Source organism: Rhea pennata, chromosome Z, assembly GCF_028389875.1.
Source record: "Rhea pennata isolate bPtePen1 chromosome Z, bPtePen1.pri, whole genome shotgun sequence".
Classification (NCBI taxonomy): domain Eukaryota; kingdom Metazoa; phylum Chordata; class Aves; order Rheiformes; family Rheidae; genus Rhea; species Rhea pennata.
In genome coordinates, this window is record NC_084702.1 from 63,328,735 (window position 1) to 63,400,823 (window position 72,089).

Sequence of the window (72,089 nt, forward strand, 5' to 3'; positions counted from 1 at the left end):
GGAAGTGGGTGTCCCGCTCGACGCGGCACTGCTGAGGCCACACCAGGACACTGTGTCCTCTGGTTTGGGGCTCCCCAGCACAAGACCCGCTCTCCCAAACCGGAGCGGGTCCGGCAGAGGGCACCGGGGTGCCCAGGGCCGCAGCACCTGCCCTGCGAGGAGAGGCCGAGGGACCAGGGCTCCTTCAGCCCGCAGAAGGGCGGGTCTGGGGGCCTCCGAGCAGCCTTCCCGCAGCGCCAGGCGGTCCCTGAGCAGACGCGGCCGCGCGATTCACAGGAGATGCCCAGCAGGAGGGTGGGAGACCACAGACGTAGACTACAACCGGGCAGCTCCTGCCTCGCACGGAGGAAAAGTCACCGCCCTGAGGACGCTACACCCAGAAGCGCGCTGCGCACGGGCCCAGGGCCGCGCTGCGGCCGCGCTCCCGCGCTTCCGGCGCGGCGCGGCGCCAGGGGCGGGCGGGGGGACGGGCGCCCAGAGCCGCCGCCGCCGGGAGGCCGCCGCCGGCGGTGCCCGCTCGGGCCGCGGCATGGCCGGCGGCCTCCGCGCCGCCCTCCTCCTGCTGCTGCTGCTGCTCGCCGCCAGCCCGCCGGCGCCCGCAGGTAGGGCTGCCCGCGGGCCGCGCTGCGCCGGGCCGGGCCGGGCCGGGCCGTGCCGGGCCGCTGCGCCCCGGCGCCGGCGTCGCAGCCCCGCGCGGCTGCGGGCGGCTGCTGCGCTCCCTGCCCTGGAAGCGCGGGGCAGCCCGTCGGGCGCTGCTGCGCGCGGTGTTTTCCCTGGATTGAAAGGCTAGTTGGGAACTAACTCCTGACGTTGAATTTTAGCTTTTAAAAATAATTCTCGGCTCTTCAGAAGCTCACAAAAGCTGCACCGGGAGTTTAATGAATTTCAGCAAACACTGTCGCAGCCGCGCGAGCTGCGCCGCTCTTCTGCGCGCCCCGGAGGCGCGGTGCCCGCGCGGGGCGCTGCGCCCTGCCGCGGGGTCGCACCGTGCAGGAAGCCCCCGTGCAGCGCGGGGGGATCTTCGCAACTGCTCACGGAAATAGCTCGCAGCTGCCACGCAGCAGAGAGCCGACCGCCCCCAGGATTGCTCTAGGAACGCAGTCGTGTTGTAAGCGTCACGATCGAAGGGTCTTGGCGTTGGTTTTGCCAGCAGTGACGGTAGGCCCACGTGGGCTAGCTTGAAAACCAGAGTGGAGAAGGCACCTTTTGCTTTCGTGTTGCAATATCATCTCCTCTGTCACAGGCAGCGCGGGGCAAAGCCGGAGCCGGAGGGTGCATCGCCGGAGCGCAAGGTAGCAGAGCCAGCAGCGCAGCTCGAGCGCCTGAGGCCGCCTGGGTGCTGCTGCCCGGCCCGCTCTGGCCCAGTTACCTGCGCGCTGAGCTCTGCCCTCCCGTGCGGACTGGCATCCCCGCCGGGCCGGTTGTTAAAAGTCAGCTCTGGCATCGTCCTCAGCTGCTGCTACACCTGTAGTCATGCCCAGAGACAGAGGGATCCTGCTCCCAAAATCTTACGGGGAAATGCAAAACCACTGACAGGCTGGAAGGAGAAGGGGGAAAAAAAAGCATTAGCAGCTTTTTATAGGCAGTGAATAGAAATTTAGGTGGAAAATGAACTTTCCCAACTCTTCAGTAAGTTTCTTTGATAGAACCAGAAATGAATGTTGTCTTTATTCATTTGATGTTCAAGTTTTTAACCATAGGACTATCTTTTCTCTGGAACTGTTGTGTGTAAAGCATTTGTAGATTCAACAGGATCTTCCTCAAAGATCCTCCTGTCCTTCTTCAAAGGCTATTCCGGGCTCTCTACATTTTAAGTGAGAGTTAAATGCTTGCAAATTCACTTAATGTTTGATTTACCCATAAAATTACGTAAATCTTACAAAGAATGGATTAACCCAGAAAATTCACTTTTGAATAAAGGTTATGTTAGCCTTAAAGAGTGTTATGGGCAAATCTGGCAACCCTGTTTTCCACCTCCATTCTTCCTGTGCCCCCTACATGCTGTCAATGTCATCTGCTACCAGCATGGAGGACAGGAAAGTTCTAATATGAAAGTGGTATTTTTTTTCATTATGAACTGTCTTATTTTGGGTTCTGTTTCCCCTCTGTTATTCTGCTGCATTGTTTCTGCTCTTTTTCCCTGTAGCAAAGCCTAGATGACAAAACTCCTCTTTTATGTAGTGTCTGCACTTGGTTTTGGAGAGTGGAGTTTTAAAAGTGTGATCTGGGATCTGGGTCTGCGATCTGGGAAGAGGCATTTCCAGTGGTACCCCCAACAGGCAATTGTATTGTAATGGTAATTCTTTCTACCTTTTCTTTAAGATTTAGAAAAACTATGATTTCTATCACTGATATATTATAAACTGTATATAAACCTTTCCAAAAGTTTCAACAAAATGTCAGTCATATAAGAATATGACTAGAAGAATATATTCTTGCATAAAAGAATTTTTTTTCTGTAGGAAAACCTCCTGTAACAAATTCTTTTATCCTGAGGTCCATCTTTATAACATTTTTTTGCACCAGTTCAGGGGTTTTGATATAAATTAGTCACTTTTAAAGGACTAGTAATCATATAATACTTTTAGAGCCCAACATTTGTTTCTCTAGAGCGTTTTATGTATATTCTAAGATTCTCCTGTAGTCACAAGTATGGCTTCAGTCATACTACTGGCAGCTTGAAGTTGAAAGAAGGGAATACCTCAGTACAAAAAAAAGAGTGCTAAAGCTGCAGACTGGGAGCAGGAGCGGTATTTGCAGACCATGTTGTGGAATGCACTTGGGAGAGGCCTGGCGTCCCTCTGTATCAGGGATGCAGGAGGTGGAGCTGTGGGAGCTGGGTGCCCTGCTCTGTTATCTGGAAACACTTAGAGAAGTGGGTACAGCCCTGAATCGGCAGGGGAGTGTTGGTTTGTTTCTGTGGGCTGTCTTTAAGCATGTGTCTGTAGTACAGAATGTGAGCATGTGTGATAATTGCAAATGTATTGTTTAATCCCTCCTTCTGACCTTTTTCTCTGAGAGCTTTCAAAGCTTCTTATGTTAGGTACTTGGAATTAGGTTCTCTTTTTCACTAAAGTTCTCACCCTTTCTAATCAGGCTCCACTTGTGCTATGCAATCAGAATAAATAAGGCGTCTAAAAGTTATTAATGCCACAACAACTTTATTTATATTTAGTATTAATAGGCTCTGAATACTTACTTCTATCACTCAAATCCTATCTCAAGATAGAATCTTACTATTACATTTTATGTTGGAGGTTGCATACTGTTTTTCCTATAGCTTATGAGAACAAAGCTGGGACCTGCGTGTGGTACAGCTGGCAATTCAGCCTGCAGCTCGTTATATATGATATTTATCACCTCTGTTGTTATAATTTTGCAGTTCAGTACAAAAAAAAAAAAAAAGCTTTAAGGCCTTTGCTCATGCTCTGTAGAATGGTTGCTGCTACCATCCACTCTCCTGTTCTCTGGCTCCTTTGCATTTTTTGCCCCCAATTATTTCATCTTAGTTACAGCACAAGCTCTTTGGGACTAAAGCCATCTCTTACTGTTTGCCTTGCATCTGGTGCATGAAGGCACTTAATGGTGCCCCACAGGCATGGGGAATGTCATGAGATCTGCCCTCCAAAAGGAGAGGTCACACCTTTCTCACCAACCATGGGGAGAAATGGGGTGCGCTCTTAGCTATAGCTGCTCCTTAAACAACTACAAGAGTAGAGAGTCAGAAAAAGCGCTCACTTTGTCAACAAACATCTGGGCAAACACTGTCATTCTGGAGGATAGATACTAATGTGAGCTGTCTGGTCTGGTTGTTTCCTTTTCCTTTTATGTTTTCATGAATGAGCTGCAAGTGACAAATCTCTAAGGCCCAAATCTCAGCTGGACAATGGGAAACTTTTTAGTCTAACCAGCAAAGGTAGATGTCATAGCCATAATGCAGGCATCAAAACCAGTGCCTCACTAGTCTCAGCTGGTATCATTCGTATTTGTTGCGCTTTGCCAGAGTGTGCTGTTTGGACTGAACCTCCATTTGAATTCACACTTTTCTCACAGAGGATATGCGACTTTATTTTTTTAAGGGATGTTTCACAATTAGGATATCCTGGGAGAGGTGTGCGTAAAACATCTGACAGAATAACCCATCCTGTTCAACTTCTTCATCAATGACCTGGATGGGGGGATGGAGTGCCTCCTCAGCAAGTTTGCCGATGATACCAAGCTGGGAGGAGTGGCTGACACACCAGAGGGCTGTGCTGCCATACAGAGAGACCAGGACAGGCTGGAGAGCTGGGCGGCGAGGAACCTCCTGAGGTTCAACAAGGGCAAGTGCAGAGTCCTGCACCTAGGCAGAAATAACCCTAGACACCAGTACAAGCTGGGGGCTGACCTTCTGGAGAGCAGCTCTGCAGAGAAAGACCTGGGAGTGCTGGTGGATGACAAATTGACCATGAGCCAGCAATGTGCCCGTGTGTTCAAGAAGGCCAATGGTGTCCTGGGGTGCATTGGGAAGAGTGTTGCCAGCAGGTCAAGGGAGGTGATCCTGCCCCTCTACTCAACCCTGATGAGGCCTCATCTTGAGTACTGTGTCCAGTTCTGGGCTCCCCAGTCCAAGAGAGACACGGAGCTACTGGAGAGAGTCCAGCATAGGGCTACAGAGATGATCAGAGGGCTGGAGCACCTGCCCTATGAGGAACGGCTGCGAGAGCTGGGCCTCTTCAGCCTGGGGAAGAGAAGACTGAGGGGGGATCTTATCAATGTGTACAAGTACCTGAAGGGAGGGTGTCAAGGGGACGGGGACAAACTCTTCTCAGTTGTCCCGTGTGACAGGACAAGAGGCAATGGGCAGAAACTGAAGCACAGGCAGTTCCGCCTGAACGTGAGGGGGAATTTCTTCCCTGTGAGAGTGACAGAGCACTGGCCCAGGTTGCCCAGAGAGGTGGTGGATTCTCCTTCTCTGGAGATCTTCAAGGCCTGCCTGGATGCAACCCTGTCTAACATGCTCTAGGTGACCCTGCTGAGCAGGCAGGTTGGACTAGATGATCTCCAGAGGTCCCTTCCAACCTTACTGATTCTATGATTCTATGATAAGGGCCTCCTTCATGTCTGAACTTCTTAAGGCCTAGTGCAGCACACCACACAGTAGGTGATAAGACAGTAGGTTCAAAACTGGTGAAAAGCATTTTTTTTTCATCTTGTTTTTAATCGTGCTTTACAGCCAATCTGTAAACCTCACTGATACAAAATATTACTGAGGCTGCTGCAAGGACCGTGGGTTTAATCTGAGGAGTTCCCATTGCAAAGAACTGATTCCTCCTGTCTTCACAGTGGACATCTATTATTGGCAAATAAGACAACAGCGTATGCTGGGATGGTTATTCTGAAGTTTGGAGAGGATCCTGAGAAAAAATACTCAAGCTATGTTAGACTAAATCCTTTGCTCTTTTGATTTTATCTTTAATGACGACATAGTGTAATAGATTGCTGACTTTTTTTTTTTTTAAAAAAAACAAAACTCTGTATAAGTTATTTTCAGACTGTGCAGAAAGTTACCAGGCTACATGGGAATAATTTATCTGAGCAATAATTACTCTGTGGCCTAATTCTGCCACATAATGTTGAAAACAGAAAATCAGTGTCTTGGTTATCAACATGTTTTTTGTCTACATCAGAAAAATTCAACATTTTTTAATATACTCTATTACTTACATTTTTACTTGCATTATACAATTATGGCCAGAACTTTGTTATAACATTGTTATCTTCCAAGGGGCCTGACACTGATAGCTGCTGAGCAATTTGAAGACAAAAACATTGGTCAAATGCTCTGCTAGATGGGAACTAAGTCTTAGTTTTTGTGGATGGGAGTGTTTTTCCCGTTTTCTGTCTGAAGATTAAATGTTGTATTTCAAGTTTTTCATATTAAAAGGTGGATACTAGGGCCAGGGAAGTGATCTACTACAATTTTGTCTTGTTTTGTCTTTCACCTGGTATGAATTTAAAGGCCTTTCTGGGTTACAGGTCCAGGCACAGTGGGGAAAGCTTTTTCCATATGGCTTTCTAAAAAGAGATCTAAGGAAGGTTTGAGATGTACAGAGCTTTGGCTGTTTCCTGCCCAGAGTAGAGACCAACAGGACTTGAGCAGACATGAAGTCTGCATTAAATTACTTAGAAGTGAGCATGGAATTGTGATTCCAAGATATGCTCCTTACAGTCTCTGTGTGTTGCCAAGAAGACACTCAATCTAGTCTGAAGTGAGAAATACTGGTGAAAATGGAAACAGATCTACCCTTTCAGTCAAAACTTCAGCTTTGATTTTTCTTGATGGGGGTGCCCAGCTTCTGATAACTGTGCAGTGAGTCTGAGTTTGGTTTCTTATGGATAAATTTCTGGGATTGTTAGTTTTGGAACTAGAGAGCAAACAAGGCTTTTATCGCTTTGTATTTTGGGTAGAGAAAGCAAGAAAAAGATTATTTGAAGTGTATCTGTTGAATTTAGTTATATTTTTAATAATAGAGAACAAATGCTGATCATGAACTGTTAAGTTATATATGAACTTTGCTAGCAAATAAACCTAGTATGTACAATTAGATCTGTAGTCTCAAGAGCAAGAATTGCTGGGTTGCCTTACAGCTAAAATAGTCAGATATTCATTTATGACGTCTAGATTTTAATTAAGTATTCCATTATTCCATCTTTAATTGCTATGTATATAAATCTCCCTATAGGAATGTATAGTAGGATGGGTAAATTTTAATGTAACATGCTTAAGTATTTTCATAGAAAGCCTTAGGAAACAGAGTCTGAAAGTTTTCCTTTTCATAGAGCTAAAGGTGGACTGGGATATTTGAATGAAGGGATAAAATGCCAGTCCAATGTTGTTGTTAGAGGATCGACTGGAGAATCCTTTGCTTTGTGATTCTGAGGACTTTTGCTGTGTCTGGCCTGGCTTCTTGTGATTGCTTTTAACAAAGATGTAATGCACAAAGCTGGTCATCAATATTCAGTAAAATTGCTTGAAACAAAATTCTCAAAACTGAAACTTTACATTTAAACATGATCTGTTCTAATGGAAACGTAGAGCCCCAACTTGGAATTTCTAATCAGCATAGGGGTGAGCTCAAAGGGAGGAGAAAGAGAGAGATGTGAATCACAAACCAGCCAGTAATTCAAGTTGGACAGATCTTTAAATTGGCATCCCAAGTGGTTGTGCCTCTAGGTTTTGTGTGTCTATCTGTTCATGTCCATGCAGGGAAGTTCTTACTTTCTAGTTGTCCTAGCGCTAACTCATGTTCTCAGCTCCTTCCACATGTCTTTTGTGAGATTTAGTGCCATGCTCTAGAATAGATTATCTGCCAGGCAATCCAAAAGAATTGCTTCTTAGCAGATGTGCTGAATTCACGTGTTAAAATAGCAAGGGAGCTTCTCGGCTGATATTGGTGGTTGAACTCCACTTATATTCCTTAATGGTATGATTCACATCAGCTGGTCAGAGCATGATGTCCCCTTTTCAAATGCTGTTACACCAGAGGAATTCTGAGGTCACCCCTAAAGTGATTTCAACCAGAAATCATTCTAAAGCAGTCTACTCTAGAGGAATTGGATTCCTTTACTGTAATAACATGCTGGTTAATTCGGTGGGTGCCCAAACAGAAATTGCGCCAAGGCACATTAGGTGGTCTTGGCTGAAGATCTGATTTAGTGCTGGATCAGTGCCTAGGCTGATGTTGGGTTTCCTGCCCCACCTTCAGTGGTGGATTCTGTCTCTGAAGTATTTTGTGAAAGGCAAAAGCTTGAACGTATGTTTCTTTTCTCTTTTCCAAGAAATTAGTATTCACTATAAGCATCAAACTGTTTCCCAGTGGCACACTGCAAAATATATTTTAACTCTCTGCAACTTAATTTTTTGTTTTTCTAAATAACACCTAGTAATCTGCAGATAAGATTAGATTTTTGCTCAATGGCTTTCCAAAAAATCCAGCATCTTCCCCTCCCCCCCCACCAATTCTTGAGTCTAATAAAAATGTGATGTTTTTAAAAGTTATTTTCAAGATCCACCAGCAATCATTAGTTTTGATGCAGAAATTACCCACAGAAATTTATGGGCTCTGTTAGAGGGATCGTAATGAAAATTCTGATATTAAGGCCTGTGAAAGTTTTGGATTTTATTTGTTAACTTCTGAGGAAATCTCATTCTTTCTGATTCCAAATGACTGCTAGGATGTCAAGTAGCAATACCAACATAACTGCTTCCAGAACCTTATGACAGTGAGAGGAAGGGTCTATCTTCACTAGGTCGAACCTTCTTGTGCCTATAACCTTATATTGCTGCCCTTATGTTGCTACAACGGCTAAAAGAAAAGGAGAAATCCTGTGATTAAGATAGATTATTTCAGAAGGCTAGGTTATGCTTCCTGTAACTTTCAGGAAGACAATTACTGTCTCCATTCCTGATCCTCTAGGATGGAGGTCAGAGCTTCTTTCTCACCTATTAGATCCAAAGCGCAACAGGCTAGGGACAATCAATTATTATCCAGCTGTATGAGATAAACAGTGACATTGCTGGCAGCTGTAATAATATAAATTTATCTTAATATAAAAATAACAAAAATTTAGCCTATTTCTTTGCTCACCAATTAATTATAGTCCTCATTTATATTGATTTTATTCTCTAGTTCTTTTATTTCAATACTTTAAAATGGAGGTCTTATTCTCTTTATTACCTGAACAGTAAAAATATGCCCTTATAAAACAACCCCCCCAAGCAAACAGCATTTGTTCTCTTGCTGTGTGGCTTTTATGGAAGACCTGTAAGGTATATGAGAGCTTTTTGAGGAAAGTTTTTTTTTTTTTTTTTTTTTTTGGTGGAAGTAAAGCAATGGAGAAGAGTTCATTTCTGTTCAGCTTGGAAATAATTCTTCTGTATACAGTGGTGGTTCTTCCTTTGCAGGAAATACATGTACCTCAGTAATCTAAAAATCTTTTCTCTGTTTCTCTGAGTACTTAATGTAACACATTTTTACCTAGCTTTTGGCTGTGGGGTTTGCAGCAATCTTATTCCTGAGAAAGCCACCTAGAATTTCTTAAGTACACTAAAGCAAATTTTTAGATACTATTAGTGATAGTTTAATGAAACAGCTGATTAACAAAGAAGCCCCAGGAGGAAGTGAAGCCCTTGACTTGGTACTTGGATGTTGAGACTCTGAATTGAAGAGTCACCAGAGTATGTTAGATTCAGCAGAGGAACAGTCAGTATAAAGACAAGAAGAGTTGAATTAAAGAATTCACTTGAGAACTCTGTTAAAGTGAGAAAATTGGCTAAAAATGAAGCTAAAAGATCCAAATTAAATTTTTAACTGGTGGCATCCTTAAAGGATGCCATCCTGGGAGCCTTGGCAAAAAGAAGCCAGTAAACAGAAAGATTGTTGTGAGAAATAACAAAACATCCCCCAAAACGGCAAAGTTGTGTCCAAACAAAGCTGAAGACACAAGCTCTAGCAGATTTAATGTGAAAATCGGCCAGAAAAAAAAGGGATCGAGGATCATCTAGCTGAAGGAATCAAAGTTAATACTAAATCCCTCTTAAATATATCAGGAACAAAAATCCTGCAGAGGATCTGTGAAGATAATTGATTAAGTTACCAGTATAAAAGAAGCATTCGGAAAGGGCATTGCTGCTGCAGACAAGCTAAATGAATGGGTGACTGCTGCAAGAGAGACGATTCCCAAAGTGAAATTCCTTTTTTTGGGGGAAGGCTGGGGGGTAGGAGAGGGAATGAGAGCGGACTTGGTAATTTGATTGAAATTGAAATAACTAGGGGAGGTGGAGACAAAATGATTGCTGACAAATTGCAAGGACCGGTAGTAATCAGCAAGAGTCCTGAGAAAATTTGTGGATGAAATAGCTTACTTGCTAAGGGTTTTGTCTGACCTTGCACTTAAAACTTCCAGAGTGCCTGAAGCCTGGAGGGTGACAAATGTTAGGCCAGTGCTTAAAAAAATGATTGTAGAGGAGATGTGGATGACCAGAGGACTGTATGCCTGACATCTGAGCCAGGTGAATTAATAGATACTGTAACAAAGGATAAAAGACACGGGGATAAATAGGATCTCCTTGGGGAGATTTCTGCAAGGGGAGGTTCTGCCTTGCAGATCTCTTGGAGTTTTTCTGATGGGATTGGGAAATGTAGATATGGTCTATTTAGATTTCTAAAAGACTTTGGATAATGTTTCTCATCAAAGGCTTTTGAGCAGCCATTGCGTAAGACTGTAGGTCTTTCTATGGATAAATAGTAGGCTAAAAAATAGGAAGAGGAGAGTAGGGGTAAATGGCTGATTTTTTGCAAAGGAGGGAAATTATCAGCAGAGTTCTGCACTCTCTGCTGTTCAGCATAGTGATAAATGAGACTGTAAAGTGAGTGGATGAATGGTCAGATGAGAAAGTTTGCTGATATTATTGCTCTTCAAGGTAGTAAAGAGAGGAGCAGTGTGTGAAGAATTGCAGGAGGCCTATACAGGACAGAGTGACTGGGCAACAAAAGGCCATACATGACATTAACAGCGGATAGATTTCAAGAGATGTAGAAGACCAATCAAGACTACACATATAAAATGATAAACAGTAAGCTGTCCATTACCACTGGGGAGGAAGGTTGGTCACGATAGAAACTTCCAGAAGAGTATCAGCTCGGTGCTTCACAGCAGTCAAGAAAGCAAATGAAAAAATAGAAATTACTAGGAAAGGAAAAGGGAACAAAACAGCATCACTGTGCCACTGTCTGTGTGCATGATTTGACCATGTGTACTGTTCTGATGCCTTCATCTCGAAAAGGTTGTGGTAGAAATGGAAAAACTTTTCCAAAAATGGAGCAGCAGGGCTTGTCAGAGATTGCAATGCTAGGACTCTTCAGCCTGGAAAAGAGATGGAGAAGAACATATGAAAGAATGTGCTTTTCCACGCAGTAAGCCATGTGCACCCACAATAAGACATGTGGGTCTTCTTATCAGAGGACGTCACAGATGAAGGTGTATGCATTTGTCCAAAGAGAGCCTTGGCAGGTTATTTCAGAGAGAAAACTTTTATTTCAGAGAGAAAACTTACAGCAGTCATAAAATAATCAAGCTCAGGAAAACACATGACATGAAGAATAGTTGGAAACTGGGAAAGTATTAGAAGGAAAGTATTAAATATTCTTGCCTTGTTCTAGGATTCCTTATGGGAACTATTGGAAATAAATCATTGAGCTATTTACTTTTTTCCAAAGTGGTATGGCCATTAGACCCAGTTGCTCAGCCTGGAGAATTTCAGTGTGAAGGAAAGATTTGGTCTTTGTTTCTGATATAAACTACACTAGATATCTGAGATCTCTCTCTCATATATATATATATAAAATCGATTTATAGCAAATAATGGAAATAGTGTATGTATTTTTTGTATTTATTTAACTATAAATGATTTTTTTTGTGTGTGTGTCTAACCCTCCTGCTTGCTTTCCTTTTTTCATTTCAGTATCATTTTATGGTGATAGTTTTGTGGAGTTGAATGTGGCAGAAGCATCCTCTCGAACATCCTTACAGTTCCAATTTCGAACAAGCAAGCCAAATGGATTGCTTTTCCTTGCAGCTGGGAAGAAGGATTATTGTTTGATAGAGCTATGCTCTGGATATTTACAGGTATATTTTATAACAAAAAAAGGCATGTGTAGCCTGTATTGTTTAGTGGGTTTTTTTAAGCTGTTGTCTCTAATAATTGTCAGTGTTTGTTTAGAAGAAAATGGAAAATTCAAGTAATCTAATTGATAGTTTCAGTACTTGGTATGTGTTTCTTATAATGATAGTTATTAAAGTTGGCCTCTAGAGGCCTATTAGATCTCAAGAGAGTTTTAACATCAAGATCACTCCATTTAAAGTGTGAGCTTCATGCTTCATAAGGAGTAAATTTCAGATTTGATGATGTTCACGTCTTGGAAACTGTTTGGAACCAAGTAATAGCTTTCAAGATAAGTTGTTCTTACAACATAATTGTCACTTGGATTCTTAGAAATTGTTGGTCCTAGCAGAACCAGAGAACAGTCCATTCCTGCTTTGCAACTAAACAAGTCAAATTTGTGATAGCAAGTAAACCTATACAAAATTTTAACATGATTTTATTTAAAAAGGTATTTGGTAAGTTATATATGATTAATAGGAAAATTGAGGAAAATTAATAGATTATATATTAATCTGTGATTATCAAAAATACAGCTTTGGATTTTGATAGTTAAAATTCTGTCTCTTACAGTTGAGAATTAACTTTGGAGTCGGGGAACAAGTACTGCATTCTCAGCAAAGTTCTCAGCTGAATGATTTAGCTTGGCACCTGGTTGAACTACATCATGAACATGATAATGTCACACTGGTAATTGATAAATATGACAGAACTAGTGCAAAAATGCCTGGAACTCTGCATGAACTAAATATTGATCATGGATTCTACATAGGTGGCGTTAGTAAACTTGATGTTCCTTACCTTGATGGAGCACTGCCTGGTTTCCGAGGATGTATTAATGATGTGACATTTAATCAGCTACACATTATGATGTCCTTGAGACCTTCTCCTGGCTTTAAAAATGTCCGTGAAGTTTCAGTGGGATGCAGTGATGAGTTCTTTGCAGGCGAAGATGAACCCATCAGTTTCTTCAGTTCTAGATCTTATATTTCTTTCCCATTGTGGAGCATTGATAAAGAGGGAGTCTTGGAGTATACACTACAAACTTCAGCTCCACGTGGCCTACTGCTTTACCATCCCGGACAAGCAGGAGATTTCATTGCAATGGAAATAGAAGATGGATTAATTAAGACCTCTATTGGAAACCATAGAAGTAGAACACAACTTTGCTCACAAAAGTCAGTCAATGATAGTCATTGGCACTACATTGAGCTGAAATTCACTGCAGAATATGTGCAGCTGACGCTGGATGAAGAAACTATGAAAACATCATTGCCTTCCCATGGCAAGCTGCCACTTCTGAAGGGGCCTCTCTTTGTAGGTGGTGTAGATGACAGCACACGATCAGAAGTGGTTAAGTTAGAACTAACCTCAGTGTCTGGGAAGTATGCCAGAGGAGGGTCCTTCAAAGGTTGCTTAAGAGACCTGAAAGCCAATTCAGAAAAGAAATCGTTGAAGAATGTTCTGGTTACAAAGGACATTTCAGCTGGATGTGAAATGGAGAACCCTTTTAATACAAATCCTTCTTTAAGGACAGCTGTAAGGAGTCCTACTGTGAAAGCAGCTCCAACATCTGTCATCTCCTCTGAAAGCTCCCTCTCCCTGGACAAGGAAGATAAAAGTCACCTTTTAGTTCTAAATAACTTGACTGTGCTGGAGGGTGGACAAGCTTCACTTGAATCTAAACATATTAAAGTCAGCTTAGACTTTCAGAAATTAGGGATTCATCAGTCACAAATTCTTTTTGAAATAAAGGAACCACCAAGTCATGGGGACTTGAAATTGGGTGTTGAACCAGTCCGGGAGGCGAATATGTTTACCATGCAGGACCTATGGCAAGGAAAGATTCTTTATATCCATGATGGCTCTGAGAACACTTATGATTATTTTACTTTCTCCATTTCTACCAGCAGTAAAAAGGTTGTGCCTTCTTATTTGCAAGGAAATGAGCAGCATGTGTTTAGCATTACTGTCACTCCAGTAAATGATGCTCCTGAGATCATACTTCCTGAGGGAAACTTACTTCTTCTGCTGGAGAATTCAAAGAAGCGTTTGACTGGTGATCTAATAAAAGTTTTAGATAAGGACACAGATTCTGTGAATCTCAGTCTTTCAGTGCTTGGAAATCTGAATGCGGGTGCAGGATTTTTAGAACATTTGGAGCACCCTGGAAAAGCTATTACTACTTTTTCTAATGAGGACTTAAGAAAAGGCAATGTTTTCTTTGTCCACACAGGTATCAAGAATTCAAGGATTGCTCTGAGGGCAAGCGATGGTGAGAAAGTGAGCAATACTGCTGTATTACGTGTCATGGCAGTTCCTTTGGATTACAAAGTTGTCAACAACTCCGGAATAAAACTACTGCAAGGTGTTACAGCTCTGATCACACCTAGGCATTTGACAGTTGAAACAAATGCCATCTTACAAGAGCTGGAGATACGGTATGAGATCACAGAGACACCCCGGTTTGGGCAGGTCCAAAGGCAGCATTCAAGAGGGAAATGGAAGCAAGTCAGCTCTTTTTCTCAACGCTCTGTTCAGCGCAGCCGTGTGAGATACTGTAGCACTTTTAGAGAAATTCAGCTGGAAAATGTTACTGAAGAATTTAAATTCAAGGTTAGCATAGGAAGCAAAATCAGTGAAGAGTATGTGTTTCCAATCGAAGTGAAATGGTTAAGGTACAGTTTATTGAAACATACTCCTCTAGAAATTGAAAAATCAAAAAAGAAATACTTAAATACAGATAATCTTTATGCTGTGCTTGTGGATCTAGAAATACCTGAAGATGAGCTTCATTTTAAATTGCTGTCCCTACCAAAGAAAGGACAAATACTACTTAATGACCAGCCTTTAAAAAAAGATTTAGCCTTTAGCCAGAAAGACATTACTGATCAAAAAGTGGCATATGAATTAATCGGTAGGCATCATGAAGACACTCAGGATATATTTAGATTCATCATTTCTACAAAATATCTAGAATCAAATTTCTATGAATTCAAAGTCAACATCAAATCAGATTTCGAAAGCATTATTTTGACTAACAGTGGCTTGACTGTTATTGAAGGTGAAGGAGAAGTCATAACAAGCACAAAATTGTTTGTACAAACACTGGATAATAAAACTTTCCAATACAAAGTTATAAAGTTTCCTAAGCATGGGAAATTAAAACTCATTAATTTTTCAGGTTCATTTGAGATTAGCGATAATCTCACCACTTTCACTAACAAAGATATCATTGATAAGCGCCTTATGTATGTGCATGACGACTCTGAGACGGTGTTCGATGAATTTCTTGTAAGAGCTTCCAGTGAAGAATCAGGAGAGTGGATGAACTCTGATCCAAAAGTAGGAGCTTTGTCAGTAGAAATTAGCTTCAATATTTCTGTCCAGCTGAAGAATGATGAGAAACCAGTACGTGTAGTTGATAAGGTATTTGACATAGTGAAAAATGGGCAGCGATTATTAACTTTGGCAGATCTCTGCTATCATGATCCTGATTCTGATTTTGATGATGGACAGTTGTTGTATACTAGACGTGGTATTTCCAATGGAGATGTAGTGCTAACAAATGATACCTTTCACAAACTCTATCAATTCAAACAGGAGGACCTGGAACAAAAGCAAGTCCTGTTTATACACCGTGGTGCCGATTTTGGGCGTTTTGTGCTCTTTGTGACAGATGGCAAGCACTATACATCTTCACTTCTAGAAGTTAGTGCTGCAGATCCCTATGTTAGGCTGGCAAATAATACTGGCTTGTTGGTTCAAAAAGGAAAAGAGGAAACTATTACAACTGCTAACCTAAGTATTGTTACAAACCAAGACATTAGAAGTGATAATGAGATTACATATGAGATATTCTCTTTCCCAAAATATGGAAGAATATATGTAAATGACCTATTGATGGATTCCTTTACTCAACTTGACCTGATAGAGGGATTTGTGACCTATAGGCATGATGACAGCAACAACCTTGCTGACACATTTAACTTCACAGTCCATGCTAAAGATGTCCATCTGGATGCTGAAGTGCATGTTCGCATATATTTGGAAAGTCATCACTGGCCACCAAGGATTGTTAACAATAACAGTCTCTTAGTTGAAGAAGGAAAATCAATTAAAATCAGTAAGGGAAAACTGCAAGTAGGTTAACAATGTTGTCTGTTTCCCTATGATCTTGTAGCCTTTTCTTCCCTGTGCTTTCTCGGTCATTGTGGATTCTTTAATCTCGCAGTTCGACCAGACTGTCTTCTCTGTCTTTTCTAACTCTTCCCCCCTCGCTCCCCCAACTAACTTGTCTGCATGCTAGATGCTTAATTCTGGAGAGAGACTGATAGTAGCAAGCTTCCATTGCTAGCGGTGTTAAAGAGAGAGAGACAGACCAAAGGCTTGAACTGGTTCTTAAGAAAGCTAAGATTTGGAGAAGATTTGTATATTTGTTTTAGTCAGACAGTTGTGTGTATTTGTTGTTAGTTGAGCTGGTGGGAAACACCAAGGAAGAAAGGATTACATTTCATTCAGTTTGGAGCTAGCCACCCCAATTAACGTTATTTGAGGATTGGATCCAAAATTTTAAAAACATCAAACATCATAACCATCAAAAGTCACAAACGTTAGGTTGTATCTCTTTGATTGACGTTTTCCTATGTGTTTTTTGTGTCTAGCTTTACAATAACCACCACAAGGGGGCTTCTGCAGCACGTCGCAGACTATGAAATGCTTGCTTTAGGAGCTGGTCTGGAGATCCTAGGCTACTAGTTAATTCCACAGCGTGTTGCTTTTCAGAACTTACAAAACATGTTTGCAGTTACAAAACACTCCCATGTCATATTATTTAACGCATGTCTACTTAAAGAACTATATTGTATGAGGAATTTGCAGACATTCTGTGTGACTGAAACAAGGAATGCCAGTTAATTAGGCAGACAGTCTTAGGGTTAAAAGTGGAAAAATTCAGAAAAGATTTAAAGACTTTCTCCTGCTCCTGTTTAAATAATTTTGTGGTATGTTAAATAATTTTGTGGTATGTTTTTAAATTTAAGGTTGTTCATGAAAACAGTTCTCCATCTGAGATTGTGTTCACAGTGAGAGAACTTCCAGTACATGGATACATTCGGAAGTTTTCATCAGAAAACTATGTTGGTTCGGACCTAAAACCAGTTTTGATGTTCACACAGCAAGATGTTGATGAGGGGAACATTCAGTATGTGCAGACAGTTTCTGACCAACTAAATGATCATTTTTCTTTGGATGTGACCAATGGTGTCCGAACAGTGAGTGGAATAGGAATCTCTGTAGACATCATTCCTGGAGTGATTCCTTTGGAAGTACAGAACTTTACAATACTGGAAGGAGGTTCGAAAGCCCTGGTGGAAGACTGTCTAAAAATTTCTAGTAGGCACTTTGCAGGACTCAGCTCTGAATTTATTTTAGTTGAGCAACCAAAGCATGGATATATTGAAAACACTCACGTTCCTGGAGTAAAGTTAACCAAATTTACCAGGAAACAGGTAAGGTATTTAGATCCACTTTACTACAGTCATGAGTAGTTCTTTTGTTTGTATTGTTTGCTAGTTTTTGTCTGCAGTGTGAGGTTGTGGTGGGAGGTGGTAAGATGCTTAGCTTTGACTTTGTACCAGAGATCATGCAGCAGTTGCCATCTGGTCATTCAAGAGGACCAGACAGGGTGGTTGGTTGTTACGGCCAGCCATGCTTCCTTGTGCACCACTGGTCACATGAAATAGTGTACTGTAATCACAGTAGACTGATGGGCCACATACATTCAGGAAGAGTTGTTATGCTAGGTACTGTGGAAATCTAAGAAAGATAGGCTGTGGGTATATCTTCAAAAGGTCCAGCTGGATGAAATGTATGAACTGAACAAGGAGTAGAAACAAACTTTGTTTTTAGATTGTATGTTCACTCACCATCCACTAATACTCACCATTTTCAGTTTAGAGTTTCTAAGAAATATTGTGGTAAATATAGTGGGATTGGATTTTTCATTTTCCCTTCACGGTGAGGGGGGGAGTGCCTAGGTTTGCAACAAGAAAACAATTTAAGATAAAAAAATTTTGAGGAGAGAAATGGACAGATGAGCTGTAGAATTTGCTGCTCTGGAAACAGAATAGAGATAGAGGGACAGATCAGAGATGAATGTAAATACATTCTTAAAGGTCATAAAAAGTTGAGGCAAGAAATCTACTAGATATGAATATCTTTTTTTTTTGAATGTCACTTACTATATTTAGGTCATTGTATTTTTCAGGTTGAACAAGAATTAATCTACTATGTTCATGATGACAGTGAGGAACTGACAGATAATTTTACTGTGATAGTAAATAACACAGAACTTTGGAAACAAAGTTTGCCGCAAACTGTATTTGTAACTGTTATTGCAGTAAATGATGAAGCTCCTGTTATAAAAGTTAACAAAATTCTTCAGGTATGGTCATCATCATCTTAAAATCTTGATTTTTAACTTGGTGTTATTTAGTATACCTTCATTAATGAATATTAAGTGCATATCTGCTGAGATACTTAGTATACTAGAAGGTGGTCCTGACATTTAAATAAATTATTGTTAGTAAAAGGGGGCATTCTGGCATGTTCTAGCCTTTATAAAGAATATTTTCTGTTGTTGTAATGGAAAGCAGACTGTAAGTTTATCTAGAGGGCTGAGTGAGTTTGCTGTTAAGATACGTATAAAGTCTTTTGGACTGAGATTGGGCTTGTGGTGTGGTGGACGGCCAAATACAGAAGCTATTATTCTGTGACTTGGTGAGCTAAAAGAGGACATGCTAACTTTAGTCAAATTTCCCTCCCCTCCAAATTCCTAAAGAAATTTTAAAGATTGTTAACTGATTCTGCTTTTTTCTCTTAATAACCACAGCTGGCTTTTAATCTTCCAATATTGAAAAAAGTCAGACTTAGTTTCTTCTCACCTCTCTTCATGTGGTATTACTCCTTCCACTTCAGTGCGATTTCAGATTTCTTTTGTTTTTAGATGATTATTATTTGTGTTCTAGTAGACACAATAATCAGAACCAGTTTAGTCTGGATAATGGACCCCCTATAACGTGGAAAGGCAGTCCCCACCTGAAGAGGCTTTCACTCTGAGATCTGATGGGTAAAACCAACTGCATGACTGTGAAAAGCAGAATGAAATGGTGCAGGTCACCTGATGAACCTGTGGTTGCAGTAAACCAACTGTGAGGCATCAAGACAGAGAAGACATTTAGGAATAGATCCAAAAGAAGATAATCAGGATATTGAGAGGCTGCATGATCATCATCTCCAGTGCTGCATGGTGCAGTTTACAAATTGGTGGCACCTAAAACATGCAGCGAGTTTTGTATGTTTAGTAGCATTTTGCATAGAGAGAATGTATTGCTGTAGAGACGGTCATAGGCTTGTGTTGTGCATATAGGCTTTTCGCATGAGAAAAGACAGATTTTTTAACACTGATAATGACAGTAGTGTGCAACTTTACAGTAATGGCAGGCATCCTGTGATAATCTGCAGATATCCACAAAGCAGGACGCTGTAGCTGTTAGATCTCTACCCCGTGCAGAGACTGCTGATGGAAGGGCAGACTCTCTTTGCAGGCAGTCGGGGTTACGGAGTAAAACCTCTCCTGCTGAAAGTAATTACGGGGGTACTCCACAGACACTAGCACTGCAGGCAGCAATGGTTATCTAGCAGCAGATGAGAGGGATATACGTCCAGTCAGATTTTTTTGTCTCCCTTCTGGTGTGTTACTGCCTTTGAATTACAGTCTGTTCACAGAGCCGAGGCTGTGCAGTGCACACCGATTTCTCCAGAATGGCTGTTAAGTCCAGGCTTCCCGAGAACAAGGAGAACGTGGCTTCACCTAGGATGGCTGGTCCCCTCCACTAGGCACACAGTTTACCTACCCAGAACCAGGGTGTTGCATTTGCTGTGGTATTCCTGGTCATGCATAGCTGTTGCTGAGAAATAGGTTTTATTTTTGTAATGAATGGGTAGTAAAATATACGCATAAGTGGGATTCATGTGCATACAGAAACAAAGCTGGCAGTCAAGTTAAATAGTGTGCGTGTGTGTGTGTATATGTATATATAGTATATGTATAGTCAAGTTATCTACTGAGAGGCATACCTCAAGATGATCCTTCTTCAGAGCAACCTTACACATCCCTAATAGGTTGGAGAAAATGGATTTTTCTTAGTCCTACTAGATACTGAGATGAACTGAGCATTCCCATGTAGGATGAGACTTGCTGATCCCTGTGTTCTAGCCGAGCAGTTTGTCCTCCTCAAGGATAAGGCCAGTAGTGAAAGCTGAGTATTACCCTTTTAGGCAATGTCTTTTGAAAGGTCAGAAGCATACGAAGTATACAAAAGTGTAAAATCAGGGACCAGTATTGTAAAAACTGAGGCATCTACAGGATGTCTTGTTCAAAACACCTTATTTTAAAAAAGGAAATGCTTCAATTTTATGCCTTGGATTTTATTGTGTTTTTTAGAGAAAAAAAAAAAAAAAACGCTCACTTCTGGGGCATCTGTAACATCCCTTCTTCAATCCACAGTGTCCATTGTATTTACAAGGTTATGAGCACTATGGGGAGAGTTTTAAGAGGACAGCCAGCTGAGTATTTGGGGGCTTATTTCTGTTTTTTTTCAAGGAAATGAAAGTAATTGAAGTTTCTTTTATTTCCTTTTTTGACTGAGCTTTTATAACATGCTGAAGAATTTACTTAATGTAATACATGAGGTATAGAAAGTTTTACTGTACCGAGAGTTTCTTTAACATGTGCTAGGAGTCCTTGTGTTCAAGTCAAAGTATTTCCATTAGAAAATGAGTGCTTGAAGGGTAAATGCATTTAGTAAGTGCATTTATACAGCATTTTAGGGTTTATTTCTTATAATTTTGGCATGTTTTATAGTGAGGGTTTCTTTGGGGTGCATGGAGAGAGAAATCTGATTTATAAAGAGTTGGTGCTGAGGCCTTACTTGCTCCATTTATCTATTACATAAATATGTTTATCTGTTAATGCTGATCTGAAATGATTGTATCCTTTTGTTGCCACAAGAGGGCTGTGTTTTCTTATAATTAGATTTTTTTTCCAAAACAAAATTCAAAGACTGATTTTTTTTTCCTTTAAATCATTCACTTATTAAAATGGTTGGATATATAGAGTATGTAGTAGGATATGTAACATAAAAGGAGAGAGACAGGTAAGCTGAATGCTGTAAGCAGACCAGAATGGATTATTTCCCTGCAGGCAGGGTCGCAAACCTTTCTGTGGACCATGCCAAAAGTGTTAGGCAAATGCAAAATCAATGTAATACTGCATCCTAGAGATGGAGCTTACAGTTTTCATGGTGTCCTTCAAGGAGGACTTGGTCCTAGATGTGGAAAATAAACTGCTTGAACAGTATTTGTGGTATTCTGAGTGCCCGCTTCCCTACAGCCCTTTTCAGCTCGTGTATCTCCTTTCATTCTTCGAGGATCGTGTTACAGGTCACAGAGGACCTCAGCATGTACAGTACTTAAAAAAAAAAAAAAAAAAAAAAGTATTAATGTCCTGGTACAATAGAAATAAACACTGATTTTACAGTCAAAAAACTCAATTTTTCTTCTAGTAAGAGAAAATTTTTTAAAAACTTATGGAAGTTTAGCCAGAGTCTTATGTGGTAACATATTTGCATAGTCCTTTCTTATGTTTTTCTGTACTCTATATGTGACCTTGTATTTTCTGTGTAGAATAGTCTGAAGCAAGTGTTAGTGACATGAGTTCGGATGGTCTCAGAACACCAAACCAGTGACACTAATGCTCTCAGCTAGTGACTCTGGTCATTAGAGAAGTCCACCTTTGCTGTTAGTTACCAACCTGTGTTTTCCTAGGTAACATCTTCTATCAAACTTCTCTAGTAATTACATTATAGAGAAATAAATATTTCAAGAAGAAAATGGCTATTTCATGTTTGCAAGATGTGTTACATTTCTGTGATAGAAAACATCTCAACTTTTTTTTTCAGACCTGTTTTCTTAGTTGGAAAACACGTATAATTTCATTACAGTGTCTTGTTTACCATGGCAAAGATTTTGTGATACAATGGAGGCTGAAATTCTGCTTCTATTGAAATGCCATGGCAAAAATCCCAGTGACTTTTAAAAAAGTCAGTATTGCATTGATAATTTTCATTAAACAGTAACATTAATACTTAGGGAAAAATTGTGATTATTGAAGCTTATTTTTGGCAGATGTAAAACATCCTTTGTCAAGGATCATGTACACTCTTTAACCTTTTGGTGTGATATTACTACCAGATACTTACTAAAAGTGTACTAAGGCCCTAGGAAGACAGGAAAGGACAATAGAGTGAGTGTTTTGAAGCTCAAGCCAAGGTTTTAAAGACTCAGGCTTTAAAGATTATACACAATGAAATAAACTGCATGAAATGAATTGACATTGGTGTATTGAATGTTTAGGGACTTTATTTCATTTTCAGGGAAATACGTATTGTTTTTTGTTAGTCTTAGTGCTTAGTCAGTAATTCTAAGTAAATACTGCAAAGATGAGGAGTAAAGCAGGCTGTTGCTTACTGTTTCCAAACCAGAAATTAAGCAGAGAGTTATGAATGATGCTCAGATAGCAGTCCTCTCTGCTCAAAAGAAAGATCTTGCAGTGTGTACTTTAGCTAAAAAAATGCAAGTGTATTTTCTAGAATTAAGTAACAGGTTTTACACCATCTTCCTAATACTAGTTATTTATTTTGACTTGAAGCATGCAAAGTGCCAAACAGCTGTTGGAGGTGTTGGTGCCCTCATCTCCCACTGGAAGGAACACCTCTGGGAATTTTTCAGTGTACAAGAAAGGGCCTTTAGTGCATACGGTAAAAAGAAAATACTTCAGCTACAAGAAGTGTTTCATTTATATTAAAGATTTTGTTGTCCTCAGGCTGTTTTTCTTTTTCCTTTTCCTGTAATGAAAGTTGAGTATGTTGAATGTCCTACCCACTGTGAAGTACGTGACACTAGTGTTCATATGTATGTGTTGGAAAGGAGTTCCTTGACTCAGTTATCAAAATACAGTTTTGCTGTGTTTTTAAGAATTTGGATAGAGCCTGACAAACAGAGCACTTGTACTGCTGCTATCTAAAATCCAAACTGATACTGAATGTGTTTGCTAGTGTTATTTCATTGTCTTGTTTTTGAAAATCATTTGCCAACATTAACCATTGCCATCCAGGATCACAAATTTGGATGGACAGTAAGGAAATGTCTTATAGTGACATACAGTAAGAATCTGTATTCTTTCTTTTTCTTCGTGCTTTTTTTCCCCTGTTTTTATTTTCTGTTATTTTCCTAGGTCTGGGTGGGTTCAGTCACAGAAATAACTGTTGACGACCTCTGTGCAGAAGACAAGGACTCCTCACCATCTGAACTGATATACACCCTTACTCTGCCTAGCAATGGGCACTTGGCTCTGAAGTCTTCTCCAAACAACAGCATCCTTAATTTTACTCAGGCTCATATAATAGATGGGCAGCTGGTATTTGTACACAGTGGTATGTGGTTCCAAAAATACAACCTCTGTTACCAGAATACTGGTCCTGTTCAGTTTGTTTGTGTTTGTAATCTTTTGAGGATGTCCTTGTAATGTCACAAAAGTCTCAGACCACTGTTTGTGTGATACATGTTCTTACAAACTAAACAGGAAAGAGTCCTATAACTATTTAAATATGTGCCCACCAAGAACCTCCTCTATTCTGGGGAAGAAATACTAGTTGTTCCGTTAGTGGCAATGTCCTTCTGAACGTAAGTCCATGGCTTGCAGGAACAAATGTAGACATGAGATATGAAATTGAGTTTTTTGATCATTGTTACCGAGTATCTTCCGGAGCTTTTCCATCCTGCAGAGCTCTTCATGGATTAACAGGCTCCCAGGTAGCTGACAGAGTATAGTCATGTTCCTGAGGAGCTCTGGGCAATGAAATAATGGTTCCTGTGGGTGATGTCAACCTTCCCTTCAGGCTACAAAGGAATTCAGCTGCTTTTCTTCTGCTCCAGCTCTGTTTTAATATTACCTTAGCTGAAAGGAGAAGAAAAGAGGAGCTAAAACAGAAATAAGCCAGCTGTGTTTTGGATAAGAATTTGAGAGGGGTACAGTGCTCTCCCACCAGCCCTGATGAAGGGAAAATTAGTGCTCTTGGGTTTAGCAGTCATTTCAGATCTGTGCTGTGACTTCATGAATGTTGGTGCAGGTTGAAAAGCTCTGACTTCAAAGGCAATATTTTGCAGAGTGTATATGTGTTGCTGAAGTTGCTTTGCAAACAGTGTAATAGCTGTTGGTGAGCTCTAGGTATTCTATTCAAATAGGAGGTCAAGAACATGGCAAAAGTGAGTCAAGCTGTTTAAGCTGTTGTTCCAAGGGAGATTTTGACATGTAAAGCCCCTGTCGTGACGGAACGGTAGAAGGAAGATGGTAGTCTTAATTTGAGGAACTGAATCCACTGTGTTTCAGAAGGGGTAAATGCACACCTGCAGCTTTAGGGAATGAATCTAGATAGATTAAAAGAAGTAAAAGAAATAGCAAATTTCATTTTTCAGTGAGCAGGAGTGTGGGCTGTACAGTAAAACTGAAATGTAAAACTACTCCAGTCATGTGCTTGCTCCTGCAGCTGCTCTGTCTCTGCCATCCACTCACCATCATGGCCAGTGTTTCATAAAGGACTCCTGCTATTTCATTTTTTCTTCTTTCTCAGTCTGGGATTTTCTTTCCTCCTTCATGATTATTGCTGGAAGTGTACTCATCTTCTTGCCCCCAGCCTTGTCCTGGGGCCTTTCCTTACCTGGTTGCTATCATTACTCTTCTTTCCCCTTCAACTGTTGTTCTGGTCCTTACCTTGAGTCTTTTAGTGTATACTAACTTCTTTGGCTACTCCTGAGAAATACCCAATTTCCTGCCCTCCATAGTCTGGTTTCTGCTCTTCCTGCTCACTCTAAACCTTTCCAAAGCAAAAGCGTTTTGGGGGCTGAGATTGCTCTTCTGTCCACTGGCTACTCCTGATAGCACTGATGGTTCCAGCTGTCAAAAGTCTTCTGCATCTCTACATTGTAATGTTCGTCTTCAGGTTGTTTTGTATTGCAAAAGAAAGTAGTACCATATTTTTGCTTTCATGCCTCTGATATTAATCTCTGTAAAACCTTTTTCTTCATCTTTGTTTGATGTTGTGAATTGCAAGTTGTTGCTTTTATTCAGTGCTGAGTTGCAAATCTGCTTCTTTTTTCTTAGGTTTTCCCCTGAAGTTTTGTCCTCAATAATCCCTGCATGTTCTGTCACAAGCTTAAATGCAGAAACAGAACATACCTTTCCTTTTCTCTCAGTGTGGAAATTGCTTCCCTTCTTCCACCCTTGCTTGCACTTCAGGGTACTGCCTGCCCACTTTGGCAGGAGAGAGTCTGCTCTTAAACCCTGCTGAACTGAACTGTCAGCTCTCCTTAAGCCTCAAATGTCTTGCAGTGCAGTTCTCGCAACCCTCTTCCTGGTGTCCTTTTTATTACTTCCAATTAGTTACCCCTTTAAAATTAATTATGCTACAGTAATACATGCTTCACCCAAGTAGCACTTGAGGGTTTAGTTCTGTTCCTGATTCTGTCGATGACAAATTTCTGATTATTTCAGTCAGAAAGCTGCTCTTCATTAGTCAAGAAAGCAAGTAAAGCAAAGTAAGCATTCTCCTCCCAACCTAAGGCAAATCCTAAACTCCTCATTGTCCTTTTAAATGTGCAACCACTTGTGTGTTTTTATCAAGAGAAAATAAAAGCTTTTTTTTTAAAAAAAAAGATTTGATATTCCAGGGCTGCTTCTGTGCTTGCCATAGGTGATTTGTTAACTATGATTCCCTAGGGGAACAGTTAAGTGTAGTTAACTTCCCTAGGGGAGTTTTTAACCAGTCTCAGAACCAACATTGATTCTTCTGGTATATTAATTTATGGTTAGGCAAGGAGTGCTGATCTTCACATAAAAGTACATGGCAACCTTTAGGATATATGTTCGTGTGGCAAAGCAAACAGAAGAGCAAGAGTGACTCCTGGCAGCAGTTAATATTGTAAATTTTCGTTCTCTTTTTCTACCTAAATAGTTTGAGGACCCTCTGTTTAAAGCACTGTGCATCTTAAAAAGTCAGTTCCGAGAAATATATTTTTACGGGAATTCACTTAATTTCCTGGAAATATTTTACTATTGCTTATGCCAGACTACATATAGGTACTAAGATTAAAGAAGAAAATGGGCATTTATTATGAGTGCACATAACCCCTGAAATAGTTTGAGCTGTGACAACATATCCTCTTCAGCAAAGCTGAAGGGAAAGCAGAGGAAAAGGAAACAGAGTGAATCAGCTCCCAGGTTAAATCTAAACCAAATGAAAGGCTGTTCTACCTGTTTTTCTACCAAAATTACATCTCTGCCAAAATTTGACCATTTAAGTGCTCAGGTCCCTCCTAAGGTATAAAGGGAGGAGAAAACTTGGGGCCAGTTTCTCCCCATGTTTAAACTGGTTTCAGCTCCACTGGGTTCAGTGAAAGAAGAAGGGAAGGGGCAGTCTGCTGATTTACATCCATGGAATATTTGCCCTTCAGTTTAAGCAAAAGCCATGTGCATGGGATGGTGTTCTCTGCATTATGATTTTATTTAATTTTTGATTAAGATGCAGAAATACTGATCAAAAAATGACTTCAGGATGACTGGGTTTTTTCACTATGGTCAAAAGCAAAATGTACGCAGTGTATGTTTGTGTGTTTTAGATGAAAAATGGGAAAATAAAAGAAATTTAATGTTTTGTTTTCTACAGGAGCAATGTCTGGAGGCTTCAGCTTTCAGGTTACAGATGGTTTGAACTTTGCACCTCGACAAATTTTTAGCATCACAGCTCAGACTCTAATAGTTAGCCTGGAAGTCAACAAAGGACTCGGCGTCTTTCCAGGTTTGGTTTTAACAGATTATCTTGATTTTGTGCACTTGGAAGTAGTTTCATAAGCTACCATGTATACAGTTATTTGTTATATAGCTGACTAAACTATAGATAACTGTACATGGAAACGCCCATCTGTCTGATTTTTAAAAGATCAGTCATGTCTCAAATGTTCTTACTGTTGTGTGGGCTTTGATTTTTTGATATGTGTTTGTGCTGTCAGTGATGGAAATAGGCAGTGAAATATGTAGTGCAGCGTGCAGTAACACTGTTTGCCTAAGCACTGAAAATTTCCTGTTCAAATTTGTTTAAAAGTTCAATATTGCATTTGTAGAAATAAAGATGCAAAGTGCTGGTTAGAATATTCAGCCTCTCTCAGCTGGTTGTGAGTTTGCCTAGCAGAAGCAGAGTGAAGCCCAAGTCCATGGGGCTCTGAATAGCACACTCAAGCTAACTAGAACGCATGTTCGCTTTCTTATTTGAGCGGAGTTATGGAGAGCAGCTGGGACTCACCGATGAACCAGACTGAACAGCCTTGGTTCATATTTGTGCATTTGGAAATAGCTGGGTCAGCAGCTTCGTATTTTTTTAATGAAATCCTACTCCTGCAGGAACTAATGAGTTAAGAGAGTCTAACCAGAACTGCTTATTGCTTTGCATTGGCAAGAGTAATCCCTCACTGAGTTAGTGATCTAACATTAAGTACGGGATTAAAACAGAAATAAAGATTAGTCTTCTATCAGCAATGTCTTCCATCAGACTTCTCATGTAGATGTTGTTTGTACTACTTTCTTTCCTTTTTTTTTTCTCTGAATATGGTGCATATAGCCAGAGAGAAGTTCAACACTGGGAAAGCTCTTAACTATTAATCTGTGCCTTGATTTATTAATCCTAAACAGAAAAGAAGTACTTCAGTTTCTTAAACTTCCTGTATATAAGCTATATAAATAAAGGCTTGCAATGAAAGCCACTTAAACATAGGCAACAAAAAATGGGATTGTAGCAGCATGATCTTCTAATTCAGTCGATATAAATGGGATTCAGATAAATCCACTTACAAGGCTTATTAATCTGTCTGTGATTTTGGTGTGTAAGGGTGCCTCAGGCACAGAGGTTTATAGGAATTCTATCTTAAGCCAAAGATAGTTGTAAGGAAAATATGCCTGATACTTTCATAGAAGAAAAGTCTCAGAGTTTCTGTCAGTTCTCCAGGTTGGAAAATATAATATTTTTTTTCCAGCACTGCAAGCCATATTCATCTAGGCATACAGCTTTTGCTGAATTCTCACTTACTTTGAGTTAGTAATACTTTTTTAATGACAACTTTGCTACCTTTTTTACCTCTTTTGGTTTTACCAATTTTTAAAGATATTCTCGAGCTGTACAGGTTTCAGTGAGCGAATGCTGATACTTGATCATCTTGGAATGACTGTTCAAACAGTGGTGGTGCCAGCTGCTCACCCACACATAAACAATAGCCAGTGTCCCGTTATATTTTATAGCACTGCAGGAAATGTTAATTTTGAGACAACTTGAAAGATTTTCTCTCCAGGGAAGAATACATTGTGAAGAATTTGCCATGTCTTCATGACTGGGTGTAAACTATTTTCTCAAGCATATTCTTCTGAAATTTTATAAGCACATGTACTGCTGTCCTCTTTCCTGTTGAATATACCAGATTTGTTTTTGCAATTTATGGATTTTCTCTGTCTGTCAGAAGCTTATTTTATTTGGTATGCTCACTAAATTGATAGATATATAAGTTTTTCCTACATGTGCTATGTAACTGAAATATGAAGATTTGCTCTTTTCAAGGAAGCAATTGCTCAAAGAAAGAATGAGCTGAGTTGCTGTTTGAGAAGAAGGGTTGTAGTTGCTCAGAAGCTGAGCTGTCTGAGCCAGGCAGTAGATGAGATAATCCATAGCTGTGTAGCAGTGATAGGAAGAATGCTTATGCCAGAGTCCTTTCCCAATTTTGTAGGCAGTAAGAAAAGAAAACAAAATTATTACGGATACCAGAGTTATTAGATACTGATAATGGTGTTATGCTTTTGTATTTCGCCTGCATAGCTTAGTGCTGCTGTGCTCTGCACCACCCATCCTTGCAGTACGTCTTTCTCCTCTTTCTCTCTTCCCAGAATTTGTGTGGTTTTGCTTGTGTGATGTCTGTGCTCCCATGCTTGGGATCAGGATTTGTTCTCACTTCCCTTCCCTTTACCCAGTGTGTTGGCTAGTGAAATGTTGCCCTTTCTGTTAAGGTGTTGAACCAGAGCAGAGCTGCTGCAGGTGCTGGAAAAGGCTTTCAGGTCCCAGGAGAAATATGGGGAAAGGAGGGGGTTGTCTGAGGGAGGATCCCATTTCACAGGAAAGGATGAGATGCAGTGCTAAACTATATTTCAGCCTTTGCTTCAGCGAAGTCCTGGCTCTTGAGTGAGATCAGGTCTATGAGGAACAAGCCAGGGCTTTATGGCACTGAGGTACATGTCCCCTCCACCCTCTGCCCTGTACTGCGATGGCAGTGTTGTAAATGTGATGCGTGATATCATTATCATGAAAAATTGAAGTGGTACCATCCATCACTACAGCATAACTGTTTTTGAGAGTCACTCTGTCTTAATCTCTTAGGACACTGGACCCTGATTTGCATAAGTATGAGGTTGTTGAGAAATAGCTGTGTTGTGCAGATAACATGTGGTCTGATTAACTGTTGCTCTCTGTTCTACATTCCTGAACACATCTGCTGTGTGCACAACACAAGGTCATGCTTCTTCACCACCTTGGCACACAGAAAAGGGAAAGGAAAAGTAGAGAGAGGAAGAGGAGGGGCATGTCTTGAATTAGTTACTGTGCAAGAGAATCCTAGACCTGAGGGACTGATTTGCTTTTTTAAGGACTATGGATACAGAGAGGCATGGGAAGATGAAAAGGAGAAAAGAGACAGAGCAAGAGGATTTCATTTTGTTACATCAACTCTGTTTCAAAGTAGATGTGATTTGAGCCAGGGCACAACCACGTGTAAACAGGCAGAATCCTAAGGTTACCAAATGCTTGCAAAATTGCTTCCCATTCATCAGTTTGCTTGCTGTATTTTTTTCTGCTGAATATTATAGCAGGAACACATTTTGTGTTACTTCTCTGTAAAGATTATGCTTTAGTGGAGATGGGTTGCTAATTCATATTTCAAAGATACATATGGCTAGTGTCTGAAATTATATATTGATACCTATAAAGCTTGGTACTCAAAAACCCAATATACAAGAGAGGCGGAAATGGGACTGATGGGGAACTCCTAGAATTATTTCTGTTTGAAACTTACAGGAATCTGTTGCTCTTCCAAATGCATCATAGTAAACATCAGGTTTAGTTGCTGAGTGTATACTGTGAGGAGAGATTACATCAAGAAGAAGGCAGATAAAATCCTGATATTTTGCAGCCCTGTCATTGCTGGGTGTAGCTTACACAACAGCTAGCAATAAGTATGTCTTTGTTTTTGTTACAGCCATGTCAAAAACTGTCTTGGTTGGGCTAAAATCCAGAAAGCTCTCTACAGTCTTTAAGCCAGAATGTACTAGATAGTGCAGTGTTATGTATTAAAAGGAATTTATTACCCCTCAGTCTCCATCTGTCTAGGGAATATGTCGTTTCAGTTCAGGCCATTGTTTGTATGTGTGATGTCCTCACTATTTTTAGTTCAGTGTTTTTTTAATGGTAATCGTCTCTTCATATCGATAAAGCATAGTTCAGATACCTGACATTAATTGATTTTGGTTTATGTGTGTTCACTAAAAACTACTGGATTAAGGCAGACCTTGCCAAATCACCCTGCCTTCTGTGAGCAAATGGGACTACCAAAGAAATTAGCAATGGTGTCTGCAACTGGAATCTGAATTCACTGCTAGACATGTAATGCAGGAGCAGGACTTCTCATCGTGCTTTATTCCTTACTTGGGATTTTTTTTTTTCAGAAGCTAATTATTTAGTAATTGTATTTCTTGTAGAGAACTGTGTATTTTTCATGTCTGTAAAACAAAGATAGTTCATATTTATGTTTTTTTTTGAATGAAAACCTATGGAAGAATTGTATTATTTAAAGGTACCTAGGAAGGTAACTAGGAAAAGAATAATACTGCTGATCTTATTAAACACTATTAAAATTTGAAGTACAGTAATTAGATGAGTGGCTGAGTTATGCATATAAAACTGACCCTTCATGAAAAATTACAGTTGCAAATCTGAGTTACTTTTAATTCACATTTTTTAGGTTCCAGGAAACCTATTTCACAACATGATCTGAGAGCTGTGACCAATGATGTGACCAATGCAGGAAACAGAACTATAACTTTTATGATTGTAACTTCCCCAAAACTTGGAAGACTGATCAGAGTAAATTCTGGTAATACCACTCAGGAAGTCCTCAGTTTTACACAGTCTATGGTAAGCATTTACTTTATAATAGTTCTGGGATAGATTGTTACTTCAAAGGCCAACCCAGTTGCTTGCTCTTTGTCTCATCCATTTCTATCTGTTTGGTAACCAGGCCATAATGGGCCATATATGACCCATCAATGCAATTGCCTAGATTTACTGTGTCATTAAATATCTGGCATTAGTACTGAATGCAAGAGGAGCCTTTTTTTTCCCTCTTCTTGGATGCTCACATAGTCTTGGCCATTTCCACTGTTTTGCCTGTAACAGTATTTTTCAAGAAGAGTTGTTCTGTTGCCAGCAGTCAGAGGTTGGAAGCATTTAATTTCTGATGGAAGGAGCTGCCTTTTGCTATATGAAAACTCCAAGCATCAGATTCATTTAAGCTATATGCAGTCCTCATTGACATCCCCAAGCTGATTTTTATTGACTTCATTGGCTGGGATATTAGGTGTTTAAAGAATCTCATCCATGATACAGTCACTCATACTTGGAAGACTAGAAAAGTGACAGCTCATGTAGCTTGATGGAAAATGTCCCCTGAGAAACTGCAACTGAAAATAAATGACTTACATCTGTGTGCAAAGTTTGAATATAAGTGTCCTCTGTTAAATAAGCTACTCTCAGTAGATTATTTAGTAGGGGGAAATAGAAGGAACTCAATCTTCTGACTTTGTTGGAGGAAAGATTAAGAGGTAATTTGGTCCTAATCTACATTTGCAGATTAAGAAAGTAAATGTTTGATCTAGGAAATGAAAAAAATGAGAAAACCTATTGGCTAGAAATTGAAATTTGCCAATAAAATCTAGAAAGGTTCACATTTTTAATAACTACAGTTATCGTTAGACTTTGAAACAACTTCACCGAGGACTGTAGTAGAATCTCCACAAGAGTTGTATAAACCAAGATGAAGACAGGGCATCTCTTTTAATACTGTATTCTAGTCCCATTTTGTTATTGGCCTTGTTGCAATAACTACTAAGCTGGATTCTGTGTTGTACATTACGAGAAAGGTGGACTGTGTAATGACACTGTTCTGTTCCTAAAATGTATGATTTTATGAGTGTTAGATGAAACAGTTAAGAATGTGAGACAGAAAATCTTACAGCTAAAGTTTTGAAGTTTTGCTCTCTTAGCCTAAAGATACGATCTCTACATGCTTTTGGGGCAGTAGCATGCTATAGCATGGCATTTTTTACCTATTGCTTTAGTCCTTACTAATGTAACTAAATTTCCTTTGAACTTTAGAAATTGTGTAAGGATTTGAGCTGTAGTAATGTGTGTATTTTTCTTCCCTGCTTGAGTTATTTGTACTGGTGGTTTTCACTTCAAACAAGTAGAGCTTAGGGAGTAAATTGTGGTGTCTTAATGAGCTTGCTAGTCATTCTGATAGAGGATGGGAATAAGGAAGAAAAAAAAAGATCTAAAATAAACATTAGCTATCTAGTGTGTTACAGCCACATGAAATAAAGTATCAGTGAAGAAATAATATTAGTATTACAGATATAGTATATTCTTCATTACTTGGAAAATAAATCCTTCAGCTTATGTTAGTTACAAAATGCTTATAAATCTGATTTGAATTTAAAAGTATTTTGGGTTAATTTAGTTCTTTTGAGTTTCATTGACTTTGGTCTATATTGTGAAATTTAAATTTTCACATTCAGTGCTTCTGACAAGCAGTATGTAGCTAGATCCTACAAGAAGTTGATACTTTTGCTGTGGTGCTGAACTCTTCTTTATGTTGTATAGTTTATTTCCTCATTGCAAAAAAGGAAAAAAAGGCTGAAATCACTATTGAATTCTAGTGAATTTTTTCAAGGACAGTTGTTTTGCAAACAATATAAGAAAATTAATTTGCTCATTAAACAGACTTAAAAGTATAGCACAGTCATTTTCAACATGAGGTTTGCGGTTTTTCTTTTTCCTCATTCTTCGACCAGTACTTTCTATAATATCTGAAAGTATTTTCATCTTGCAGCAAGCCAACATTTATTCATTCTATTTAAAATCATTGCAGAGGTAAACAACAGAATCCACACTAGTGCTATTTTCTTATTAGCCCAGATATTAATATTGGCTTGCAATTAAAAAACAACAACCCCCCCCCCACCACCACCCTAGGAAGATTTAACAGTTGGTAGTAAACACCAAGGGATTTATAGACTGAATATTGTGCCAGTTCTTCTTATATAAATTTGCTTTCTCCAACTTAAAGTCATAGAGAAATGTTCTGGAAAATTATCCTGAACTAGCATATCCTTTTAATATCACTTTTGAATATTTTTTCACATAATAGCTATTAAGAATTAAATCACGATAGGGAAAGCATGAATGTGGAGATTTATGTATGAGATTTTATAATGTCAGTTCGAATTTCTTAGTCAATAAGACAGGATGTTTTTGAGGCTGTTGAGAAAATTGACCCTGGAAGCCCTGTTTCCTACGTGATGTCAGTGGGGGCTCTTGCAATGGTTTCAGGATTAGCTCTGTCTGTCATTACAGCTCAGATTCTGCAGTGCTAAAGTGCTCTGCTGGCTGGGTTTTGGTTTTCTTTTTCACACCTTTCAAGCATATGTCATAGAAACATCTACTAATGAATTCCTCTAGGGTGCTTGCAACCTCCTTACCAGTTCTAAACGTAGAACTGGCACCATCTCAGATGGTGAGCTCTTTGGCAATTATAAACTAATACAGATAAGCCAGGCCAGTAGTTGCTTGGGAAGCTGCCAAGGATTTAATAGGTAGCTGTTTTCTCTCCAGGTCAGTGGATGAATTATCAAGTGGAGGCTGAATTTACTGATTGAGATTAAAGTAGTGTCCTAATCTTGTGGTTACTGGGAACGTCATTGTACTTTCAGTACATAATGTTATCAATCCTAAAGTTCTGGTGTAGTTCCAGCTGATGAGAATCCTAGTATGAAAATGCTATCCTTTGCTTTCGGACCTGAACAAGTGAATGGCTGTATCGTGTACGTATATTTATTTCTCTGAAGATTAACTGCAGGATTCTCTGTTGAAGCTTAAATCCTGCCTGTGAGACTGACGAGATTTTCTTGTAAGGATCTGCAGGGTCTCCCAAGCAGGAACATGACAAGCTAGCTTCCTTCCTGTTTCTTAGGTATCCCTCTTCCTCCCATGATACAGAAATTTTCGATTAAGCTCTCTCGTTGGCTGCTTGGTTAGAAAGGAGAAAATATTTTCATGGTCATTGCATCTACTTCAGGTTTCAGTAGTCTCTCACCAAGTATCTTTTGCTATCTACTATGAAAAACATGATCCATCAAAATTTTTTTCAAGCCTTCATTCTTTCATATGTTTTTCTAGAACAATTAGTCCAGTCTAGACGGTATCCTTATAAAGGAAAATCCCCTAGTCATATGGCAGTCTTCTCTAAAGGTACAGTCTATCAGAGCTCACATTCATAGCTTCCATTGCTAATTTGAGATAAGTTTCTCAATGTTTTATGCCTCTGTTCTTAGCGTAAGGCCTTTATCAAGCATTCGTCCCAGTAACATTTCCCCTACCTTCAAGTATGCTTGTCAGCCAACACAGATTTAATCTTCAGAGAAAAAGAAATACAAAATAATCTCTTTAGGTAAGTTATATGTTCAGTCATTATGCATGGACTAAGGTACACGGTCCTCTATTGAACAGTGTTATGATTTTTTTTTCTTTCCTTCCACCTCTATATTTAAAATTTTTTTTCCTCTTGCATCTGTGGCTTTCTTGATCTTAAACAGGTAGATGAAGGTGTGATCATGTATGAGCACTTACAAGCTGAGGCAGCCGACTGGAGTGCAGAAGATTTCTTTTCTTTTACTGTCTCCTCTCCACCATCAACCCTGGACCTCCAGGTGTTCCATATTGCCATTTCGTATGGAATTACCAGGCATGATCGGAACAGTCGTCTTCTAGCAAACACAGGTGGAGATGCTGTGCTCTTTGAGTCTTCTAACAATTTTGGACCTTTCTGGTTTCCAATGAGCAAGTGTAAAAAACTGAAGGATAATTTTTCTTCAGTAACAAATGACCAGAATACTTTTAACACAGAGTATATTGTAGATAGTAGCTTGAAAAACTGCATCACTGCATCTTTAAAAATGATATTAACTACATATGTTTGATCCTTGATACTGTTGTAGTAGGTATCCTCCATTTTGCTATAATAGTAGGGATAATGAAAGCACCATCTGGAGCTGTGAGATACTGATATTTACATAATCTTGCTCTATGCATCAATAGAAAATATAGTTTCTTATATTTAAATCTGTATTTAAAAATAGTAGTAATATATTTCTAGCCGTGACACATGGAAATCAAAGATTCTATGAAAGAGAAACATTTGATTTCACAGTTCTTTTCTGAGCATCATCTGTATTTGACATGCATATCTGATTTTTGAAGCATTGCAACTATAAATTGTTCAGTTTTTAAGCTTCTGATTTCCTTTCTGCTAGGTGCTGTTGTCCAGGAAGGAGGTAGAGTCTTAATCAACAAAACTAATTTAGATGCTTCAAATCTGCTGATTAAGTTACCTGAAGTACAACGCTCCATGTATGAAATCTGGTATCAAGTTATATCTTTACCCCAATGTGGCATGATTATTGTTGGAGAAAGAAATGTTACGAAAGAGAAACCTAACTTCTCCCAGTACATACTGAACAAATTTGGAATTGTGTATGTGCATGATGATTCTGAATCACTCACTGACAATTTCACTTTTGCTGTTTGGTTAAACCTAAAGAGCAAATCTGCTACAAAGCCCCATGGCGATGTTTTAGAAGAGATGTTTAATATCACTGTTGTTCCAGTGAATGACCAAGCTCCAGAACTGAAGACTAAAAGGCTACGCTTGAAAGTCCTGCAGGGAGATGTGTCAGTGCTGGGGTCAGAGAATCTGAAAGTTGAAGACCTAGATAACCCCCCAAGCGAGCTCAAATATGCTGTTATTAGTAATCCTAACAATGGTTATTTAGCAACAAAGAGCAATCTCAGTGTCTCCATACAGGATTTCACACAAGCTGATGTTGACAATGGCAGAATTTGGTTTGTACAGGATGGAAGTTCATCCTCTGGGGTGTTTTATTTCAGTGTAACTGATGGTAAACATCGCCCTTTATACAAACTTTTCAGTCTTGAAGTCATACCAATTGCTCTTGTCCTGGTAAATCATACTGATGTTGCACTTCTGCAAGGCCAGACATCTGTCACTATTACTAACGTTCATCTAGCAGCTGTCACAAATGGAAAAAGTACTAATATTATGTATGAAGTAACTCAGCCCCTCAAATTTGGGCACCTGATGATTGGAAATGAGCAGGTTACTAAATTTGAGCAGGCGGATTTGTACTTAGGAAGGCTGTCTTACTACCTGACAAATCTCACTGCATTCAGAGAAGTATTGGAGTTTATGGTGTTCACTGCCGAAGGCAATCTAACAGGACAAGTGCTGAACATCACAATGAAACCTTTAGTACAAGTTACTGCTGACATGCAAATTTCAAATCAAGCAGTTTACAAATTCAGAAGCAATGACCTGAATGCTTCTGAGCTAGCTAATTTGACACACAGTAATCCTAGATTTGAAGTGATAGTACCCCCATATCATGGAAGAATCGTAAAGAGGAGCCTGATGAATAATGCAGTGTTTGAAGATATTCAGACATTTACCCAGACTGACATTGATAGCGGTGTTGTACTCCTAGACATAGATACAAATATGACAGGCATCGATGTTTTAAATGACTCATTCACTTTTATGCTCAGGGCAGATGACGTGCAGCCTGCTGTCGGCTGTTTTCAGTACTCCATAGTGCCATATGACCCCCTGCTTGTGCAGCATTTTACAACTGAAGTGCCTTTCTTAACCAGGAAAACCACTTTAAATATTCTCACTACCTCAAAGGATGAGGCACCAGTTTCCTCCCACAACGACGAACCTACAGTAGCAGCATGGAAGACTGCACCAACCATGCGGCAAGGTCAGAATCACTGGGGAGATCTACACGAGGAAGGTCCACTGCCTAATCTGGTGGTGGCAACAAGTGAATCAACAGAGGCTGAGGGCACAGTCCAAGCCAATGCTAGGAGTCCCAGAAAGCAACCAAATGAAAGCAGCAACCCTTGGTACATCATTATCCCCCTGGTCTTGGTGTCTGTGTTACTCTTTATTGCTGTTATTTCTGTGTGTATTTTGTTAATGTGTCAGAAAAAAGAGAAGGCAAAACCACTTGTCAAAAATCAGATGGATGCAACACTCGGTAGTTCAGGTCATGGTCTGGAACGGAGCGTGACGGTACCCACTGTTACAGTGACCCCTCTCTTGAAGGGGGTTGAGAAAAGTACAGCCACAACATTCACACCAATCAACCATCAACAGCTGCATCCTGCAGTAGTTTCTCATCCTGTAAAACAGTCTTTGCAAAGTAGCTGTTTAAACCTTGATCCTGAAATGATTCAGTACTGTCGAAAGACAAACCCAACGTTAAAGCGCAATCAGTATTGGGTGTAGTTTGTGGCCAGTTTTGGACATGTGAATAGGTATGGAAGGGAAAGGAGAGTATATGTTATTGACATATGATTTACTCTTTATTGTGCTTATTTATTATTGATTGAACAATTCACTGTTAGATGAAATCCAAGTAACTGTGAAATCAAAAAAAAAAAAAAAAAAAAAAAAAAATCCTAATGATTATAGTGGCCTTAAAATCAGATTTCTAATTGTTACTTTAGCAAAGTTCCCATTGAATTCAGTGCAGAACTTGGCACTATAGATTTTAAATGTACTCTGTGTATGGAGTATTTCTTATTTTCCATGATAGGAATAAAGTAGAATTTTCCATCATAGATTATATATTTTTAATATGATTGCTTTTTTTGAAGAATGAAATTTGCTGTAAAGGTCTTGTGTTCTGTCCTTCAGCAGCACTTCTATTTAAACAACTTGCCACTGTTTTTATGAGCAATTGCCAGAGTGCTAATCTCAAAAATGCCATTTTGACCTAAAGGCTGTTCAAAGGCCAGAACTAAAGAAACAAAGGTGTGATTATTTTGACAGGTATTCATCTGGGTCAATGAACTGGAAATCTATGCAATAATACTACAGCAATGACAGATAAAGGCTGCTGGTAAAACACTGTTACTGTGAGCTGTCGTTTGTTTTTCTGATGATTTTTTTTTCTGCCTTTATTACTGAACTCTAACCTTTAATGTCTGCAGACTGGTAAAATGCATCCATGACCTCTAATCCACATGGCAAAAAATGTGTATCTGCTGAATTATCTTCAGGCTTAGGTTGTGTCTGGAAGTCCGTACCAAATTTCCTGCTGCTGACTCAGGGCTAGATTCTGCCTTCAGTGAAGCAAACAGCTCTCTCGAGTCTGGGAGCTCAAGCAGATGACAGTAGAACCGAGTCCTCTTCTGCGTGCTGGCACGTATTGTGGAACTACTGACAGAAGCAGGTCTGTGAGAAGGTAAATACTCTGGTCTGAAGTTACTCAGACTGCCCTTCATGTTGGAGAGCTCTGATCACGTGTGCCTTACACACTAGGACAAGCCTCTGATTTTAGCTCTGTTGGTAAAATGGACAATAATTTCTCTGGAAGGGGAATGTTTGTGTTTGTATGAAAATCCAAGCTCAGTAGCAGTCTCTGTCAAGGTCCAGGCTTTCCTCTCTAGAAGACAACAGCAGAATTCTTACTGACTTTAGAGGCAATGAATTGACTTCAGGGGAATTGTGCTGTGATCATAACCAGTCTCTTACTAAACAGTGAACTCTGATCTATTTTTTCCAGCAAGCTTTTCTGTAAAAACGTTGCACTTGGGGTCAGGACGCCACAGTACTGCTCTGAGCGAACACTGGAATAACATTTTTGTTTGAGCCAAAGTGCTGCTATTTTCGCTTTTTTAGAAAGGATGTGTGTGCCTGAGCATCCTTGGTGCTACTCATTTCGTGATACTTTGTCCTGGGTAATTATTTTTGTTATTGGTGATATTAGCTGTGATTTTGCTATTTATTCATTTCAGTTATGGGGAGTTTTTACCAGTGAGGATGGCCAGATTAAGTCTCTGGTTATTGCTTTGTCTTGAGAACTAAATTCAGGAGCAGTTTTACTAATCTTTATCACCTCTGCCATGGTCAGCCTTAACTGAGGGGCATTTTGAAGCAATGTGTTGTTCAGAGCCAATTTCCAGGGAAGAGTTCACTGTCAGCATAAAATTTTCAGGCCACATCTTCAGCTGATGGTGTTAGTGGAGTGCTAGTGACTAAAGATATGCACCCTTTATATCCTCAGGCTAGAATGCATTTGAACACTATAACCACAATTTTTATTTACCTATCATTATCATTTTTCTCTGATGCCAGTGTGAGTAGGCTTGAACTCACCCAGCACCATCATAGTAAAAGGCTGTGATGTTCTGGTGTCCCAGACAAGCTGCTCTGGATCTGTATTACAGAATTTTGTCTTCTTTCCCAAAGAAAATCTTTGGAATTCTGCTTTTAGAAACTCAGCTGGAGAGGTGGTGCTGCCAGCCAGTCCAATGTCCTTGTGCAGGAACTGTATTATGTTTCCTGCAGTTTTCTGGGCCTTTTCTCCTAGCACCAAGCAAAGAGGAGCTTCCTCCGAAAGCGAGCTGTCAGCAGAGGATTCACTGCATCCTGCCTCTGATGCCTTCTAGCTGGAACAGGAATCTGATCCCTTCACACCTCCTGCAAGACTCGCTACAAAGAGTAAAGAATTATAATCCAGCACTTCCATGACACTTAGTGGTAGGGAAATGTGAGACAAGCCTCTCTGTGACCTTCCTGTCAACAGCAAAAGAGATGTTATACTTTGATACCTCCATGAGACCAAGTTATGTGCCACCAATCTAGTGCCAAAATGTTGCAATACTGAAAGCTACTGGCGTGAGGTAACAAAATCCTCACTGAGGATGTCCTGACGGGTTGAATAGAAAATGTGGAACCAAAATGTGTGCTTAATGAGACTTTACCTGTGTTTATAATGATGCTTGTTTAGCAAAATGTAGCTGTTCAGTGTACACTGGAGATAGAGCATAGCACCGCTCTGATACTGATGGTGGTAAAACCTAAGATCGACAATCCTGAATGAGTCAGAAATACAAGCAATACAAATAGAACTCCAGGACTGAATGGACCTATTTGTGTACTTTAAACAAGAAATCACACATGGAAAATACAGTAAAAGTAATAACTCTACAGAATTAGTGCTGACTACTTCTGATTCAAATATGGTGGGCTGAACTCTTGTTCTGTTTTCAAAATGCTTTTGGCTGACAGGTTTTCATTTCAAGTAGATCAGCATTATAGAATTGTATTTTGAATGCTGTTCTCAATTTTTAAGTGTTGGGTTTTTTTGTTTTTTAATAAAAGCAATCTAAGTAGCCTAATTCATCTGTGAAGTAAGCCTGCATTCAGTCTTCTCCCTCAGTTGGGGCTGTTATGATATAATTGTTTATACCAAAACACCTGCTGTCTTATGAGGACCATATATGGAAAAGAATGTTATGTCAGTGATTCCTGAGTTTCATTTAAAATGCAGAGGTAAAAACGATAACTGATAACTTATGGTGGATTTTAGTTTAATATGCTGTCCTGAATTCCTGTTAAAAAATGTCTGATTGAATTTAAGCTCTCCCTATTGACAATACAGAAAAGTAGTTTCTGGCAGAGGATGGTTTGTCTAGTTCTTTTGTGGATACCTGTACGTACGAGATGAACAGTTCTTCTGAGGCACCCATCTCTTTTTGCGGACCTTAGAGGAACTGAAGTGACTGCCTCAGACTATCCAACTTTTAGATAGCTAATACTAAGTGAGATGAATCTCATCTTTGGTTTCACAAATAGCAACCAATGTAGAAAATCCCCAAGAAAGTAAACATTTTGTAACTACAGATTCTCAGCGTGATTCCAGGAACAAACATAGTTTATGGTCAGGATCTACTTTGCATTTTTGGTTGTTTCACTTAACTTTGCAGGTGTGTGTTTTATTTCAGAAAGGTGGGATTTTTGAAGGATTCATTCTCTTACCAAGTGAAATTTAAAACTGCAGCATGAGAGTGCCTTGAAAATGTTATCTAAAAACAATGAAATATTTTGTTTATAAACAGTACAGTCATTTTTGTGTTTTTCTTTAAAGACCATCTATAAAGTACTGCAGTGAAGAAAAGCAGATTCCTGTTGCCAATAAAAATCTCCTACCCAGTTTTCTGATGTTTATTTTTTAAATGACTTGTGCAGAGATGCTGTTGTGCTATACCTAGCATTGTCCCTCTAACATAGTGTATAGGGCCAGAGTAGGAGAGCGAAGATCTCTCCACACGTCCACCTGACTGTCCAACGCTTGTATGAGTGTAACATGAAGACAAATGCATGCATTTGAACATGCTCAAGCAACACGGCTTTGGGTGTATTTCAACCAGTTTTCCTGTTGTTTCACTGCATATGCCTAGAAGCATATAGAAGTTTGAATTCTTAAATATTAATACCTTAGCACTGTTTTGTTGTTTTTTATATATATATATATATATACATATATATATATATATATATATATATATATAAAAGTTTGTTACATTTTATTCTCAGTCAAAAATGTGCAGTTGATCCAGCCTCAGGACCTCCCTAAAACTTTTCTTTCTGTTTGAAGTGTTTGCATTAGCTGTCTGACAGCATATGCTTTTGTGCCACAGCTGAACTGCCAGTGCAGTGGAGGTGCTTCCATCTGATCAGGCAGCGCAGCAAGCCTCTCATTGCATTTCAGCCATTTGAATCTGTAACGCCAAATTACTAAGGTAATAATAAAGTAATAATAAGGTAATAAAAGGTTCTAATATATTATGAGCCCAGTGACCTGCCAGATACTGTAAAAACAGCGAGTGTGAAAAGCGGTCTGCCCTACAGAAGCAAATGGTGCAGCTCTCCCTTGTCTGCTTCTCTGGGGAAAGTGGTGTCTGCGGGGATGAGCCCTCTGCGCCCGCTGTGGTGGGCCTGCGTCCAGCAGTGGAGCTTGTAGTAAGCCAATCAGTGCAAATGTCATAAATCAGAAAATGCTGATCAGTCTGAGTTAAAAATCATTCCATATGTTCCTGATTTTAAAAGAGGAAAAGAGGCTTAAAATTGTAAAAGTAACCTTTTTTCCTAGTTTTTTTAATGAAAAAATTCTGCCTTACATTGATATGATACTAAATTTAATGCCTACCATGTTTGAGAGTATTATGATAAGATGTTATTATCCAGTTATCACACCAAATATTTTGTTTGACCTGAGTTTGATTTGTCTTTAATCAAAACTTAGATGCTATTTTTTGCACTTGTTTTCATAACTTGAGATCAGGCTCGTTCTTCTGAAACATCCGAAATCCTGGTGGCTTCCCGTGTGCTGTCAAGCTCTGAATGCAGAAGTCAGTGTCAGCAGCAGCAATGTGCAGCATCCGGGTTGCATTTCCCCCTCTCCCACCCCAACCCGACAAACATGAACTTGTTCTTTGTACAAGTCAGAAAAGGATTTTTGTGGGAGCAAAGAAAATGCAACAGTCATAAACCTTTTGTGTTTTCCCTTGTGTTAAAATATTTGTAAGGTCCCCCTGCAACTAGCACTGCAGTAGCCTGCTAAGACTTGCAGCACCAATTTCAGCAGTGGCTCTACCTGTGTCCTAAGCTAGCGACCTCCCTCCTGCTTGCATCATTTTTTTCAAGTCAGTCCTTGTGATGTTATGTTGAAGTACACTGTGAATATTTTTAAATAGGCTGAAAATAATTGTCCTGGCAAATTCAATGGAAACTCTATTAATTTATCTTCACTTGTTTCAGACTAAGTAATTCTTGCCAGAGCTTGCATATCCCAAATGCAGTTCCTGAACAAAGTGTTCTTTCCTTGTGTCTGGTGAAATCCAGCCCATGGTGAAGCAGTTGGGGTGAACTGCTTTCCTTACCTGCTCTTTTCACCCTTTTTAGTTTTTCTGTTGGTTATTTCTGTGGTAGTGCTTTTTGCCTACTAGTAACCTAGAGATTAAGTTGCTTGCAAACTGAGGTTTAGCTGCACCACATTCTCGTGGCCTCACAGAGAGACAGAGGCATTAGGTCTCATAAACTCCCAGGGGAAAAATGAAGATTGAGCAGATTAGATGTTGGTACAGCACTTTACTGAGCGTCAGAACATTCTGAAAGAACGCAGGCAGCAGATCAGATTAGATATGTGCAATTTATAGCATATGACTGATCAAATTGATTTACTCCAGCTAGTACACAGTACAACTTCATTTTGCATAGCAACTTCTCTGCATGGTACGTGAAAACACACTGCTGAGTGAAATACCACAATTCCAGAGAAAATTAAAAATAATTAGAAGAATATATATGTGTGTGTGTACATATGTATACACACACACACACACACACACACACACACACACACATATATATATACATACACAGGGAGAGAAATGTAGGAAGATGGTTTCAGACATGAGAAGGTGCTAGGGAAGCTTGTTTGTCAGCAGGAAGGGCTGGAGAAGGGATCAGCTAGGGAGACAAGGGAGGGCAGGAGGATGGGATGGAGACAAATTCTGTGGGTAGTTGGGAATTTTTTTAAAAAAGGGAGAATCGTTTGGAAGGAGACAATGGGCTTGTTTGAAAGACCGAGGCAAAGTGCCAGGCGGTGCCTGAGAAGCAGGCTATGATACTGTGCACCGCTTGGTGATCTCTCCAGACTGCTGGGGAAAGGGCAGAGAAAGAATCAAGATGACAAGAAGTTTTCTTGCCATTAGAGGAAGAGCTGTGCTTGGGGGAGGTGGCAAGATTTAGAAGCTCAATTTGCTTTGCTTCTGCATCTCTCTGCAGCTGACAGGAGATTTAGCAGAAGTAAATCTGCTATGGCATGAACATTGTGAATGTTGACCTACAAAGAGATCTGACTGCCAGGAAAACCATTTGTGAGGATTCATCAGGCTCGATCACTGAAATCCTTCCTCATACAACCATAAGCCAGTCTTGCTGAGCTGAGTTGCCCGGGTGCAACTGAGATGTTAAAGCCTGTTGGCAAGACTATTGCCTTAAAATAGAGCTGCCTAGTGTCTTGCTCAAAGTGCAGAAAGGAGCAGAGTACCAGAGGTTTTGACTGTCTGTAATCACAATTAATGAGTAGTGGTGAATATGGTTAGCTACAAACACTCAAAGACATTTATGAGATTAGACCATGTATAGAAGTAAGCAGAAGTAGTATGAATCAGCTATGAAAACAACTTATTTCGTAGCGTGTCTTGGTCAAACTAGAAGTCTGCTTGGTGGGCCTTGGTTTCCAGTGTGGGATGTGGGCTCAGAAAACCAAAGGTACCTCTGTGCATGCTTCTGCAGCCAGCACAGTGAACAATAACTGTTGGTCACGTACGAGCTGTGGCCTGCTCTGATCTGAACCCACAAGTTACCAGTAAGAACATGTTTTACCCCATTGCTATTCCTTTGGTTCCCCACTTGCTGCCACAGCTTGGGAAACTGTGCTGCTTGTTCCTGTCTGCTGCCACACATGACTGCTGCGTGCTGTTCCTGGCTCACAGCGGTCACGTAACAGCTGCTTTCGTGTCGTATCAGGCTCTTCTGCAAACGAAGGGTAGAGCCTTCACTCTGCCAGGCACCTCTGCCCTGCTTCAGACATCAGGGAGAGGTGGGGGTGCTCCCTGCACCAAGACCAGCGCAGCTGCAGAAGCAGGTGATCGCGCCCAGGCCCTGTCGAGCAGCAGAGCCCAGCACACCCCCACCCCTGGTAGGGCTTGTCACAGTCCCAGGGCCTCGCAAGGCTTCTGCTGGTTGCACTGGTTCCCCACTTCCACGCTGCTGAGAAGTTCTCAGCCGACAGCTGTGACCAAAGGGCAGATGATTTGACAAGAAGCCTAGACATATCCAGTTCCTGCTTTAGAGCTTTGACTTCTCTTTTTTGTTACTGTTAACATTTTTTTCTTTCTTTTTTGTTTCAGGGAGGGCCTGACACTGATGCAGGACAAGAACATATCTGAGTACATGTCTAAATCAGAGCCTCTGCTGGGAGAAACTGCAATACTTCAGTCTCCAGCTGAAGCATTAGAGCTGCAATCTGTGTAAGGCAGATGGATCTAAGGACATGCCCCTGCCAGCTTTGCCCCACGTTCTCACTGAGGTTTTGCATCATTGTTAGTGGCCAGTGCTGCAAGTTTCTTCAAAAAGTTCTGAGTGGTTAGGAGGTTTATTTCCATTAAGAAATTTCTACTATTTGCTGTTTGCGATTCACAAAGTCATCAAAATGTTTCTTTTGATTACAGGAAACTTCAATGAGAAGCAGTTTCAACATACAGATTTTTGAAACAAAAAGTTTCTCATGCTTCAAAAGGTTGAAAGACGATGTAACTGTCACTGCAGAGCTCTCATCACCAGCAAGGCTACTTCAAGGAATAGCATGTCTGCTTGTTGGCAGCTTCTCCAACTTCTAGTGTTCTGGAAAAAAAAAAAAAAACCAACAACAAATGCAACAACTCTACTACACATAGTTAACTGTGTTTGCTATTAAAATAGTTTAAAATAAGTAGCAAAATGCTTTGCTCTACCTTCCCCACACTCTTTTCTGATGATATGAGACGCAGATCTGTTTCTTTCTTAGCTACTGATATCGTAAGTCAAGGATATCAAAAATGATGAAGCCAGGTGTTTGTGTGGCCTGCACAGAAGCTTCTGTGGCGATGAGTGTCTTTTGGTAGCAAGTGGAAAGGAGCTGTAGCTGGAAATGTGCTTTGAGCACTGTATGGAAATCATCCCACTGGTTACACTGACAGCACATGCTTAAGAAATACCAAAGGTATTTCAGGTATTTCAGGTATTTCAAGGGTATTGGTATCCAGCGAGTATGTCGTACAACTATTGTATTTGCATGTTTATGGTTTCCATGGATGAATGGAAGTTGTTTTTCTATTAAGAGATGTTTGTATTTACAAAGTACTTTACTCCACCGAACTCAGCTTTTTGTCCCCTGCTAGAACGGGTGACTCAAGTGACTAACAGCTTCCATAGCAGCATGAGATTAGGAATGAAGGAGAAGCCTGACTCAAAGTGTCCGCAGCCTGCCTTTGAGGACTCCCCAGACGCAGGAAATGGCATGGTTTCTCATACCTTTGGGACAGACACACAGGACTCCTGCATCCTTTGAAAATAATGCATGTCTGAAACACATGCTGTTGCACATTGAATCTGTAGCCTGGCTGGTTGCAACTGACTTCTCTGGGCTAATGTTTTCTTTCCAACCTAGCTCAGAGAGGTCTGTCCTGGAGGGTGTAATGATAACAAACCATTTCCACCTGGAGTCCTCTGGGCATGTGAAATCTGGCGTATTAGCCATACCCATTGACAAGAGGGAAGATTCTTCACTCCAGGGTAAAGCACAAGGGGGATTTAGGTATCACCATGCCTGCTTGTATCTCTGACACACATACGTCATCAGCATTCACAAAACTCTCCACACTTCTCTGTGATTCTGGTACCCGGAGTAGTTGCGATGCCTAGTGCTGCTGGTAGGGGCCATAATCAGACTGGCCACTCTGGGCCAGACTTGCCCTCTCCTCAGTGATGGGAGGGACCCCAGCACCGGCAATTCAGGGTAGTGTATGAGCTGAAGTTTGCATCATCTGGCAGAGTATAACCATCAGCATAGCTGTGACAAGAAAGCTAGAGAGCAGTAGCCTGTCCCCAGATCTCTCTAACAGCCATGTTCCTGCTGCTGGCATAGATGTACCACAGTCTCTGAAGAGCAAGGAAAGGCTTGCTGCCTTGCTCTAGACTACATGCTGGCTGGGTTTGTAAGCTATGTGCTTTCTAGGCACTGTGTGAACCCTGCATGCTCAGGAAGGAGGAGGCGGTAGCAGGATGGGGTGGTTTCCATATATTTGAGCTTGAGGTATTCATATAATGTTGGAGATATCCAGGTTTAAACCTTCTTCTTGTCTCTGAGAAAGGCCCCCCCCCACCCCTGGAGAGAGCACAAAGCTGTAAGCCATGGGTGTCCTTTGCAAAAAGATCAAAGGACCAAAGCAAAGGATCAAAGATGACCAGGGTGCTCTGCCCTTTCCACTAGTGGGTGAGAAGAGCAAGGGAAAGGGGTGCTCCCCTCTGTGGAGATCTTCTGGGTTTTCTAGGGGAAAAGACTGAGCTGGTTACCTGGGTCACTGCCGGAAGAGCGATGGGAGAGCATTCAGGGCTGGGAACACACGAGCGGAGCTGGGCTCTGGCCAGCAGCTGGGAAACAGCCTCCCTCAGGCAGTGCAAGCCTAGTTCTTTCCTACTGGGTAGCTTAGGCAGCTCCAGGTACTTCACTGGCTACTGTGAAAACCTTTTTTAGATATCTAATGCTCCTTGGTGCTGGATGGATAAGCCTGTGTGGCTAACTCACTGGCTTGCAATTTTTATTTATTTTTTTTATAAAGCCACTGTCTCTTGGTGTGATGTTGTATGAGCATTCAACTCCTCTTTGACAAAGGCATTGTATATATTTTCTTTCTCCAGAGAACTGCCCTTAGATGTTAATAACATATTTCTTTCTCCCCATTGTTTTGCAACTTTTAGTATTATTTTTTTCCAGCTAAACAGTCTCAAAGAAGTCATATCATGTATTTCTTTGCTGTCGAAAGCAAAGTAATTTTTCTGAAATTTTATTGTTGCACAGCAGTTACTTGACAGACATGTTTTCCCATTGCTTCTTCCACAATGCTTGCTTTGTTTTCTTGTTTTAATGAGTTATATTCATCTATGCCTGCTTCTGTCTTGACAAGTTGTTTTCCTATTGCTGCTCCAGCTCTTAATGTTCCTCTAACATCTGATCAAACAGCTCAGCTGGCAGTAGATGTGAATCCACCACAGCAGATCTCTTTCTTAGATGTGTACAATACAAAATAACAGTTTCTTATAATCCATGCTGGTTTTGAGCTGCCTTGGAATCACTTTATAAGAAGATATTTTTGCTCTTTTTTTTTTTTTTTTTTTTTTTTTTAATGCAGGACACAGCCTTCATAGAAAACTGCCTGAACTTGTTATAGAACTAACTTTTATTAAGGGCTGGCTTTATACGTGGCTTTATGAGTTCTAGTTCAAAATCCCTTGTGATTAACCATCATATTTTTGAGGTCAGATCATTCAAAACCCGGTTCTGTATGGTCTGAAAGTGATACAAACAGCTGCATCTGCCTAAGCTATGAATAGATTGGAGTATGGAGTGAGAAAAAAAGGCCTCATCAAGTATAATGAGGATGATGGTTAATAGGAAGCTGATATGAAATGTAGTGGTTCACATATCTCGTGCACATTACACAGCTGTCTCTTACCTGTGCTAACCATGATGGGAGGCAATGACACCATGCGCCAGCAGAAGATGGCACAAGATGGCATTTATATAATGCCGTTACCTCTTCACTGGTTTGAGTTTTGAGTGATCTCTGGGTGTTTTTTGATTTCCCTGCTATGCTGATGTTCCTGGTTGTTGTATAATACCTAACTAAAAGCACTGATGATCTGGCACTGTGTCTGAAAGTCATCCATGGGTCTCCTTTCCTCAGCCTCAATCTCCTGAAAAAACACAGTCATTTCTTTAAAAGAAATCAGACAAAGATGTTGAGCAGCAGGATGAATGAAGTCCAGCATCCCAAGAATTCGTGTTTTACAGGCCTTAGCTCTGCCCTTCCCCAGGTTCACCTTCAGCTCTTTCCCATGTATCTTGTATAGGAAATTTGCAGAACATCCTGTGGCTGATGCAGCGCTGCACGTGCGCTGACAAATCAGCCAAGATGTGCACACACAGCCAGATGGCTGCTGCCTCCTCAAACAGAGAAGATGCTGAGTTGGGCCTGTCTTTCACTCAGCAGGAGATACTAAATTGGGCTTCTCTCCTCTATTCAGCTGCCAATTTTCAATGAACTTGTAAGGACTTAGCATCTCCGAGACATTCATACTTTCAAACTGGGTTGAAGTTGGCTGTTGTGCTGAAATTGGAGTGGGGAGATGGACAGGCAGATGGCATAGTTGTACAGGGGTTTGATCCGCTAGAAAGAAGGAAGGTTAAAAAGGAAGAACAATTTAGAGTGTTGAATGTGTTGAAAGACTGAAATGTGTATAATAGCTACACAGAAGCAATCTGGCAAAATGATGTTTTATAGATAGCTGAAGAATGAGGAATCATGTTTTAAAGCATGTCTTAAGATTGCCAAAAATAAACACTATTACTAAGCCACTACAATTTCTCCCTTCCCTTTTCCCTGTGGTAAGTTTAGTTTTGGGTCGATTTTTTTCCTTTTGACCCACTTTTCCCCTTGCTGTTCTTCTGTAGTAACATGAGATTGGACTTCTGAAAAACCTACAGCCAAGTTCATACCAGCGCACAAGTGTCTCTGAGGGAAAGGAACATAAGTCGAAGTGGAGTTTGTCTCCTAGAAAGCAATGACACTTAACAGGAGACAGAAGACAGTGGAAAACCAGTTCAGCTGGGTCTGCAGTGCTGTACTTTAGATCAACGCAAATGATAATTCTTTGCCTACAAGCAGAGGAACGTCAAAATGACTTATGGAAGAAGTATCGTCTTGGTACTGCAAAAATGGGAGCAAAAAGGAACAGATTTTTTTTCAATGTTGATGCCTATGTTTGGAAAAGTAGTTAAAGTAAGAAAGGATCCTAAAATAGAGTGATTTGAAGAGGAGGAATATTTGCAGAAAGTAAACCTCCCCCTGTTATGAGAAGACTAATAAGGCATAATTATTTTTTATTACAGAAGTTTGGCCAAGATCTGACCTGATTATGGCCTAGAAGGTTAAAATAATGGAACAAAGATTTCTGACTGCAAGTGACTCTACAAAATAAAAGGCAGAATTAACTTTAATATTGCGGAGCTGACTGTGAAGAAGTTTAGAGTTGAAATAACAGGAAACATTCCTGAGTACACAGCTTAGCAAAAACATCATCATGCTTCTGTTTATTTGGAAGTCTTGAAATTAAGCCTGAATGTCTTTCTTAAATAAGTATCGAAGCTCAGACAGACTTAAACAAAAATAGGCTTAAATAGATTTAAGGTCCTGAAGTTTTTGAACTCAAGGACTGAGTCAAGCTGTATCAAGCAGAAGTGGCCCGGCGAGATGACGAGGTGCAGAGGGAAAGCTAGCAGCCAAGCGAAGGGATCCTACTTGCTTCATCTGCTCAGGCGAGGGGAGACGAACGGGCCGGCGCATCTCGGCACCCGAACACGTGGTGCTGGGCACAGCGCCCGGTGTCTCTCCTCCTGGCCTGCCCTTTCTCCTGTCTCAACAGCCTCTGGCTCCAGGGCTGACAGGGAACTGCCGGTGGTGACTTCGGAGGTGGCAGCCCCAATGCCGAATGTTGCTCCTGCTGCACTCACTTGGTGTTGTCCCAGGGGTTCTTCTCGAAGTCCGAGGAGGCTCTGGCGTGGGAGCCGGGCTTTGCCGGGACTTAAAGAGTTGGGCAGAAAGGGCAGAGTGGGAAGGGTGGCCGGTCTCTAACACTTGCGTTGGCTTTTGTTAACCAACGCTGTTCTTGGAAGGGGCAGGCAAGGTGCTGGCGGCGGGCAGTTGCGTGCGGGAGGCACCGGTCAGCCCGGCGCCGGGACTCTCCTCTGCTCTACACGGAGGCGCTTGCAGATGCTTCACCATTTCTAAAGCAAAGAAATTGATATTCATTTTCAAAAGGAAAAGACACTAGAATTTGTTCCTGGTGGAACCTTAAAGGCAAGAAAACGTCTATAACACTAGAGGAAAATGTTATAGCTGTTCTGTACGGCGTTTACCGGGTATGTATGCAGTTCATGCCCTCCATGACTGAGAAAAGCACACTTTGTTTCTCACTTCAGGTTCAAATTCCTAAATTCAAATTTGTAATAAGCCACCATCTGGCTGCCTTTTAGTGCCCTAAATGAAATAAGGATGATGATAGTGTGAACTGTGTGTTCGCAGAACAGGTGTCCATATCGTAGAAAATCACCAGGATAATTGGTAAAGAGGCCAGAGTCTCTGGGGGATATGCAGTCTCAGTAACCTTTCCATAATAAATGGAGTTAATTTAATTTAGGCCATTAAGCTGCAGAGGGCTTCTGTCTAATTATTTTTATTTATTTTTTTTTTTTTTTGCAAATAAAAAGGTCTTGAGAGTCCCCAAAGTATTGCCGTATTTCTAACACGGAGCCTCACCTGATGGGTGCTGTGTGCCTGTCCTGAATTTCTTACTCTACAAGGGAAATAAATGTACTTGTCAGATAAAAAGAGGCAAAATACAAATAAAGACAAGCTGGTATCTTTTTAAAAACCACAATTTTTAATTGCGATAGTCAAACTGTTAGGGTGAAAATAACACAAACTAATCAGTAAGTGAAACAATAACAGTGGAAGGACACTGGTAGGTTGTAGCCTAAAGGTAAAAGAGGATAAGCTTTTCCCAGAATAAAAATGTGCAGTATTTTAGTAAGCATGAAATGTCAGCAAAATAAATAAAATCAGCTTTTGAGAAAATCTTGTAGCATGAAAATCCCAGATTGACAACAAAAATTACTTTTAGCAAGAACAGATTTGTAGTGGGTTTTTCTACTTGTTTCTCTGAGTGAAATTTAAAATAGATTCAATAATTCAGTAGTTTTCTGCCATTTAGAGTAGTAGCTGTTAGTTCTTTCCCCACAGAAACCCGTTTGCAGCTCAATTAGAAAGAGAAGGGACTCAAATGGGATGTTTCTCAACACACTGGAACACCTGGATTACACTAGTAACGGCAAGAACTGTGTATTTTAATGTACCTATTCAAAGCAGACTATTTTATACATCTGTGGCTTATAGCAGATGATCTTGAGTTCATTAACACCCTGAAAATATTTTGAATATGACCTTTAGCTTTCAAATGCTGGGGGCAGACTCGATTCCCTCCCTCAACACCACAGTGACTAACTTGTGGTTACTTCTGCCCGAGATCGCTCAGTTGCGAAGCCCTCCCTTTTCTTTACCCGGAGATCGACGATGGTCACCTGCTTCACAGGAATACACGAACTTCTATCACATTCATATTTACCTACGCTGTTTTTAAACAGAAAGGAAGTTTCCTATTCTATCCATTAAGGGAGCTGAGGATTCAAGCCATCAAGCATGCAGGAGTGGAAAGGGAGCAATTCAAATTTAGTTTATACATGAACTCCTCACATACTAGTTGGCAAGCATAGTTCATACCATGTTCTTAGTTCATACTACAGTTCCCAGCTATTCTGACAAGTTTTGCATTGCGTGCAAAGTGTGTCGATCCACGGATCCTCTGCAAGCACTTGTTCTAAACTGGAGGAAGTAGATAATATGATGTAGTTAAACACGGAGATGAAGATTTTAGAAATCCTGACTTCTAATCCTAACTGGCACTGATTTACTCCATATCTTTGGGTGAAGAGCTCTAGTGAGAGGACCATTTCCACACACCCCCAGGGCCCACAGTTCCTGCTGTGGAAACTCTGTGGGAGTTTTATTCCTTCTGGCAATCAGGCCTAAAAATGCAAATATCAAAAAGCAATGATTAAACATGCTTTTTTTTTTTTGGCCCCAAATTTTGCTAATGCTAAGCAATAATAGTTTTCCTCTTTACAGAACTGCCACAAAACTTTATAAAATGTTAAAAAAATGTTAAAATACTAGAATTCTTTGTTTTAAATGATGTAACGGTATTGAGCCAGATGTCGCCATGGGGAACTGGGACATGATGGAGAAAGGATGGCTGCTAGGAGAGGAACACACGAGCGGGAACGAAACCTGCTCTCAAGGCAAAGCGGCAGGCTGGGGTGCGAAGGCTGCAGGCTCCGCGGCCCCGCGTCCGCAGAGCCGTCCTGCCCGCCCCGTGCCCACCTGCACGCGCCCAGCGCCCACCGCCTCCAGCGGGACCCTCCCTCGGCAGGGCCCTCCGCACCACCGCAGCCGCCCGGCTTCTGCTCCCCGCAGGGACGTTTTCCTCACCGCAGCGCTTGACGCAGGTGCACAGGCAGTTTGCTGTTCGGACTTCACTGTGTTACCGGAGAATACTTGCATACAGGGTTAACCCCCTTCTTGGGCATTTTAAATTCTGTTAGAACAAGAATAATGAAATACCAGTCGCAGCCGGAGAGGAAAGGTACGTGTCCTGTCCGTCCTTCCAGCAACTCTCTGCAGTGCTTCCTTCCTTGCAATAAACCTACTCGCTGCTCACAGACAAAACCACGCTCTAGGCTCAGGGTGTTTCTTTTCAATTTATTTGTGGAAGGCACTATTTTATTTCATGCACTGCCAAGCATTTTGTATGATTGTCACAGACACTTTCAAGACCAAAAAAAAAAAAAAAAAAAGCAATGTGTGTTGGTGTGAATAACATTTGCGCAACCTAGTCTGCAATGCATTTAGCATGCACAGTGACTAATGTTCATGCTTTTTTTTTTCTTAGTAACTCCGTTGTGTCAACATTTCCTGGTTGCAATAGTCATGGGTTTCTCTTTCACCGAAACATGCCGAGTTGCACCGTGTGACCTCTTGCTGCGCAGCCTGGCAGTATGAGGTTACACACTGCTCTAATTCACAGCTGAAATCTGCTGTTGCTAATTCCTTTCATTCACCACCCCAACGGTCTTTTGTTTTCCTTTTTGCTTCGTAGGCAGCTCTCCTTCTTTTTTTTATTTTTGCGTGGTCTGATGTATGGTTAAAGAATGAAAGGGAAATGCAGAGGGGAAAAAAAAGGAGAGAGGAAAGACCAGGAAAAGAGCATTGCCCAACTGCTTAAATAACAAGGCACTTTCAAAGTATACAAGAAGGACGGTAGTACTTCACTATTAATTTTAAAATTTATTTATTTCTGTAGGAACCTTGCTGGCTGACGTGAATGAGGCAATGGCTAAAGAAGACTGTTTGCTTCCCATTCCTGTTTTTTAAACTTGCACCCCTTGCTGGGTTCTGGTACAACACAGATGATTGATCGTTAAAAGTATTTGATACAACTGTGTTTGAAGAGTTGAAGAGCAAAATTTGGACAAGCAATAATCATGCAACCAATGTTTATAAGAATGATTCATTCCACATATGCAGTCTGGTCCTAAAGAAATGAGGACCAAAACTCCTATTGACTTCATTGGAAATGGGATCAAGCTGCTATTGATGGCATTTGTTCTCTCTTCCCATCCAGGAAAAATGAGTTTTACATTTTATTCCAAAGTCTTCCAAAGAACTTGTCAGCACTTTTTTTTTCCTTGTTTTTCCAAAGACAAGTTCCATTTTCCTGTGCAGGCTGCCAGGAGAGCCATGTCTGCGGGCTCTCACATCACACTCCTGCACTTACAAGTTCCATCGTCCCGGTGGAAAGTGCTGGTGGTGAGAGATGGTCTTGCACATCACTTGTGTCATTTTGAGAAGGGAGACTGAGAAGCTGGCTTTGGCCCAGTGTTGTCAGGAGTCTGTGCAGACAGCTGAACTGTGGATCCTCTGGAGGAGACGTAGGGGCCTCAGTATCATCTGTAGCTGCCAGCTATTTTTATCCAAAAATATGAAGATCACCATTATAGAAATCATTAAGGAATGGACTAGACTTAGTGGTTACATCTATACTGGTAAACTGTACATGATAGAGGTCTTTTCTGACACTGAGGAGAACCCATTTCTGTCTCTCAGCCCCTCTCACCCTCCCAGACAGATTGGCCACAACCGGACTGCTTGTCCGGAAAAGGTCCCTAGGAAATAACCACATCCAGGAAATGCTGGGAGTAGGTTACTTGATTTGGGCCGAAACCTTGCTGAGAATAGACAGCACAGGTGACCAAGTGCCAGTGCTCAGGAACATCCCGCGACACTATTTCATTCGTCAGTGCTGGCCTAGCTAGCACGACCTGTACACTTTCCCTTGTCCCCCAGTAAAACAATAACCCTCGATACAGAGCTGGTAAAACACAGGACCACTTCAGATATCTTCTCCAGCAATGCCCGAGTATCTTGCTTAAGTACGTACACTCCAAAACACTTAAGCCTCTGTGGAAAAAGACATTTTTCCTTGTGCATTAGGAGATTGCCTTGGAAGAGATTACAACATGAAAAGATCAGTGCCTTGTGGCTAAAAGCTGTATGTTCCCTTGCTCCATTACTGCCATGTCACAGGAAACAATAGCCCCATCCTCTGCAGCTGCACGCAGTCCCCAGGGAAATTTCCTCATACAAAATCAGCCTGGGATTCTGTTTACTGTCAAAAAAGAGAAATGACTTTGCCCCCATTAGCAAAAGACACTGGCAAAATTCTTAAACTGAGTGCATATGATAGAGGAGGAGACTACTTAATCTCAGTGGCATATATAGTTTATTATAGCTTACTTCAACATGTTTTGACAGCCAGTCTTTCAAAAATATTGTTCCCATATACTGTTTAGCTGCCCTTTAGAAGATACTAAACTAAATGTTTATTTCTCACATTGAATTCTTCTGCAAGACAGGATGGGAATGTCCTTTGCACTTTTTTGTCTTTGTGAAGTAAGGCTAATCGTCTAGGTGGGCTTTAAAGGACATTCAGGGTGAAGGAAATAGATAAACAAGTGATCAGAGCAATTTTCATGACCTGAGGATCAAGGAAGACAGAAGTGACTTATGCCCTTCTGCTGATGGCAAGTACAATGTCTAAGGAAACCAAGTCATGTGAAACTATTTATTTTGTGGCAGAAAAAGGAGAAACAGCTGACTCACTGAAAATAAACAGGAATTTGAGATTATGACCACAGACGTTCATCATCTAATACAAATTGCTGAATAAGTGTGACAATATTCCTTCGCTAGCAAACAGGAACTGCTTACTTATCTAATGGCTTTGCTCTGATATATTTTTAAAGAAAATATCATAATGTTAGGTGTTAGATGATGTCCTAACAAAACAAAGGCCTGATCCTACCATCTGCCACACATCGCAAACACTGCTGAGGCTGTCCAGACTAAATCTGGCTGCTTAGCAAGGTGCTCATCAGCCTACAAGGCAGAGCTTTAAATACTTTTCCCTGGGTAGTTTTGCTCTAGTAGAAGAAAACAGAGATGGTCTGAGGTCCTGAAGGGAAGGAGAAAGGTTGATCTTGTAGCTGCACAAAACTGAACTTAATGACCAAGTACATCTGTAGTATGGTCTAACAGTTCTGGTGATAGAAATGAGGACCTACATATAAGAATGAAGAACACTCATGCACTTCCTTGAGAATTCAGATTGCTTCACTTCAGTAGAAAGATCCTGATTTATGTACATGCAGTTCCTGAGCCCGTACTGACCTATTCTGTCCATAACTAGGTCAGAAGTTTAAAAGTACAACTTAAATATTTGGAACTAATACTACAAATGATTTTAGAAGACACAGCCTGGCACAGAGGTTTCAACGATTTAAAATTATTTAATGGCACTAGCTAAATTATTCATTGTGAATAATTCATCTGGCCAATGTGGGAGTTACTGTGCAAATAAATTATTCATGATTATTTAAAAATAAAATTATTATTCACCCTACTTTCACTTTTAGCAAGGCTCAGAATTTGTCCCTGGATGTTTGCTATGTCAAAGGGTATAAAAAAGATCTTTTACACTACATTGGCTGCATAAATTAATTTTTTTCCTTGTTCTATTTATTACATTTTGCAGTGGTGTGAACAGAAATAACCATGAGCACCAAAGTGAAAGAAAGAAGTGAGAGAGCAGGAGAGTGCCTTGTCCAGACATTCGGTCATGAATGTTTGCACTGTTTTATGCGTTAACAGCTAAAACTTAGGGAAGGAATCAATGTCTGTACGCAGTTGCCTATATTGAGCAACCTTTAACAAACCGCAGCGTGCTCCTTCCTGCTGCTCTGCGGCTGCTTTAGTACTGGACTGATTGGGAAGCCAGTTCCTCAGCCCCTTTTACGAAGCACAGGGGCTGTTTTGGAGAAAGACCGGCACTTCTTAAGTGACCACATCATTCCAGCTGAGGCGACACAACCCGACCCTCTTTAGTGTCCTGGCTTGCAGAGCTCCCCAGGCTTTTCCAGGCACTCAGTGCACGTAGAGGGAATGTAAGCCTGCTGGATTGCTTTTATGTTGCTGCTTGTGAATCTCACAGAAATAGTTCACCAGTCAGGAGTTAAAAACAGTAAACAGGGAAACGGTATTGAAAAATACGTTAAAGCAAATATTAGTCATTTCATCCACAGGATACAGTGTCTGAATTGTTTAAAGTAAGGAAGAAAGCTCTTGCCACGACATTTATTGCCTGTCACCAATAATGCTAAGGTGTTAATCCAGGAAGGCTTAAACTTTTGTATACTGAATGATACTGGAACTGGAAAGTTATTTATCTTCCCTGAGATTCAAAAAACAACCAACCTGTAATGATGATCCTTCTAGAACACCACTGCAAACCATATCCTGGATCACTATGTTTAGACATCAGATCATGATCTATGTATCAAAAGGAAAAGTATTTTCAGCTTCTGCTGGGCAGTCCCAAATCCTAGATGCATCTGTGCTCTCCTGGGACCGTCTTCGTTACAGGCCAATAATCCGATTAATCCATTATCTGCACTTAGCCTTTATCAAGACAAAGTGACATATTGATTTTCAAGCATTAGACAAATTGACAAAACAGAGAGTGCTATTTGAACATACGTATGTCTAGATTAACTGGAATACCAAAGATTCATGAGGCCTTTCTAAGTCCAGACCTGTTTCTGAATAAATAGCTCATTCATAGAGAACTGCATGATGCATGGCACAGACATAGAATATTTTACAAAATTCTCACTTAAGTGAGAGTTATAAGATATTTGGGGGTGTAGTTCCCACAGATAAGACAAAAATATCTGTCCATTTCTTCGATGTTAGCACTGATCTATTAACATGCCTGGTTCTATACTGAGTGTGCATATGATCACGTACCTATAAAGAGTGCAATAATTCCAGAAGACCATTGCAAAAGCAACTTAAGAATGCAGAAATGTAAGAAGCACCATTTGGGTGTGCACAGGTGCATCTACTCCATTCTTCTGTCTCCACCAGTGGCCGGTATTGGATGCCTACAGAAATGTAAAGCAATAGAGCAAGCATATCCATATTCTCCTAGTATACACCAATTTGTGGATTTTCAGAGGCAAAGGAGTGTTTTTGTATTTAATAGCCCTTGGTGGATTTTTCTTTCATTATTTCATTTAGTCATAGCTTAAACGTATATTTTTGCATGCATAAGATCTTATGGTGAGCAGCTCTGCAACTTAACTGTGCTTTGTCCAGGTGCTGGAGAAAAAGAACAGTTAAATCCTATCCAGCTGTCTCCATGGTACTTATGAGTTTATCAGTCTCTACCATATCTCTTCTGGTGTATCCCTTTCCAGTCTTATATAGCTCTTCCATAATTTTCGGTCATTTAAGTCTGTTTGGGATCTTGTTTATTAGATAGCACTATATTTGTCTACATGTATGCTGAATCCTTCAAAGCAGGTAGTCCTGGCCATGGCAAGAGAATGGAGACTTCATGATTTACAAAACCCGTAATTTTGAGCCTGTTCTCTCTTGAGGAGTCCTTGTAGAAGAAACTATGCTTGTTGATAAAGATGCCCTGCAGGCTAATCCCACTTGCCTGACTTCCTTCACAAAACAAACCCAAAATGCAGGATCTGTAGAGGATGCCATGCTCTATTGCTAAGCTGTTATTAAAATTGGCAGAAACTTGCACCCCTGTCCTTTTTCAGCTAGCTTGAATATTAAGCTCAGCTTCAATGACACCATTGTTCAGTGCAGGATCATTGCCAGCAATAAACTCAGACCAAGAATGGTAACTGAAATATTTATTCACAAGCACAATTTTGGGTTACACATGGTCTCTCTCTGCACATGCATTTTCCAGTTGCTGTACTGAGTGAAATGACTTCACTTTCCTACTTGGTGTTTCTGTTTCGGTCGCTTGGCTCTTACTCACGCTCCTGCAGCCAGAGTGCCAAGGGGCAAAGACCAACTCCAGATCTGGGAGACAGATGCACACTTGTCAGACTGATCAATGAGCGAGGTGGAGGACAGGGCAACTGTCTTGTACTGTTGCTTATAAAACTGTGATTTATTATATCACCTTCCAAAGATAAATGAGGTCTCGAGTCAAAGTGAATCTTCTAATTGGCTTAGGCAGCTTCCCAGGCCAAGCAGAGACAACAGTAATCTGAAGGTCACTCTGGTTCATATTGCACATTAACACAAGCATCTTCCTGGTTTTTGCTCTGTTTATGGCCCTGTGTACCTAGCGTGTTATTCTTTATGTAGTAAGATAAACATTTTTATCTACTTCTGGCACCAAACAACCCAGATAAAGAGCCCTCCTGCTGCAGTGATGCTGTCCTATGGTGGCTCTTGGGCCATAACAGCTCCCCCAAGCAGTTCCAGTTTGCCACCACCCACTCAGGTGCAATCAAATACCAGGGGCCAAGGCTCCCTCAGCAATGGGAGGGACCCAGAAAATTAAACACTTGAATTCTGCCTTTAAACCATTCATTAAAGCAATACCTGTGTGGTGGTGGGACCGGGGGTGCTGGCAGGCTGGAGCTGCCTGGGCCGGCCTGAGCTGGAGCTAGTAGTCATGGTCCCTGCCAGCAGTGCTACCTGCAAACCTCTCCAGGACAGCCCTCCCTCTCTGCATGCACTGCCTGCCGGTGCCTCTGGCTCTGCGGCTTTCAGCCATGTGGGAAACGGGACGCAACTTGCAGGGTCAGGGTGGTTGGCCACCCGGGCAGCAATAGCAGGCTCTCGTACTGTCTCTAATTGCTTTGCAAACACTGCAGACCTGTCTTACAAAGAAATCCGTGCTGGCAAACCTTTACGATCTTCTTGTTCCAGGAAAGTAGAGGTACCTGCATGCCATTGGCTTTGGGAGCAGGGATACAGCTGTGGGAACCTGTGGGAGATGAAGGTGGACAGTGCTTGTCCCTGTAACAAAACTGAGGCAGAGAACTTAAGGGCAGGTCATTCCTGGAGACCAGACCACCATTCTTGACAATTCATCCAGAGGTTTCCCATCCAGAATGCTAATAAAAAAGGTGACACATTGCAATACCCTACACAAGCTGTTTTATTGTCTTCTTAAAATACATTTCTTTTGGTTGTATTGAACTCCTTGTGAGCTGCGTAAGATTGGCTGAATAGTACATCAGCCTTTAAGAAGCTTCAGACTTGTTCATATCATTCACAAGATCTCTGCAGCAAAATTTCTGTAAAGAGGAGACTTGGCAGACATATCAAACACATTTTATAAGTATTTATCCCAATTGTATAACTGTGTGTTCAGATCAAAGCTTTGAGGAAAGGCAATGAATGACTTTATAAAAGCACAGGATAACACCTGAGAAGGGTTTATTTCATAGTGCTGTGTTTGAAAACATACCAGTTCTTCTTCACTCTGGCTGGCTGGTATGAAGACATACCATATAGATTAAAATACTACAGAAGGTTCAGCTTGAACCAATAAAGAGCAGAAAATTGAACACCTGAACTCTGCCTTTAAACCATTCATTAAAACAGTATCTGTCAACAGTACTTGCCCTGCTCGATGCAGCGCATGGGGAAGCCAGCTCTGGAGTATGACATTTTAGACGTACTGAAAGGAGGAATGATCTGTGGCAGGGGGACATGCTCCGGACATTTTAACAACATAGCTGAGCTCTTATCTTGAGCAATCATTTCACAGGTTGCCTTTTGTGTCTGGTCAGAACTGATCTGAGTCTAAAGGTGATGGATTTGATGGTGGTTATAGCAGAATAGATTCATTCCCTTTGGAGATTGGGTTCAAGCCACAAAGAACTGGAAAGCAAAAAGACATCCACTTTCACTCCTTGAGACTATCCTGCACTCAAGGGTTTCCTGAGATAGAGTTAAACCATCAGGTGCTGAAATTTTCCATTTGTAACCCCAATTACAGACGAGCGATTCTCCGTCATCGAAAATCCATGAATACTGGATGGCACTTGAAATCCTATCTACTTCATGACCTGTCTCCTGAGAGATCTAGTTCCTTAAATCAGCCAGTCCTTTTATTTCAGTCTTTTTCAAGAATCTTTTCTACAGACCTTTACATTTTTAAGAAGGACGTTAGACTCCTTAGAAATTTCATACATATGTAGATGGACATATAACTTACATGTACTTGTTTAGCTCAGTCATCATTTTAGGACTCCTTAAAATCACATATGCTCCCACATGCACATGCACAGTCGAGGACCCCCAGACCACCGATTGAAAACCATTTCTTTTTTAATGTAAGATAAAGAGCACCCCTGTGTCTCTCGCAATGTGCAGCCGTAAACAGTGGGTTAAGGATGATCCTTCTTCCCAGGCTTGCCTTGCCTTGGATTGTTGACTGCTGAATCCTAAGGATATCTGAATACCATTTTAGTTTACTCTCCTTTACAAAAGAAGCTAAGAGTCCTGCCAGCATCAGGGGTGGTCTAAAGCTCCTTTGGGTGTAATACCATGTCACCAGACCTAGCGAGATCCAACTGCATTTTAGGTATTTATACACAGGCCACTGTAAAGCATATAGTAGCTGCAAATAAAAGAAAAAAAAAAAAAAAACAACCTCCCCAAAGCTTGCTAAATTCAAATTGCAGTGGAAAATACTCCCTTCGTACTCCCACGTGTGGAGAGAGTTACTGTTTCAGTTTATTTTGCTTACATATTTATGCTTACTTCCTGCATTTAGCTATTTTCATGTAGTTACAAGGCACAGGGACTGTAAGGGATTGGAAAGCACAACAGAAACCTGCAGTTTCTCATCAATTTTTATAGATAGTAATATGCTTTGGACTGGTCTTCTTTTACAATCTTGATAAAACTTTATATTCCTCCTATTTCAGAAAGGTTATCCTTCCCCAAAATGCAATACAGTTTACAGGAAGATACACACACTGCTGTAGTTTACAGGTATTGAATCCTGTTGGATTTGGTTGAAATAAAAAGTACACTGTTGCTTGTTATGCAAAATGCACCACGTGTTTTCTCAGTTACAGTACCAGCATATGCAGGAGGAAGATTAGCCATAAGAGTATGGCTAATACTCCAATAAACAAATTTGCACACTTTAGTTCAAACATAGAGAGTAAGCCTGCATAGCAATTACTATAAAATCTGTGGGATTTAACAGAAAGTTTTGTCCTTTTGTAGAGCCAAGGAACAAAAAGGTGAGAGATGATATTAGGTCAACCAAAGCATTCCTAGTGGGAATGATTTCCCATTCTAGGAATTTGTGGTAACTAGTGGCAAATGTTGTGGTTGTCATAATGAGATGAGGGCACTGTACGTGAGGTTGGAACTGCTTTGGTTTCTAGACGTCTTTGATGAATCACACTCACATCACAGTGTCCAAATTGTCATTAGAATTTTCTAGGGAGACAACAGGCTCCCTACCCATGGAGGAAAGCAAGGAAGACATAGGAATATATAGGAAATTGATAGAGAAAGCAAGAAAGAGGAAGGGAAAGGCAGCTAAAATAAGCAAAGGGGTGATCAGGGAGGAAATAATACAAAGCAGTGAATAGATAATGCTTCAAGAGAAAACAGGAAGAATAATACCAGGGGAGAAAAATGGCAGGAAAAATGTTAAGCTCCAAAAAGCAGTGGAAAAAGGTCACTGTGGAGAAATTTATGAATGTCTGTAAACAAATGCACACAAACATGAAACCTGGAGATAGCGGTGGAAGTACATTATGGCTGATGTCTGTCAAACTGTCATTTTTTTTGTATTCTTGTAATCACAATAGAGGGAAATGTATACTGTTTGACCAGCAGCATGTACATACCAGTATTTTTTTTTTTTAACTCTATTTCCTTTGCATACTTCTGAGAACTATAGTTGGGTTTTGATTAGGTCAGCATCTCTCAGAATTACCTGATTGCAACATCACTTGAGCAATAAAAAAACTTTACAATCCTCTCCCCCATGATTATTTTAAACAGTTGGGAAGTTTGCAAGTGTTGGACCTTGCTGACGAGGCCTTGGGACATGAGCCCTAGTTTATGAAGTGTTAGAGGGAGATCCCCTTGCAGAAGTCACCCAAGGCCACACACATGCACGTCAGCGCAGCTTTAGAGCGAAACACATTGTTTGTCCATGCAGGAGGGAATTTGTTGAAAGGAGCCCAGGACAGTAAATATCAAGTAAATACTAGGTGCAAGTGTCACAACAGCATGAAAGGGAAGGTTAAGCTGCTCTCTGAAACAAGATCCCTTGGGGTAATTCAAGGGAAGGATGGGCACACAGTGCCAAAAGAAGAGGTACTATAAATCACACATCCAAAACTCTTTACGCTGAGCAGACCACATGGAGGAGGACAGCAGAAAAGATCTCAGCAGGGTGAGAGAAGGTGCCTTCCCGGTTCCCCCGGAGTGGCTCCGGTCGCCCAGCAAAGATGCTCCCCACTCAGCCCAGCAGTAGCTTTGCTCGCCCTGCCCAGAGTCACCCCTCCTTTACCTGGGACCGTGCCAGCCTGTCCGTGGCCTAGAGATGCAGAGAGAGCAAACACAAATGTCCTAATGACCACCAGATCAGAAAGGTTTGTAAGAGGTGTATAAGACATAGGAAGGTACATAAGGGACTAATATGGCGGAAGATATGATTTGCATTGAAGGCATGCTACTATTTGCAGGAATAATCACTTAGTTACAAGTGACTGTTACTTAGTTACAAGTTACTGTAGCTGGTATTCGGCATTTCCAGTCCACAGAAAGCCATGTAAAGCAAAGCTGGCAGCATGCTCTCCCACTTGAAGTTTGGCCAGGAGAGGAGAGTGACCACATCAATGATTTCCAGAAGCACTATGACACTTCTAATCACCGTAAGTTGCAAGGGACTAATTCTTTCCCATCACATGTATTCTGGATTGTTTTGTCTTTTACATAGCTTTTATCATCGTTTTATCTAAGGGCTGACTTCTAAGTGACGGGGCACTGTGTGCCCTGTATCTCCCAGAAGAGGAATGAGAAAGCACGAAGGAAATCCGAGAGTTTAAGGGATGCAACCCTGTCTAACATGCTCTAGGCGACCCTGCTGAGCGGGGAGGTTGGACTAGATGATCTCCAGAGGTCCTTACTGACTCTGTGATTCTATGATAAGTTTGTGGCAGCGAGCTGGCTCAGCTGAATGGGCGTGCATTGCGGCACAATGACCTTTTCCTGTAACATGCAAAAATATTTAAAACTATGTCGGAATAAGGGTCTGAAGTCCTTCTTCGTTACAAACTAGTTGGACTGGTTGATGCATTTAGCTATTGTTTTCTTAAATTCAAGCTTGAGCATCCAGCCAATTTCCTCTACATCTGCTATCAGCCATGAGCATAAAGCCACCAAGGTAGAATGCTTCACAGTGATGCTGCTGCAAGGTGCAGCCTGCTTCACGCTCCTGGCCTTCTCTGTGGCATTGCCTTGACAGCCTGTGTCTGGAAAAGGACACAAGCTGTAGCTTTGCTAGCTATAGATGTAGGATTTATCAGATCAGGACAGATCAGATCAGATCACTCTCCTCAAAAAAACCCATGTGGGGAAGAGACATGCACAGATTTACAGATTGGCAGAAGGCTGCAAAAGGTAATGACATGTCCACCTTTATTCCTGAGAAGTCAATAGGTGACAGATGTTGGAAATAAATGTAGATTTCCCAAAGGACAAAAAAGAAATCATGAAGGAAACAGAGCTCACATGAAAGTGATTAAGACTATGGGGTCATACAGGAACATCTCAGATTGAAAAGCATGTGGGAACCAGCTATTTCTGTAGGAGAGACATTAGCATATTTTGAACTGGATGAAGCCTGGTAGAGCAGCAAGACCCTAAGAGAACAGCTGTAATGTAGAAAAGATACCAATGAAGCTCAGCTTGTACCATATGAAGAAATGCTCTTTGCACTTTAAAAGATAAATTTTCAGCACAGTGAATGAAAATTTATCTACTTAGTCCTATGTCACCCTGAAATACATCCTGTATACATTAATATTTGATTGTGTGGATAAAAGAGCATATGTTAGGGCACAAATATATTATTCATGGATGCCTGAATATATGAAGAATAAAAGAATAATTTAAATTAATTTAAACTGTATGAACCCACAAAAGTTGTCTCAAGCTTTAGCTGGCTACAGGACCCTCTCCTCCACCCCAGCTCCTCGTCTGCTGGCAGGTTTGCTCTCAGCCTTGGACAACGCACATGTTACCCAGCGGCAGGAGGGAGTCCTGAGCGGAGACAGGACTTTTCACAAGAGGCATCGCCCCTCTGCCCCTCTCCGCGCTCGCACGCTCCCTGAGTGCGGGAGCTGGCACGGACCTCGTGGTGCCTTTCCTATAGTGCTCACATGCTTTCCCGGCTAGCCAAGCTCTCCAGCCTTTCCCATGGTTCGTTCAGCTGCTGCCGTATCTGTTTGTGGTGGATCACTGCATAGCAGAATACCACAGGGACGGACGGCGGCTGCAGGGAAGCTTCCAGAGAGCCCTAGATGTTAAACATGGTAAACAGTTCACGCTGTAATAAAAATTCGAATGCCTAAACTCTACACTGTGTCTACAGTTTTTTGATATGATAAAAAATAAGGTAAAATTCTGCTTACAGTGGTTCTCTTTCTTAAAAATTGAAAATGAAAATGACAGTAACTGTTGATTTCCAATAACTACCCAAACTGCCTGGAAGTCTAAAGATAGCTTCACAGGAGCTGGGTGGAGTGTGAGTATGAGAGAGATGAGAGAAATTTATAAATAAACTCTGGACTGGTGCTGCAGGCTCAGAAATTACAAGAACCAAATGCTGGCTTTGTCACAGCAGTAGACCGGCTGCCAGCGTCAGCCAGCTGATCTCCTGTGCGAGAGGTTTCACAAAAGAAATCACAGAACCACAGAATGGTTGAGGTTGGAAGGGACCCCTGGAGACCATGTAGTCCAGCTCCCCTGCTCAAGCAGGGTCACCTAGAGCATGTTAGACCGGATCGTGTCCAGGTGGGTTTTAAATATCTCCAGAGAAGGAATGGGATCAATAGCCCCCCTTGCCATCTGCACACCAGTGTGTCCAGCTCAGCCCAGCACCCTCGGGAGCATTTCACACCGCGCACCATCCCCACAGCTTGGCCGCTCTCCTGGGATGCTCTTGGCCCCGGGCAGCGGGCCGTTGCTGCTCCCGGTGCCCGGGAGGGGAGCACAGCACTATTGGCAGCAACCCTTACTGGGACCAGCGCTTAAGAGCAGACACTACTTCAACATCTCTGCGACTAGCGGGCAGGTGCTGAGTGTGCACTGGTATTGCTGGGTGTTGTATTAGCTTTAGAGAACATACTAATTGCTAGTTTTCCTACAGTCGGACCATGGCTGTAAATTGAGTTAATGATGCTGTACCTGGTGTTTCAAGTCACCTTAAACTGAACCCAGCTCTCTGCAGATGTTCAACTACCAGGGATGCCTGCTGCTTCTTCCTGTGGACTGCCCACGACAGCACGGGGCTGGACATGCCCTGGCCTCCCCCGAGATGGCCTGTGCATCCCTGAGGTGGGCAGGCAGCAGTGGGTCATTTCTCTTCCTGCACAGAAAAGCTGTCTGGTTTGCAAAACCCATTCTGGGGGAATTCAGCCCTTGACTTTATCAGCAGGGTTTGTCTTGGTCTCTGCCAGCCAAGGCACAAACCCCAGAGTGCCCCCAGTTTCTTTAGGATTGAAATTCCCAGGTGAAATGTACCCACCCGTCGGTGTCTCCAGTGCGAGGCACCCAGACCTACGGGTCCCTTCCTCATGCAGCTCCTGCCACTGAGACCTCTCAAGATACACATCAAGATACATGTGGAAGAGAGCCCCTTCCTCAGGAGAGCAGGTGGGAATAGTGTTTAGTATGAAGATGCAGAGACTATGGTGACCAGGCACTGGACCTGGCCACACGAGCATACTGGCCAACTGCCTGTCTACACTCAGCTGGCACTCTGTAGCCCCTGCTTACACCTCTGTCAGTGACTTGGAGGGGTGAGGGAGTGCTAGCTCCTCAGGTTTGCAGGCGGTGCTAGACTAGGGGAGCAAGCAATGTGCTCAAGAGCAGGGCTGTCATCCAAGGGACCAGGGCAGGCTGGAGGAATGGGCCTTGTGCAATTCATCCCGGACCAATGCCAAGCCCCGTGGCGGGGAAAGCAGAACCCCAGGCAGCAGCCCAGGCTGGACAGGGCTTGCCGAGGAACTGCTCTGTGGAAATGCCCCAGGGCCCTGGGGGTCCGCAAGCTGCACAGGAACCAGCCAGGGACTCTGGAAGCACAAAGGCCAGCAGCATCCCAGGCTGTGTGAGCGGGGGTGCAGCCAGGAGAGGGAAGGAAGTGAGTATCCCACTCGACTTGGCCACATCAAGATACTGTGTCCTCTGGTTTGGGGACACAGTTGGGCTCCCCAACACAAGACAGATTCTCCCAAACTGGAGCAAGTCCAGAGGAGGGCCACCAGGATGCTCAGGGCTGGAGCATCTGTCCTGCAAGGAGAGACTGAGGGAACAGGGCTCCTTCAGCCTGGAGAAGGGAAGGTTTTGAGGGACCTCAGAACAATCTTCTTATACTTAAGAGGAGGTCATTGAGAAGATGGAGCCATGCTCTGAGCAGCAATGCATGGTGTTAGGACAAAAGATAATGGGCATAAGCTGAAACCAAGAGGTTAAGAGCAAAGTCCCTCAGTCTTCCCTGACTGCCTCCTCTGGCTGTATGTGGCAGTAGTGCACAAGAAAAGCTGCACACCTCCTCTGCTATGGCAGCTGTGAGGAGCACGAAGTTGCCCGCTGTTGATGGAATGCCTCTGGCTGAGCTTGAGATCCCCACAGCGGGGCTACGGCCAGCTAGCTCACAGGCACCATGGGCCGCAGTACTGCAGCTGGGGTGAGGAGGAGGAGGAGGAGGAGAAGGAGGACGTTAGCAGTGAGCAAGCCTCATGGGGTGATGCAGCTTCAGGGATCTCCAGCACCAGCTCCCAGCAGGCTCATGTACCCAATGGTTTTCCACTGCAAACCCTGCTGAGTGCTGGCACGCAAGCAGAAGGAGTTAGTTTATCTATTTTTCAACTGAACTTCATTTGGTTCATTTAAATTACTTGGGGGAGAATTCCATTCAGCATTTACTGAGCAGAGCCAAATGTCTTGAGTATTGGTGAAAGAACATACAAAAGCTATTCAGACTCGCCCACTCTTTTTCCTAACTATTTTTATTTCACTTTGTACGGGTATGTATATGTTCACATTTACATTTAGTCACTAACTAAAATACGAATGTCTGAAATGGAAATGCAACATTGTCCAAAGTGCCTTCTTAAGTTCATCTGAAAAGAATTCTGTGAGAGACAGTTACAAAACCCTCAAGTTAAAAAGCATCGTAGTCAAGCATTGACCACAAAGCCTGCAGTCCAAATTCTGATCTCAGAGCACCATAAATCTACTGTAATACCAATGATTTTGGTGGAGCTACTCCAGATTTACACAGCAGTAACTGGGAATTGAACTTGGAACTTTTTGTCTTCAATTTTGTCCAAAAATGTGAAAGTAGAAAAAAGTATTCTTTCAGCTTGGAGTCCCACAGTCATCGAACTGAATCATTTCCCCAGTTTCTCCTCATGCCTCCCTACAAAAAAATGCAACTCACAGAATCTGTAATGTTCTGTCAGCTTGGCTAGAATCCATATAAAACATGGATTGCCTGACACCTACATATAGAGATTAAACATAGATGTGAGACTTTTCCAGTGTTGACAATCTTCTTCATATTGTGAAGATTAATTAGTTAATGTTTAAAGGCTTTTTAAATGTGTATGTGAAGCATAAAGTTATCACATTAGTAACTGTTGTAAAAGGTCTTTACATTAATAGCAGAGCTCTGGGTACGCACCTTTGATCTTTCTCTGTTAAGATTAAACACTTGCGATTGGATTGCAGCATGAAGTTTCAGTGCTGAGGGAGTCTACGGTGAACATGTAGTACCCGGGATGTGGTTAGAGGCCTCAGCATCCCTTAGAGTGGTACTTCAGTGTAGGGACTTGCCCGCACAGGGACTTACTCCTGATGAACTCCATGTGTGGACACTCCTATTCCAGAATAGTGGGAGGAAACCGAGGCCTTAAGCTTGAGAAGCATTGTCTCCCTCTCAGTATTATCGTTGGCTATGACCCCAGTGATGGGTCTACACATCTGACGAGGAAGCTGAGGGCAATCTGGCAAGCGAACACAAGCGGCATCTTCCCAGGCAGTAAAAAGGACCCTTAGGCTGGGGTGTTTCTCAGAAACAAAAGCCTGGCATGATCACGTTTACATACAGGAGTATGGCAGGCTTCCCTGAACTGCTATGCATGAAAAGGAAAATTGGAACCGGCTGTGTCTACATGGGCCATAAATAGAATACATTTCTTAGGAAACAGCCAGCAAAAATAGAAGTACAGTAATCTTCAGCTTAGCGTTTGCATATTAGTAATGCCTGAAGAAAGTATTAGGAGGGACAATGGCAGAGGATTATTTGCGTTAGAAGAACAAAGCATTAACAAGGAGGTTGGCCATGCTGTTAAGACACTATAAGCCTTGACAAAGAAAGAGCCAGTCTGTGGCAACAGATGAAAACTCAAGAGGAGCAAAATGGTTATTGGGAATAGCTTGAACTGATATAGCCCTGGGGAATTTAGCCAGGGATCCACTGCTGTGGCAATTGGCCAAGATGAGCTTATGAGCTTCAAAATCCTTCAAGGAAGTAGTTTATAAAAATGAATGAAAAAGAGACTAAGGCGCTTTATTAGAATTTCTTGTGCTGGACTGTGGAATCTAAATGGTGGATTCTCAAAGGAAAGAAACAGCTCAATCCAACACATCAGCGTCAGCGTGACCGTACGGTTATAATCTTCTCGATTTTAGCTTTTGCAGTGTGAATTGCTAGGTGCCTGGGTCACTGCTCCCAGTTGGCTGTGAGGTCCTGCAGCTGAGCATAGCTGAGCCACATTATTACGGGAATGCTTGCAAAAGGAAGAGGGAAATGAAAAACAAGACCACAGCATTTCAGGAGACTCTCTGCTTGTTTGTTGAGGACGCTGAATGGCAGCCTAGGTATTTCCTTTCTGGTGCAGCAGGGTGGGATGTGTGCACAACGGATAGGCACATTTTATAGAGATATTTTCACTGGGGATAAGATTTTTGCTTCCTTTATACGCATCAGAGAAATTGGCTCTGCTTAAAAAATAGAGCAAGCAGTGGATTTCTGAGTTAGTCTTATTCTTCTTTCTGAAGAAAATTTATCATATCTGTGCATGCACGTCTCTAAAGTGATTGTTCACGGTTGTAAATAGATTGGCTTTATTGTTATGCTAAGCAGCAAAAGAGGAATTTGGGCTTACAGTGAAGGCGGGGGAACTGTCAGCCAGCCAGCCCGGTGGCACAGCCACTGATAGCATTGCCCCATTTGTCATATCTCTTGTGGCAGACTTGAGTAGCTAATTCATTTGCTGTAGTAACACACAATATTGCCCAGTTGTAAAGATAATCACACTCTGTGTTCAGTTCAGTAAGCTGTGATTAGAGCTAGTCAAGTAATTACTCAGCTGAAGAAATTCACATTATTATGCATCTAACATTCTTTCTTCTCACAGCTTAAACACATACAAAAAGTCCTTTCAACTATCTGTTCATCACTTGCAATTGTTTCACTAATATAGTGTATGGAGACATTTCAGTGTCTCATTTTGAGTAGTCTATACGAGCTTTTACTATTTATGATTGAAAACTGGCCATCAATGTCACATGACATCATCTCAGCTTCACAGACCAAAAGTTCAGCTTCAGACAGAGGAAGAATCCCCTGCTGGTTCCACAGACTCAGCAGGTGATCACAGATTCTAATGTTTATAAATGTTGAAGATATTTTAAAGAAGTAATTAAATGAAAAATATTCATTACTTAAAAGATAGGCAACTGAAAGTACAAAAGCATATCTTCTTTCCTCTGCCTAAGTCAAAATTGTGGTTGCTGAAGTCAGGGGCAAACTTCAGCTTCAAAGCCAAACACTTGACTTACCAGCAGTAGCAGGAACCTTATTCACTTTCTTCACTGGCATGATGAAAGAAGCATTTTCAGGTTTTTCCTACCCACATACAATAAAGCCTTCGTACTTTCCAAAGCTGATTAAATTAATGCATGAGAAGATGCTGAAATCAATTCAATGTATTTAATTAAAGCTTGTTACAAAAATCAATGGCCACATGAACACAGTGAGCTCTTCCCACATTGCTGTTCCAGTATTTCAGGTGCTTTGTGTCCTGTGTCCCCATTTCAGTCCGGCCCAGGGCTGTCAGTCCCCACCTGAGCTACCCTGCAGGAGTGCTGGTCTCCAGCTCAGCCATGGCTGTGCCTGGTTATGAACCCTGTTGGTCAAGTCCCTAAATTGCAGATGACTTCCTGGCCTGCCCTTCGCTCACTCTGCTCAGCTCCAGCTCCCCATCCTCTGGGGAGCAGCAGCCCTTGTTGCTCCTGACACTTTGGGCCAGGCTTCTCGGTTTAGCTATCCTGGTATATTCTGAAGCATTTTTTTCTGATATTATCAGATCTGGTTCATACTTATAGTGGTATACTTAAGAAGATGGCTCACTTCTAGTTAGTGCTTTGTGGACAGATTAGAGATACATACTGTAATCAGGCATGTAATATACTATTCCAACATGAAGGAAGAATCTGATTTCATGGTTTTAAAAGAAGAGAGACAGAAGAAAAATCAAGAGCTTATTTCTTTTTTTAAAGATATAGAAAATGGAGAGATGTCTAAAGAATGATATTGAAGGTGCTGATTCCATTAGTCCTGACAGAAAATCCCAGTGGTTGGCTTCAATGGGTTCATCCTTCCTCAGAGAAAGCTGGATTTGGGAACATAGCTATGTTTGTTCTCACAGCCAACAGAAAAACAAGCATCTGCTGGTGTCATGTCAAGGAACATTTTCTGGGGAAAAGGA

The 72,089-nt window shown here is 41.3% G+C and overlaps 1 protein-coding gene across 3 annotated transcripts; it reads left to right on the forward strand.

Moving 5' to 3' along the window:
- The first annotated feature begins 528 nt into the window (after window positions 1-528).
- Window positions 529-40,510, forward strand: LOC134153696 (chondroitin sulfate proteoglycan 4-like). Of its 3 annotated transcripts, none has more exons than XR_009961204.1 (11): window positions 529-602; window positions 11,507-11,670; window positions 12,278-15,847; window positions 16,747-17,214; window positions 17,973-18,149; window positions 23,061-23,259; window positions 26,548-26,679; window positions 30,929-31,101; window positions 34,836-35,019; window positions 35,553-38,567; window positions 39,600-40,510. XR_009961204.1 is itself a non-coding variant. In XM_062600072.1 (10 exons), the coding sequence occupies exons 1-10, from the start codon at window positions 530-532 to the stop codon at window positions 37,604-37,606; spliced, it is 7,194 nt and encodes a 2,397-aa protein (XP_062456056.1). In that variant the 5' UTR covers window position 529; the 3' UTR covers window positions 37,607-40,510. The 3 variants fall into 3 exon arrangements, 1 of the variants encoding a protein (XP_062456056.1); XR_009961205.1 differs by having other exon boundaries at window positions 39,696-40,510; XM_062600072.1 differs by having other exon boundaries at window positions 35,553-40,510.
- The last annotated feature ends 31,579 nt before the right edge of the window (window positions 40,511-72,089 follow it).

What these genes read in the sequence shown, in the direction of transcription:
- LOC134153696 (XM_062600072.1), top strand. Translation starts at nt 530, where the DNA reads ATGGCCGGCGGCCTCCGCGCCGCCCTCCTCCTGCTGCTGCTGCTGCTC. An exon ending in GCTGGTATTTGTACACAGTG is followed by an intron (nt 23,260 to 26,547) that starts GTATGTGGTTCC and finishes TGTTTTCTACAG; the next exon opens with GAGCAATGTCTGGAGGCTTC. An exon ending in TCAGTTTTACACAGTCTATG is followed by an intron (nt 31,102 to 34,835) that starts GTAAGCATTTAC and finishes GATCTTAAACAG; the next exon opens with GTAGATGAAGGTGTGATCAT.